The sequence below is a fragment of the Oncorhynchus clarkii genome, chromosome 6 (assembly GCF_045791955.1).
Source record: "Oncorhynchus clarkii lewisi isolate Uvic-CL-2024 chromosome 6, UVic_Ocla_1.0, whole genome shotgun sequence".
In the NCBI taxonomy this organism is placed as follows: Eukaryota; Metazoa; Chordata; class Actinopteri; order Salmoniformes; family Salmonidae; genus Oncorhynchus; species Oncorhynchus clarkii.
In genome coordinates this window covers 8,283,414-8,348,320 of record NC_092152.1, presented here as the reverse complement: position 1 = coordinate 8,348,320, position 64,907 = coordinate 8,283,414, and the positions used below count along the sequence as shown (strand labels likewise).

The 64,907-nt window shown below is 42.5% G+C and overlaps 2 protein-coding genes across 5 annotated transcripts in view; both read left to right on the top strand.

Annotated features, from left to right (window-relative positions):
• The window catches only part of LOC139410587 (discoidin domain receptor family, member 2, like), a 55,671-nt gene extending 35,492 nt beyond the window's left edge, over positions 1 to 20,179 (top strand). The window contains exons 8-17 of one of the 3 annotated variants that reach the window (XM_071155884.1): positions 832 to 1,042; positions 2,712 to 2,801; positions 3,486 to 3,628; positions 4,674 to 4,881; positions 7,240 to 7,484; positions 8,747 to 8,874; positions 9,011 to 9,208; positions 10,236 to 10,470; positions 17,076 to 17,225; positions 19,328 to 20,179. In XM_071155884.1, the coding sequence (XP_071011985.1) occupies positions 832 to 1,042; positions 2,712 to 2,801; positions 3,486 to 3,628; positions 4,674 to 4,881; positions 7,240 to 7,484; positions 8,747 to 8,874; positions 9,011 to 9,208; positions 10,236 to 10,470; positions 17,076 to 17,225; positions 19,328 to 19,462 (1,743 nt within the window). In that variant the 3' untranslated portion in view covers positions 19,463 to 20,179. Of the gene's footprint in view, positions 1 to 795; positions 1,043 to 2,711; positions 2,802 to 3,485; positions 3,629 to 4,673; positions 4,882 to 7,239; positions 7,485 to 8,746; positions 8,875 to 9,010; positions 9,209 to 10,235; positions 10,471 to 17,075; positions 17,226 to 19,327 lie in introns of all 3 variants that reach the window. The other 2 variants (XM_071155883.1, XM_071155882.1) reach the window with 2 other exon arrangements.
• Positions 20,180 to 49,039: 28,860 nt separating this feature from the next.
• LOC139411893 (protein-lysine 6-oxidase-like) lies at positions 49,040 to 57,148 on the top strand. 2 transcript variants are annotated; one of them, XM_071158643.1, is made up of 7 exons: positions 49,473 to 49,713; positions 49,864 to 49,972; positions 51,402 to 51,533; positions 54,680 to 54,836; positions 55,737 to 55,832; positions 55,991 to 56,106; positions 56,987 to 57,148. In XM_071158643.1, exons 1-7 carry the CDS (start codon positions 49,563 to 49,565, stop codon positions 56,991 to 56,993), a joined length of 768 nt encoding a protein of 255 aa, XP_071014744.1. In that variant the 5' UTR covers positions 49,473 to 49,562; the 3' UTR covers positions 56,994 to 57,148. The 2 variants fall into 2 exon arrangements, with proteins under 2 accessions (XP_071014742.1, XP_071014744.1); XM_071158641.1 differs by lacking the exon at positions 56,987 to 57,148 and having other exon boundaries at positions 49,040 to 49,713; positions 55,991 to 56,110.
• The last annotated feature ends 7,759 nt before the right edge of the window (positions 57,149 to 64,907 follow it).

Sequence of the window (64,907 nt, the reverse complement as noted above, 5' to 3'; positions counted from 1 at the left end):
TGTGTAACCTACTGGCCTGTTAATATGAGGTGGTGTTTCTGTCTGTGTAATCTACTGGCCTGTTCATATGAGGTGGTGTTTCTGTCTGTGTAATCTACTGGCCTGTTAATATGAGGTGGTGTTTCTGTCTGTGTAACCTACTGGCCTGTTCATATGAGGTGGTGTTTCTGTCTGTGTAATCTACTGGCCTGTTCATATGAGGTGGTGTTTCTGTCTGTGTAATCTACTGGCCTGTTCATATGAGGTGGTGTTTCTGTCTGTGTAATCTACTGGCCTGTTTATATGAGGTGGTGTATCTGTCTGTGTAACCTACTGGCCTGTTCATATGAGGTGGTGTTTCTGTCTGTGTAATGTACTGGCCTGTTCATATGAGGTGGTGTTTCTGTCTGTGTAATGTACTGGCCTGTTCATATGAGGTGGTGTTTCTGTCTGTGTAATCTACTGGCCTGTTCATATGAGGTGGTGTTTCTGTCTGTGTAATCTACTGGCCTGTTTATATGAGGTGGTGTTTCTGTCTGTGTAACCTACTGGCCTGTTACATTAGATGCAGAATTTTTGCCAAGAGTGACGATTGCATTTATTTCAATGAAAGCTTGAGGTTTGAGCTGCTCAGTGTAAATTATACTCTGGTTTCATTTTCAACATTTTGCAGCTCACACCCTACAACAATAGGATGAAGAGGCTCATGTTCTTCTCATGTTGGTCAAAAGTTACTCTGTGTAAAAAATAATAATTCTAATAAATAAAACTTACTGACTTCCCAGTTCGTATGTAACTGTGGTCTTCCCTGGACAGGTGCACAGTAACAATATGTTCTACCGCGGGGTGAAGATCTTCTCCTCCGTGTACTGCTCTTTCAAGCCTCGTCTCATTGCTAACTGGGAGACCGAGCCGGTGGAGTTCCGTACGGTGCTGGACGACCGCAACCCCAGCGCTCGCTATGTGACCGTGCCTCTGGGACGCCGTAATGCCAAGGCCTTGCGCTGCCGCTTCCACTTCGCTGATGTGTGGATGATGTTCAGCGAAATCTCCTTCCAGTCAGGTAGGAGGGGAAGCGGAGAAATATCTACCGCTAAGGTTCACTTCCTTCCTTCCTTCCTTCCTTCCTTCCTTCCTTCCTTCCTTACTGACTTACTCCTCTTCATCCCCTAAGGCATGGTTCACTTCCTTCCTTCCTTCCTTACTGACTTACTCCTCTTCATCCCCTAAGGCATGGTTCACTTCCTTCCTTCCCTCCTTCCTTCCTTCCTTCCTTCCTTACTGACTTACTCCTCTTCATCCCCTAAGGCATGGTTCACTTCCTTCCTTCCTTCCTTCCTTCCTTCCTTCCTTCCTTACTGACTTACTCCTCTTCATCCCCTATGGGACGTAAGGCTACAATGATCCACTTCCGGCGCTATCTGTCCTTTGACACACATTGAGCCCCACCAGGCACGGTTCACTTCCTTCCTTCCTTCCTTACTGACTTACTCCTCTTCATCCCCTAAGGCACGGTTCACAGGAAAACAGTTAAAGACCTGTGCAATATGTAGAAATAGCCACGCCATTTCCTGGGTTTCAAAAATTCTTAAATGTTTGCCAGATTTGAGGTTGTCACATGACAAGCACAAGCAATGTGCAGAGAATCATCGTAGCATCTAAACCCCTGTGAAAATATGTACTTTGATGTTCAGAGTCGTATGTGAACACAGGTGACCATTTGAGGAGGTTGGTTCCAAAACGTTATTTATCTATTTTCTGAAACGTTGGTAAGTTAGGCGTTTATTGTTTAAAGAACTTGAGAGAGATCGGTGTATTTTTTTCACTCTCTAATCATGACACGAGGTTGTTCAGTGACAGACATGTACTGTACGAGTGCATTGAGAGTCGGGAAGCATGTTCAGGGAGTGTTTTAATAAATAATACAAAACAAGAAAAAACGAACAACGCACAGACGTCTGGGGAAGGAACCAAAGGGATTGACATATAGAGGAAAGGTAATCAGGGAGGTGATGAAGTCCAGGTGAGTCTGATGACGCGCAGGTGCGTGTAACCATGGTGACAGGTGTGCGCCATAACGAGCAGCCTGGTGACCTAGAGGCCGGAGAGGGAGCACACGTGACAGTATTTGATTCAAATCTATCACTTGATAGATTCATTTCAGAGAGACAAATAATCGTTTTTTTTTTTTTGCAAATGCAATATATCTGCCTCCCTCTCAGAGAAATTAGTTAAACTGCTAGGTCTTACACAGTCAAATGGAACTAATAACTACAGTTTTTTTTTAGAAAGAAATGTATAAATGATACATTTGTGACATCAATATTTAAATGTTTTAAATAAATAATTCAATACAGTAATATGAGATCCGTATGTAAAACATTTACATGTGAATTGTTTGGCATTTAGTAGATGCTCTCATCCAGAGCGATTTACGGGTAGTAGATGCTCTCATCCAGAGCGATTTACGGTTAGTGCATTTTAAGATAGCTAAGTGGGTCCACCCCATATCACAGTCAAAAATACAGGATACTAACATTCTAGCAAAAAAAATGATATAGTGTTTTGCAAATACATTTTTGTTTTCATACACATACTAGGAATAAACATATTTTACACACACACATGAAGGTACCCATAAGAAATTATTTAAAAAAACACGAATTTGAAACATTTGTGGAAATAACGTTTTTGGGGAAATAAACTCTTAATTGGTTCCTTTTGTCCCACAGCAGACACCGTGATTCCTACTCAGATAACCCTGGCGGTGACATCCCCTTGGCCCAAGGAGGAGAGCTCCATGCCCACCACCCACAAGACTGGTAACCTTTCAACTTCCTGCTTCCCCTCTCCCAATCCTTACCATAACCATTAATGGAGAAAATGCAAAACTGAGCGTTTCGGGGGTAGTCTCTTCGAAAAAAGGTTTCCAAAGGGGTTTTTCTCCATTGGAGAACACTTTTTAGTTCCAGGTAGAACCATTTTTAGTTCCAGGTAGAACACTTTTTGGTTCCAGGTAGAACCATTTTTAGTTCCAGGTAGAACACTTTTTGGTTCCAGGTAGAACTCTTTTGGGTTTCATGTAGAACCCTCTTGGGAAAGGGTTTATACATGGAACCCAATAGGGTTCTACCGGAAACCAAAACAGGTTCTTCAAAGGGTTCTACAATGGGGATAGCCGAAGAACCCTTTCAGGTACTAGAAAGTTTGGGTGTTTTCTAAAAGAAGCACCTCTGAATATTTCAACACTTTATTTCCTTTCAGTTGTTTAGTTGTAACTGGAAAAGTCTGACTGCAAAAGTGCCAGATAAGCTGAGGGAAAGGGAATGGATCCATCTAACCTGCTTCTACTGTATACAGTATAGTTTTCACTATGGAAATAACTTGATTATGTTATATCCTTGATCATATTTTAAATATATGTACTACTGGCTATAGACCTATATGTCATTTTTTTTCTCTCCAAATAAATGAAATTAGTCAACTCCTTAACACCTCCTCCTCAGTGACAACCCCATCAACCAAGGACCAACCGGATGATGGGAACACCCCTATTCTGATTGGCTGTCTGGTGACGATCATCCTGTTGCTCGTGGTGATCATCTTCCTGATCTTGTGGTGCCAGTATGTGTGCAAGGTGCTGGAGAAGGTAGGACAGACTATATTCTGGATACCCACATCTGTCATAACCCTTTTAGCAGGTTGAACTGACAAGGCAGAAGGGGAAAATGGTGTTCTCTGAAGTGAAGAGGAAAATTCAGCAACTCTTAAGGGCCTGGAAAGTGTCAATTGTTTTTATTTCTCCTCGGAAATCTAAATAGCATAATGAAGCTGTCTGTTTTTTTTGCATGAGCTGTGTCTTAATCTACCTCGTCCTTCGATATTCGCCTTACGTATCTGCGGTGGAAGGTGGGAGAGCTACAGCGGTATTTGTCAGAACAGGAGAAATCCCGAAAAATCGTTCTTCTCACGAAAACGTCTGTAGAGTCCGAACGGTTTGGCCTACAAACTAATATGACCTTGGGACTCATCTGAAGTCGGTACCGACGATCTGCCAACTTCTGTCTGTAGCGAACAGTTTGGGGTACCACCGTCGAAAGGTGAGACTGTCACGTACATGTCGGTTGTTTTGCTCTAGGATGCCCACAAGACTCGACCGAAGGTCCCTCGGTACCAGTTTTAAACAATCATGGAAGTAGTTTAGTATTTTTAAAAAATGGGTTAAATATGGGTAAAAAAAAGTATATAATTTCCTGATCTTTCTTCTATCTCTCAGATGTAGGACAGACACTTCAGAACAGACTTCCTTTTGATACTTTTTGGACTATCTATTTATCCATGTATGAATGTTATTCAATGTGTATCTATGTGTATCTATGCGTATCTATGCGTATCTATGCGTATCTATACGTATCTAAGACCGAATTCAATGTTGTATTAAATTCAAAATCAAATAGCTAAATGATCCATGGTATGACCATCTTAAAACAAGTCCATATGTTATCTTAGTAGAAACCCAGCCCGGGCCGTTACACCTTAGTGTGTTTTAAGTGTTTTTATAAAACAACTTCAACTGCCCTCCAAGAGATGCTGAGTTTCCTCTTCACTTCAATATGCTCCTCAATTTATGAGGAGGGAGGTGGCGATAACGTTTCCTTCGCTATAGACTGATCCCTGCCTGCTTCCCGCCCCAGGCTCCACGCCGTATCCTCGAGGAGGAGGTCACCGTGCGCCTGTCCTCCAGTAGTGACACCATCATTCTGCAGACCCCTCCCGTGCCCCCCCGGGTCTCTCAGATGGACCACCCGTACGAGCGCGTCTTTCTCCTGGACCCTCAGTACCAAGACCCAGCCGGCCTCAGGAACAAGCTGCCTGAACTGTCTCGGAGTGCAGAGACCTCAGGTGAAGAATACCTCTTGCTTTTCTCTCTTCCTCTCCTTTCTCCTCCCACCTTCATCTTTCTTTCAATCAAAGGCATCATGTTACTTCTTAGTCCTTATAGTTTGCATGTTGCTGTGACTGTTACTCGCTTCTTTCAAATCAACCTGTTGATCATGCCGGCTGCTTCTCTGGAATGTTGTATGTTATGCATGCTGATCTGTTGTTCAGACTCTCTCTCTTCTTTACCTTCCAGTCCTCCTCCATATCCCTCTAGCCTCTAGCCCTATGCCTTTATGACCTCTTCCTGACCTCTCGTCATGACCGTCAAGTCCCCTCTCGTGGTAAGAGATAAAAAGGTGTGCCAATACGAAGACCCGGAATGGCCGCCCAATGATGAATGGAAATGTTGAAATGCCAGTGTCTCTTTAAATAGTTTGTATTTCTGTTTTACTATCAGACTATAATATCAGAATGATATAGAAGACTATAGTGGTGGGGATGGGGAATGTCCTCCTTGTCTGATTTGAGGCTATAGTTCCTTCCCCTTCTGTGTTCCTGTCTGGGACTGCCAGGGTCTGTGCCTGTCTGGGACTGCCAGGGTCTGTGCCTGTCTGGGACTGCCAGGGTCTGTGCCTGTCTGGGACTGCCAGGGTCTGTTACTGTCTGGGACTGCCAGGGTCTGTTCCTGTCTGGGAATGCCAGGGTATTTTCCTGTCTGGGAATGCCAGGGTATTTTTCTGTCTGGGACTGCCAGGGTCTGTTACTGTCTGGGACTGCCAGGGTCTGTTACTGTCTGGGACTGCCAGGGTCTGTGCCTGTCTGGGAATGCCAGGGATTTTTCCTGTATGGGACTGCCAGGGTCTGTTACTGTCTGGGACTGCCAGGGTCTGTTACTGTCTGGGACTGCCAGGGTCTGTTCCTGTCTGGGACTGCCAGGGTCTGTTACTGTCTGGTACTGCCAGGGTCTTTTCCTGTCTGGGACTGCCAGGGTCTGTTACTGTCTGGGACTGCCAGGGTCTGTTACTGTCTGGGACTGCCAGGGTCTGTGCCTGTCTGGGAATGCCAGGGTATTTTCCTGTCTGGGACTGCCAGGGTCTGTGCCTGTCTGGGACTGCCAGGGTCTGTTACTGTCTGGGACTGCCAGGGTCTGTGCCTGTCTGGGAATGCCAGGGTATTTTCCTGTCTGGGACTGCCAGGGTCTGTTACTGTCTGGGACTGCCAGGGTCTGTTACTGTCTGGGACTGCCAGGGTCTGTTACTGTCTGGGACTGCCAGGGTCTGTTACTGTCTGGGTACTGCCAGGGTCTTTTCCTGTCTGGGACTGCCAGGGTCTGTTACTGTCTGGGACTGCCAGGGTCTGTTACTGTCTGGGACTGCCAGGGTATTTTCCTGTCTGGGACTGCCAGGGTCTGTTACTGTCTGGGACTGCCAGGGTCTGTGCCTGTCTGGGACTGCCAGGGTATTTTCCTGTCTGGGACTGCCAGGGTATTTTACTGTCTGGGACTGCCAGGGTATTTTCCTGTCTGGGACTGCCAGGGTCTGTGCCTGTCTGGGACTGCCAGGGTATTTTCCTGTCTGGGACTGCCAGGGTCTGTGCCTGTCTGGGACTGCCAGGGTTTGTTACTGTCTGGGACTGTTTTCATTTCATCCTTAGCTTTATGAGTCTGGCACTGTGTTCAAAACGTAGAGTAGGACTGCTGCTCTAGGATCAGTTTAGCCTTTTAGATCATAATGAACAAGATTACTTGAACAAGGGGGACCTGATCCTAGATCAGAACTCCTACTCTCAGGCCCTGGTTATCATAACAGTCAGGAGCTTAGCACTAACTATCACTCTCTCTTTGTCTCTCTGCCTCCACCTCTCTCCTCCTCCCCCTCCCATTCCTCCTCCTGCTCTTCCTCCTCCTTCTTAACATTCCCTTCCCTCCTCCTCCTGCTCTTCCTCCTCCTCATCCTGTTCTTCCTCCTCATCCTGTTCTTCCTCCTCATCCTGTTCTTCCTCCTCCTCATCCTGTTCTTCCTCATCATCTTGTTCTTCGTCCTATTCATCCTGCTCTTCCTCCTCCTCATCATGTTCTTCCTCCTCATCCTGCTCTTCCTCCTCCTCATCCTGTTCTTCCTCATCCTGTTCTTCCTCCTCCTCATCCTGTTCTTCCTCCTATTCATCCTGTTCTTCCTCCTCCTCATCCTGTTCTTCCTCCTCCTCATCTTGTTCTTCCTCCTCCTCATCTTGTTCTTCCTCCTATTCATCCTGTTCTTCCTTCTATTCATCCTGCTCTTCCTCCTATTCATCCTGCTCTTCCTCCTCATCTTATTCTTCCTCCTCTTCCTCATCTTCCTGTTCTTCCTCCTCCTCCCTAATATCCCTGCTCCTCCTCAGCGTGTGGTGGGGGCTATGCAGAGCCCGATGTGACCCAGTGCACGCCTCACCAGTGCTTCCAGAGCAGCGTGCCGCACTACGCCGAGACGGACATCGTAAGCCTGCAGGGTGTGACAGGCAGTAACATGTACGCCGTGCCTGCGCTCACCGTCGACTCGCTCACCCGCAAGGACATCTCCGTGGCAGAGTTCCCCCGCCAGCGGCTGCTCTTCAGGGAGAAGTTGGGGGAGGGGCAGTTTGGGGAGGTGAGGACCTTCCTAGTGTTTATCTTCTTGTTGACTGACGTACACACAGACAACTGCAGATGCCCTCATTCGTTCTTCATGAGCGTTTAAACGTTATATTCTTCAAGAATCAATGAAGGATGTATCAATCCCAGATTGCCCCTTCAACATTTATCAACTGGAGGAAACCACAGAAAAAGGTTGTACTGTGTGTTATATTACCAAACTCTTACCCCTCACGCCTGTCTGATTTCAGTCACATAACTGTGTTGTTCACCATGTATTTATCATTACTCCCACATTTATAAACAATTTACTAATCATTAGTAAAGTATTTTTTCAGTCCCTAATCTAAAGTGAGAGCTACCTAAACTTTTTTAATAGTTTATAAATGTTTTGAGTGACCAGGGTAATTTCTCACTAAAAGATGGGCAGACATTGGTAGACATTCCTGCTGTACCTGGTGAAAGAACAAGCACACGACACAGGATGTTTAAGGACCTGTAATAATGTAACAGTATAGCTTCCGCCCCTCTCCTCGCCCCGACCTGGGCTCGAACCAGGGACACTCTGCACACATCAACAACTGCCTCCCACGAAACATCGTTACCTATCGCTCCACAAAAGCCTCAGAGAGAGTGACGTCACCGATTGAAACGCTATTGGCGCGCACCCCGCTAACTAGCTAGCCATTTCACACCGGTTACATATATACATGTGTGAATAATTAGCAAATGTGGAAGTAATGGTTAATAAATGATAAGCAAACTGTTTGCAAATGATTATAAATTGCAGAGAAGGGGAAACAACTGCTTCAAGGTCTCAGAGCGAGTGACGTCACCGATTGAAACGCTATTAGCGCGCACCCCGCTAACGAGCTAGCCATTTCACACTGGTTACATACAGTGGAATAAAATGCTAATTAATTACTTAAAAATTATACAATGTGAATTTCTGGATTTTAGTTTTAGATTCCGTCTCTCACAGTTGAAGTGTACCTATGATAAAAATGACAGACCTCTACATGCTTTGTAAGTAGGAAAACCTGCAAAATTGGCAGTGTATCAAATACTCTGTATATACATGTGTGAATGATTAGCTTACTAACATTTACAAATTTGGGAGTCATGGTTAATAAATGATAAGCAAACTGTTTGCAAATGATTATAAATGGCTTATTATGGTACCCTTAAAATAATGTGTTACTGGGCACACGATGAAAAACATACAAATGTTTCAGTCTGTTTGGGGCCCTAATGAACATGACCCTGTTCTCTGCGCAGGTCCACCTGTGTGAGGCTGAGGGTCTGCCTGAGTTTCTGGGGGAGGGCGCCCCCCTTCCCGACCGGGACGGACGGCCTGTCCTGGTGGCGGTGAAGCAACTGAGGGCAGACGCCACCAACAACGCCAGGTGTGTGTGTTTGTATATTTGTGATCACCAGGTGTGTGTGTATGAATATTTCCTTTAGTACTCTGTGTGTATGAATAGCTACATTCTGACCTATGGTATTCTAACCCCCCCACCCCCCGCCACCACACACGCACAGGAACGACTTCCTGAAGGAGATCAAGATCATGTCGAGGCTCAACGACCCCAACATCATCCAGTTGCTGTGTGTGTGTGTGAGCTCAGACCCACTGTGCATGGTGACTGAGTACATGGACAACGGAGACCTCAACATGTTTCTGTCACAGAGAGAGATGGAGAGCACCCTGACCCACGCCAACAACATCCCCGCAGTCAGGTGAGACCCTCCTCCTCTCACCACGCTCCTCCTCTGTCTCCTCCTCCTCTCACCATGCTCCTCCTCTGTCTCCTCCTCGTCTCACCATGCTCCTCTCTCCTCCTCCTCTCACCAAGCTCCTCCTCTCTCCTCCTCCTTTCACCACGCTCCTCCTCTCTCCTCCCCTCTCACCATGCTCCTCTACTCTCCTCTCCTCTCACCACGCTCCTCCACTCCTCTCTCCTCTCTCCTCCCTCTCACCATGCTCCTCCACTCTCCTCACCTCTCACCACGCTCCTCCACTCCTCTCTCCTCTCTCCATGCTCCTCCACTCCTCTCTCCTCCCCTCTCACCATACTTCTCCACTCCTCTCTCCTTCCCTCTCACCACGCTCCTCCACTCCTCTCTCCTCTCACCACGCTCCTCCACTCCTCTTTCCTCTCCTCTCATCACGCTCCTCCACTCCTCTCACCACGCTCCTCCACTCCTCTCTCCTCTCACCATACTTCTCCACTCCTCTCTCCTCCTCTCTCACCATGCTCCTCCACTCCTCTCTCCTCCTCCCTTCTCACCATACTCCACCAGTCTCAGTCATTCCAACTATACCAGGGGTAATCAAATCCAAGCCTAGAGGTCCAGAGTACTACTTCCGGTTAATGTTCTACCTGATAATTCATTTTACCCACCTGGTGTCCCAGGTCTAAATCAGTCCCTGATTAGAGGGGAACAATGCAAATCTGCACAGCAGTGGAACTGGCTTGGAGGTCCAGATTTGAAACCAATTCTCTCACCCATAGAAATATAGGTCAATGACTCAATATTCTATTACTACTCCCTCACTTTCTCCAACAACATTGTTCCACGTTGTTTTCTTCTTAAGCTAACACATTGGTTCTCTCTCTCTCTCCGCTATCTCTCCTCTTTCTCTTCGCTATATTTCCTCACTCTTCGCTATCTCGCCTCTCTCTCTCTTCGCTATCCATCTTCTCTCTCTCTTCGCTATCTCTCCTCTCTTACTTTTTTGCTATCTCTCTCTCTTTTTTTGTAGCTTGTCAGATCTCCTGCACATGTCAGTGCAGATCTCGTCCGGCATGCGCTACCTGGCCTCTCTGAACTTTGTGCACCGAGACCTGGCCACACGCAACTGCCTGCTGGACCGCAGACTCACCATCAAGATAGCAGACTTCGGCATGAGCAGAAACCTGTACAGCAGTGACTACTACCGCATTCAGGGGCGAGCTGTGCTGCCCATCCGTTGGATGGCCTGGGAGAGCATTCTACTGGTGAGAAAGCACAATACCTCAGGGTCATTCTGCAAATTGATGGCCTGGGAGAGCATTCTACTGGTGAGAAAGGATTATACCTCAGGGTCATTCCACAAAATGATGGCCTGGGAGAGCATTCTACTGGTGAGAAAGCACAATACCTCAGGGTCATTCTGCAAATTGATGGCCTGGGAGAGCATTCTACTGGTGAGAAAGCACAATACCTCAGGGTCATTCCACAAAATTACTCCCATTTGGGTAGTTAACTTGGTAAAAAAAAATGTTACAATTTTGTCATGACGAGCATGTTCAACCTCTCAATAAGTTTTTTTTTTTAAATGACTGTAGTAAGGGCTTATTAAGTGCCAAATAAAGTAACAGGGTTGACTGTCACAGAGTTGACCGTAACATGGCCATAAATCCTCTTGTGACAGTGAGAATGGAAGCGTGTTGTGTGCAACAGGAAGGGGCAATTGAATGCAAGCTTCACAAAAAAATGTAAGATCCTGGCGGGCTGCCAGTAAAAACCATTTCCAGCCTGTCTATCTATGGGCAACAATCTTGACCTGTTATGCTCAGCCCCCTCAGTTTTCCACCACAAAAACAATGAAATGGGCCAAAAAGAGTGGAATCAGCTCACCTGATTTGATAGTATGATTTGACTATAAGTTTATATATATATATATATATATATATATATATATATATATATATATATATATATATATATATATATTTTTTTTTTTTTTAAGGAATAGTTTCACCATATTAAAAAGATAGTTCAGTTCACGTGACAAGGTTGACTTTAAAATGAGGGACATGTCGTTTTTTTAAAGGTTTTTTTACATTAAAATGAATCACTAATCACATTAAATAAATAATCATCTTTAGAAATGAATCACTAATCACATTAAATAAATAATCATCTTTAGAAATGAATCACTAATCACATTAAATAAATAATCATCTTTAGAAATGAATCACTAATCACATTAAATAAATAATCATCTTTAGAAATGAATCACTAATCACATTAAATAAATAATCATCTTTAGAAATGAATCACTAATCACATTAAATAAATAATCATCTTTAGAAATTAATCACTAATCACATTAAATAAATAATCATCTTTAGAAATGAATCACTAATCACATTAAAAAATAATCATCTTTAGCAATGAATCACTAATCACATTAAATAAATAATCATCTTTAGAAATGAATCACTAATCACATTAAAAAAATAATCATCTTTAGAAATTAATCACTAATCACATTAAATAAATAATCATCTTTAGAAATTAATCACTAATCACATTAAATAAATAATCATCTTTAGAAATTAATCACTAATCACATTAAATAAACAATCATCTTTAGAAATTAATCACTAATCACATTAAATAAATAATCATCTTTAGAAATGAATCACTAATCACATTAAATAAATAATCATCTTTAGAAATTAATCACTGATCACATTAAATAAATAATCATCTTCAGAAAGGATTCATTGTAACAAAATAACAGGGCTTCACAATGATGGTGTTGCTCTGAACCAGAGCATGTGAGCTGAGTTGAGCAGTTGGAAATCCAGCTCATTGCTCTGGCGCATCACATCCTTTCCAACCGCTCGTCTAAAAACCGCTCAACGCTCACAAGTTTAAAAATAAACTGCCGTTCCAAATTCACTCCATTCATTAAAATCCCAGTTTAACCAACATCCATCTATTGTTGTGACTACCTGGATCTACCATTTGGTTTAGAAGTATTGAAACCAAACCATATGATTTGAATGAAAAGTATTTAAATAAACAACATGAAAAGATGAATGTAAGAAGTGCACATCATTTTAAATAGGCTACATTCTTTAAAAAAACATTATTTCACCTTTATTTAACCAGGAAGGCTAATTGAGAACAAGTTCTCATTTACAACTGCGACCTGGCCAAGATAAAGCAAAGCAGTGCGACACAAACAACACAGAGTTACACATGGAATAAACAAACATACAGTCAATAATACAATAGAAAGGTCTATGTACAGTGTGTGAAAATTAGGTAAGATAAGGGAGGTAAGGTTACAAAAAAATAGGCCATAGTGGTGAAATAATTACAATATAGCAATTAAACACTGGAGTGATAGATGTGCAGAAGATGAGTGTGCAAGTAGAGATACTGGGGTGCAATGGAGCAAATTAAATAAAATAAATAACAGTATGGGGATGAGATAGTTGGATGGGCTATTTACAGATGGGCTATTTACAGGTGCAGTGATCTGTGAGCTGCTCTGACAGCTAGTGCTTAAAGTTAGTGAGGGAGATATGAGTCTCCGGCTTCAGTGATTTTTGCAGTTTGTTCCAGTCATTGGCAGCAGAGAACTGAAAGGAAATGCGGCCAATGGAGCACGTGCCACGAGTGCGTGCTGCTATGTTGACTAGTGAACTGAGATAAGGCGGGGCTTTACCTAGCAGAGACTTATAGATGACCTGGAGTCAGTGGGTTTGGCGACAAATATGAAGCATCCTTGACATCGCCGAAGTCAAGGATCAGTAGGATGGTCAGTTTTACGAGGGTATGTTTGGAAGCATGAGTGAAGGGTGCTTTGTTGCGAAATAGGAAGCCGATTCTAGATTTAATTTCGGATTGGAGATGTTTAATGTGAGTCTGGAAGGAGAGTTTACAGTCTAACCAGACACCCAGGTATTTGTAGTTGTCCATGTATTCTAAGTCAGAACCGTCCAGAGTAGTGATGCTGGACGGGCGGGCAGGTGTGTCATACTAAACATGATATAAACACTGTAAATAGACTACATGTCATATTAAACAGCATATAAACTCTGTAAATAGACTACATGTCATATTAAACAGCATATAAACTCTGTAAATAGACTACATATCATATTAAACATGATATAAACACTATAAATAGACTACATGTCATATTAAACAGCATATAAACACTGTAAATAGGCTACATGTCATATTAAACAGCATATAAACACTGTAAATAGGTCAGGAGCCAGACAGGGAGCCTGAATGATTTAGGCTGTATTATTTACATTATTTCAAGGCTATAACATACTAGACTGGTAGGGACATAAAGCGCTCAGCATTTAAACAACATTTCATTGTATTAATCATTATAATATAGAAAGTGCTCATATAGGCTGTGACTTACTTAGAATGAAACACAAATTAAACAAAAAAGGACTTATTAGTGCCTTTTCAATTCATTTTTAGAACCACGTCTTGCCAGTCTGTGTCTTCAGGCTCATGTGATGGTGAATATCTTATATTATTATTATTATTATTATTATGTTATCTTATATTTGTTTTTTTATAGGTAGGCCTAAAGGTTTTTAGGCAAAATATCCCAATCAAAATGTAAAGTTCCTTGAATATGGGAATATGCCAGGCCTATTGATCCAACATCAATGATGGTCTATTGTATAGATAATAGAACAAAAATGAACAAAACATTTAAGAGATCAGATTTTTTGTTTATAAATACTTTGCTACAGCGACACACTCCTTCCTTTCTTTCATCTTTTTCTTTTTGGTGGACACTACATCACCACACTCCCTCTCTTTAGTAGTGGACACTACATCACCACACTCCCTCTCTTGCTCTTGGTCCTCATCTTTGTAAGTCACCTTGATTTAGCACCCGTGTGGTCTATCAGTTTCTTTATGTAAATATTTAGTGAACTCCATGATAGTAGCTAAAGCTAGGGGCTATAGCAGCACACAAGTAGACTACATGCTGGGCCGGGCATGCCTTGAGCTCATGAAGTGAGCGCTACTGGAGTGAAATTGGAGCGGGCGAGAAGGACAACGCTCCAGCCTTTGGGAATCTTCTCGCTGCGCTCTCCAGTAAAATTGGGCTCGCTCCAGCCCCACTACTCGCTCCGCTTGTCGCTCCACTACTCGCTCCTCTACTCGCTCTACTCCAGCCCCACTACTCGCTCTACTCCAGCCCCACTACTCGCGCCACTCCAGCTCCACTACTCGCTCCACTCCAGCTCCACTACTTGCTCCTCTCCAGCCCCACTACTCGCTCCACTCCAGCTCCGCTTGTCGCTCCACTCCAGCCCCACTACTCGCTCCACTCCAGCTCCACCACTTGCTCCTCTCCAGCCCCACTACTCGCTCCACTCCAGCTCCACCACTTGCTCCTCTCCAGCCCCACTACTCGCTCCACTCCAGCCCCACTACTCGCTCCGCGTGCCGACTGTATTACCTCCCAAGATAATTCTCTTTGGTTATAGTCGCAGCTGTGTATATGCCCCCTCAAGTCAAATACCACGACGGCCGCCAAGGAACTTCACTAGACTTTATGCAAACCTGGAAACCACATATCCTGAGGCCGCATTTATTGTAGCTGGGGATTTTAACAAAGCATATTTTTTGAAAAAGCTACCGAAGTTCTGTCAACACACTGACTGTAGTACTCGCTTAGGAAAAACACTAGATCACTGCTACTCGCCTTTTCGAGATGCCTAGAAGGCCCTCCCCCGCCCTCCCTTTGGAAAAATGTTGTTCCTCCCTTCCTATAGGTAGAAACTCAAACAGGAAGTACCCGTGCTAAGGTCTATTCAACGCTGGTCTCACCAATCGGAATCCATGCTTTGATCACGTGGACTGGGATATGTTCCGGGTAGCTTCTGAGAACAACATTGATGCTTACATGGACACGGTGACTGAGTTCACCAGGAAGTGTATAGGGGAAGTTGTTCCCACGGTGACTGAGTTCACCAGGAAGTGTATAGGGGAAGTTGTTCCCACGGTGACTGAGTTCATCAGGAAGTGTATAGGGGAAGTTGTTCCCACGGTGACTGAGTTCATCAGGAAGTGTATAGGGGAAGTTGTTCCCACGGTGACTGAGTTCATCAGGAAGTGTATAGGGGAAGTTGTTCCCACGGTGACTGAGTTCACCAGGAAGTGTATAGGGGAAGTTGTTCCCACGTTGACTGAGTTCATCAGGAAGTGTATAGGGGAAGTTGTTCCCACGGTGACTGAGTTCATCAGGAAGTGTATAGGGGAAGTTGTTCCCACGGTGACTGAGTTCATCAGGAAGTGTATAGGGGAAGTTGTTCCCACGGTGACTATTAAAACCTACCCAAACCAGAAACCATGGATAGATGGCAGCATTCGCTCAAAAATGAAAGCGAGAACCGCCACATTTAACCATGGCAAGGTGACTGGGAATATGGTTATATATAACCAGTGTAGTTATTCCCTCCGTAAGGCAATCAAACAGGCAAAACATCAGTACAGAGACAAAGTGGAGTCGCAATTCAATTCCAAGCTGTTTAAAGGCACAGTCAACTTAGTGTATGTTAACTTCTGACCCACTGGAATTGTGATACAGTGAAATAATCTGTCTGTAAACAATTGTTGGAAACATTACTTGTTTCATGCACAAAGTAGATGTCCTAACTGACTTGCCAAAACTATAGTTTGGTAACAAGAAATTTGTGGAGTGGTTGAAAAACGAGTTTTAATGACTCCAACCTAAGTGTATGTAAACTTCTGACTGTATGTACAGTCCTTTCTAGTGTATATACTGTCTTCTATTCTACTCTATTTTAGTCAATGCCACTCCGACATTGTTCGTCCTAATATTTATATATTTCTTAATTCCATTCTTTTACTTTTAGATTGTTGTGAATTGTTAGATACTACTGCACTGTTGGAACTAGGAACACAAGCAACACCCACAATAACATCTGATAAAGATGTGCATGTGACCAATAACATCTGATTTGATTTGAAAAGAGGTGCAGCATGTAAGATGTGGTCCCATTTACATTGTTTAATTTATTGATGGTCCCTAACTAGCCCCAGAGATAGACTGTCCAATATCAAACCAATTTTGCCACAACCAGTCTGAAGCTAATTGGTGAAAGGAGTTGGCTAGCACTAGCGAGCAAAGGTGACTCCAAGACACAAAACCTGGTTAGACTTATTTCAAGTTATCTAGAAGGGTGAGTGACTAACTGTGAACAGTTTTTTTGAATGTAGAAACAAACACATGTGATTTGCGAACACACACAAGAGACACCCACATTACAACTCTTGTTGGGGTTCAGTCATGGCTGCTGAATTTCTTAATGACCAAGTCGAAAAACCAGAACAAATCATAAAATGTATATATATATATATATAATGTGCAGTATATATGGCTTAATTTCACATTGAAACAGTGGCGTTGAGTGGATGAGAGATATGTAAATGTGTTTCCTGAAACGTTATCGTGAATCCACATCAAAGCTCATTCAGAACTCTGATGGAAGCTATAGGCAACCATTTTGACCTGTTAAGTCAGCCTTTATTTGGCTACATCTGGGTCCTATGCATTAGTGCACACCATAGCAAAACACTTATGAAACCCCTCCCCGCTTGTCTAGTTTCTTCCGTTTGTTGCCAAATCAATACGACCCAGATAGATCCCGTGGTTGGTGGTGTGAGGTTTAGGGTTGAAGTTGGCCCTTGATGCTGATCTTGGGTTAGTTTAGCATTTTCTGCACTAATAGCTATGGTTAGGATTTGGGGAGGGGAATCTGATTCTAGATCTGTACCTAGGGGAAACTTCACTGTCTGTGTGGTTCCTCTCCAGGGTAAGTTCACCACGGCCAGCGATGTGTGGGCCTTCGGCGTCACCCTGTGGGAGATCTTCACTCTGTGTAAAGAGCAGCCTTACAGCCTACTGTCAGACGAACAGGTCATCGAAAACACTGGCGAGTTCTTCCGGAACCAGGGCAGACAGGTTAGTGATTTTATTTATTTAATTTATTCATTCATTCATTTATACACGGGTGGCAAAAACATTTAAAAGAGAGAAGAGTGGTATCCGGGTACTGGATTCATCAGTGCATAGGATTATACATGTCATTAGGTAGAGTAACTTAGCTCTGTCTCACATTCAACAACATGTCATTAGGTAGAGTAACTTAGCTCTGTCTCACATTCAACAACATGTCATTAGGTAGAGTAACTTAGCTTTGTCTCACATTCAACAACATGTCATTCTTTTCCAAATGGGTAAAATATTATTTAGTCTTGTGCTCAAATTGTGTCATCCTGCATGCAATGTAAACTCATCCTGCATGCAATGTAAACTCATCCTGCATGCAATGTAAACTCATCGGGCATGCAATGTAAACTCATCCGGCATGCAATGTAAACTCATCCTGCATGCAATGTAAACTCATCCTGCATGCAATGTAAACTCATCCGGCATGCAATGTAAACTCATCCTGAATGCAATGTAAACTCATCCTGCATGCAATGTAAACTCATCTTGCATGCAATGTAAACTCATCTTGCATGCAATGTAAACTCATCCTGCATGCAATGTAAACTCATCCTGCATGCAATGTAAACTCATCCTGCATGCAATGTAAACTCATCCTGCATGCAATGTAAACTCATCCTGCATGCAATGTAAAGTCCATTATACATCTGTGACTATTATATATCTGTGACTATTATATATCTGGGGCTTTTATATATCTGGGGCTTTTATATATCTGGGGCTTTTATATATCTGTGACTTATATATCTGTGACCATTATATATCTGTGACTATTATATATCTGTGACTTATATATCTGTGACTATTATATATCTGTGACTATTATATATCTGTGACTATTATATATCTGTGACTTATATATCTGTGACTATTATATATCTGTGACTATTATATATCTGTGACTATTATATATCTGTGGCTTATATATCTGTGACTATTATATATCTGTGACTATTATATATGTGACTATTATATATCTGTGACTATTATATATCTGTGACTATTATATATCTGTGACTATTATATATATGTGGCTTATATATCTGTGACTATTATATATCTGTGACTATTATATATCTGTGACTATTATATATCTGTGACTATTATATATCTGTGACTATTATATATCTGTGACTATTATATATCTGTGACTTATATATCTGTGACTATTATATATCTGTGGCTTATATATCTGTGACTATTATATATCTGTGACTATTATATATCTGTGACTATTATATATCTGTGGCTTATATATCTGTGACTATTATATATCTGTGACTATTATATATGACTATTATATATCTGTGACTATTATATATCTGTGACTATTATATATCTGTGGCTTATATATCTGTGACTATTATATATCTGTGACTATTATATATGACTATTATATATCTGTGACTATTATATATCTGTGACTATTATATATCTGTGACTATTATATATCTGTGACTATTATATATCTGTGGCTTATATATCTGTGACTATTATATATCTGTGACTATTATATATCTGTGGCTTATATATCTGTGACTATTATATATCTGTGACTATTATATATCTGTGACTATTATATATCTGTGACTATTATATATCTGTGACTATTATATATCTGTGACTATTATATATATGTGGCTTATATATCTGTGGCTTATATATCTGTGACTATTATATATCTGTGACTATTATATATCTGTGACTATTATATATCTGTGACTTATATATCTGTGACTATTATATATCTGTGACTATTATATATCTGTGACTATTATATATCTGTGACTTATATATCTGTGACTATTATATATCTGTTACTATTATATATCTGTGACTATTATATATCTGTGACTATTATATATCTGTGACTATTATATATCTGTGACTATTATATATCTGTGACTATTATATATCTTTGACTATTATATATCTTTGACTTATATATCTGTGACTTTTATATATGTGTGACTTATATATCTGTGACTTATATATCTGGGCATAACAGTAATGTTTTGGCACCCCATCCCCCGTCCACCCCATTTTTCTTCTAGATCTTTCTATACGCCCCACTGCTCTGTCCTCCCTCTCTATTTGAGCTGATGATGCGTTGTTGGGACCGCGACATCGCCGATCGACCCACCTTCGAGGGGTTGTACCAGGCCTTACGACCACACGTGGTCCAGTGAACTTTGAACCCTGGCACAACCAACGGGCTGTCCTGAGTGAGAGGTCTATTTAGCCTGAATTCTCTTCTCTTAACCCCTCTGACTGACAGACAGATGGACAGACGAACAGACAGAGAGACAGACAGAGAGACAGACAGGCAGACAGACAGACAGACATACAGACAGCGGGGAGGACTGGAAGAGGATGCAGCGATGTTATCATTTTAAGAGAGCAGGAAGTGGGTTGAGGTTATCACTTCCAGAATGTGGACCATTTCTTTCATATTTCACATTCTTCAGTGATGGACCTCAATCATTTGAAATCCATGAAAAAATGCTCTCACCCTTTTTGTCTGTTGATGGTTTGTGTAAATTGAATTCTGTTCATCCATCTTTATACAGTATGTTGTGTTTTCATGTTGATTTTGTATGGTAGGCCTACCAAAGAAAACATAATGTCCCTAATACCGGGCCTAGTAAGAAATCGACAACTGGACAAATGCTTTTGTCTTGAGGTTCTGTGTTTTTTGTGCGTAAAGCACTGCTGCCTGGTTGTCTTCCATTTATCCATTGTTCCTTTTATTAACCCCACACTGGACTATGATCATGTTGATTTGTTTGACTCAGATTTTATTGATCTTTTTGAATATGAATGTTATATAGGGCAGTTTGGATAAGGCCTTTGGCTAAAGCAGAACTACTGTCATAGCTAGAATAGGACCCTAACCCCCTGACCCTAATCCTCTGACCCTAACCCCCTGACCCTAATCCTCTGACCCTCTAACTCTAACCCTCTGATCCTAACCCTCAGACCCTGACCCTCTGACCCTAAGCCTCTGACCCTAACCCTAACCCTCTGACCCTAACCCCCTGACCCTAACCCTCTGACCCTAAGCCTCTGACCATAACCCTCTGACCCTGACCCTCTGACCCTAACCCTCTGACCCTAACCCTCTGACCCTAAGCCTCTGACCCTAACCCTCTGAACCTAACCCTCTGACCCTCTAACTCTAACCCTCTGATCCTAACCCTCTGACCCTGACACTCTGACCCTAAGCCTCTGACCCTAACCCTAACCCTCTGACCCTAACCCCCTGACCCTAACCCTCTGACCCTAACCCTCTGACCCTAAGCCTCTGACCATAACCCTCTGACCCTGACCCTCTAACCCTAACCCTCTGACCCTAACCCTCTGACCCTAAGCCTCTGACCATAACCTTCTGACCCTAAGCCTCTGACCCTAAACCTAACCCTCTGACCCTAACCCTCTGACCCTAAGCCTCTGACCCTAACCCTCTGACCCTAACCCTCTGACCCTAACCCCCTGACCCCAAGCCTCTGACCCTCTAACCCTAACCCTCTGACCCTAACCCTCTGACCCTAACCCTCTGACCCTAAGCCTCTGACCATAACCCTCTGACCCTGACCCTCTGACCCTAACCCTCTGACCCTAACCCTCTGACCCTAACCCTCTGACCCTAACCCTCTGACCCTAAGCCTCTGACCCTAACCCTCTGAACCTAACCCTCTGACCCTCTAACTCTAACCCTCTGATCCTAACCCTCTGACCCTAAGCCTCTGACCCTAACCCTAACCCTCTGACCCTAACCCCCTGACCCTAACCCTCTGACCCTAACCCTCTGACCCTAAGCCTCTGACCATAACCCTCTGACCATAACCCTCTGACCATAACCCTCTGACCATAACCCTCTGACCCTAACCCTCTGACCCTAAGCCTCTGACCATAACCTTCTGACCCTAAGCCTCTGACCCTAAACCTAACCCTCTGACCCTAACCCTCTGACCCTAAGCCTCTGACCCTAACCCTCTGACCCTAACCCTCTGACCCTAACCCCCTGACCCCAAGCCTCTGACCCTAACCCTCTGACCCTCTAACCCTAACCCTCTGACCCTAACCCTCTGATCCTAACCCCCTGACCCTAAACCTCTGACCCTAACCCTCTGACCCTAAGCCTCTGACCCTAACCCTCTGACCCTAACCCTAACCCTGCTTTAGAGAGGGTTGGGGAGCCACAATGGACTGATGATGAGGAATAGAAAGCACTGTCCCCTTGGAGATGTCTAAAGCAAGGCACTGTCCCGCTGGAGATACCCACCGCAAACTGTGCAGCCTTATCAGATAGCATTAAAGCTAGTTAGCATTATTAGATGTCATTAGCTATCCCCTACAGAGATTCAGTCTTCTGGATTGAGTAGCTGGAGGCTGGTTAGCGTTGGTCCAGGGGCGTTTGTGAGGGTTCCAGTGGAGGAACACGCACTGACGGTGACGTGGACCAGAGCTAGAAGCTGGATAACGGTGACGTGGACCAGAGCTAGAAGCTGGACAACACTCTTTACGAGTATACAGTACCTAGCATGTTGCTGTGGCCAAGCCTCTGATCACACAGTAGCTAGCATGTTGCTGTGACCAAGCCTCTGATCACACAGTAGCTAGCATGTTGCTGTGACCAAGCCTCTGACCAAACAGCTGTTGTGTTCGCAGCTCCGCCTTCAGATGAATTGAGCCATAGCAATAGAATTACTGCTGTACATCCCTGTTCTAGGGAACAGGGAAGTTACTGCTGTACTTCCCTTCGCCTGTTCTAGTACACATATTTCTATGATTGTAGTTGGCTTGCATAGAATTCATTCTGAGTTGCAGGGGATTGAAATGAAGGTTAACCTTAATTGTGGTTGTAAATATAATTGAAAAGCGATCTCTGCGTAGATGTCACATGTCCATTGGGAGATCAATCGATATTGTCATGTTAGTGTAAAAGTTTTAAAAAGCCAAGTTTTACTTTTTTTGTTATTTCAAAACATTATTCCCCCCCCCCCCTATTTTAAGTACATTTATTTGTATTGCTGCATCCTCTGTTGCCACAATATCTGAGTGAATGAACAGGCATCAAGTGTTTAAAAGTGGCTGACACCAAAGATCTCAACATTGAAATCAGCTTCTGACATTTCTTGTGTTGTCATTGTTAAGGTTATTAACATTAATGTCAATGTGTTGTGTTGTTCACCTGTACTGTATCTGATACTTCACGGTGTGTCTGATGGGAGGAGGGGCTCTGCTGGGAGGAGGGGCTCTGCTGGGAGGAGGGGCTCTGCTGGGAGGAGGGCTCTGCTGGGAGGAGGGGCTCTGCTGAGAGGAGGGCTCTGCTGGGAGGAGGGGCTCTGCTGAGAGGAGGGGCTCTGCTGGGAGGAGGGGCTCTGCTGAGAGGAGGGGCTCTGCTGGGAGGAGGGGCTCTGCTGAGAGGAGGGGCTCTGCTGGGAGGAGGGGCTCTGCTGAGAGGAGGGCTCTGCTGGGAGGAGGGGCTCTGCTGGGAGGAGGGGGCTCTGCTGGGAGGAGGGGCTCTGCTGGGAGGAGGGGCTCTGCCGGGAGGAGGGGCTCTGCTGGGAGGAGGGGCTCTGCTGGGAGGAGGGGCTCTGCCGAGAGGAGGGGCTCTGATGAGAGGAGGGGCTCTGCTGAGAGGAGGGGCTCTGCTGGGAGGAGGGGCTCTGCTGGGAGGAGGGGCTCTGCTGAGAGGAGGGGCTCTGCTGGAAGGTGGGGCTCTGCTGGGAGGAGGGGCTCTGCTGGGAGGAGGGGCTCTGCTGGGAGGAGGGGCTCTGCTGAGAGGAGGGGCTCTGCTGAGAGGAGGGGCTCTGCTGGAAGGTGGGGCTCTGCTGGGAGGAGGGGCTCTGCTGAGAGGAGGGGCTCTGCTGGGAGGAGGGGCTCTGCTGAGAGGAAGGGCTCTGCTGAGAGGAGGAGCTCTGCTGGGAGGTGGGGCTCTGCTGGGAGGAGGGGCTCTGCTGAGAGGAAGGGCTCTGCTGAGAGGAAGGGCTCTGCTGAGAGGAGGGGCTCTGCTGGGAGGTGGGGCTCTGCTGGGAAGAAGGGCTCTGCTGGGAGGTGGGGCTCTGCTGGGAGGAGGGGCTCTGCTGAGAGGAAGGGCTCTGCTGAGAGGAGGGGCTCTGCTGGGAGGAGGGGCTCTGCTGGGAGGAGGGGCTCTGCTGAGAGGTGAAGCTCTGCTGGGAGGTGGGGCTCTGCTGGGAGGTGGGGCTCTGCTGGGAGGAGGGCTCTGCTGGGAGGAGGGGCTCTGCTGGAAGGTGGGGCTCTGCTGGGAGGAGGGGCTCTGCTGGGAGGAGGGCTTTGCTGAGAGGAGGGCTCTGCTGAGAGGTGGGGCTCTGCTGAGAGGTGGGGCTCACCTGAGAGGTGGGGCTCTGCTGGGAGGAGGGGCTCTGCTGAGAGGTGGGGCTCACCTGAGAGGTGGGGCTCTGCTGGGAGGAGAGGCCCTGCTGGATGTGTTATGTGTATGTTTGACATTCCACGGAGCACTGGGGGAAGTGGTTCAACTTGAAGTGTGTTTACATGCCCCGTTGTTGTGCACTGCAATCTGCAACGCATGAAGAGGGGAGGGAGGGATGAAGGGGGAGAGAGGAATGTAAGGAAACCACTAAACTCAATATCCCAGAGGTCTTTGCTGAAGTGAGCCTGTGTTAGCTAATGTTCGTTGGTAAAGATGAATCCCTTAATGCTGGTCCAGAAAGAGTAAATCGTGTTTTTTTGTTTTCCATTGGTTGGGATTGGATAGAAGAAAGCGGATTATTGACCCGAGCTCTGTAAACACTTCCTCTCCGGAGTGGCTTTCTCCACTTTTGTGGATGCCATGGAAGCACAACTGTTGTAATGACTGGTTGGTTTAGTGTTTGAATGCACAACGGGTGGTAATGACTGGTTGGTTCGGTGCCAGGTGATAGAGGACACTTAACGGGTGGTAATGACTGGTTGGTTTGGTGCCAGGTGATAGAGGACACTTAACGGGTGGTAATGACTGGTTGGTTTGGTGCCAGGTGATAGAGGACACTTAACGGGTGGTAATGACTGGTTGGTTTAGTGTTTGAATGCATAACGGGTGGTACTGACTGGTTGGTTTGGTGCCAGGTGATAGAGGACACTTAACGGGTGGTAATGACTGGTTGGTTTGGTGCCAGGTGATAGAGGACACTTAACGGGTGGTAATGACTGGTTGGTTTGGTGCCAGGTGATAGAGGACACTTAACGGGTGGTAATGACTGGTTGGTTTGGTGCCAGGTGATAGAGGACACTTAACGGGTGGTAATGACTGGTTGGTTTGGTGCCAGGTGATAGAGGACACTTAACGGGTGGTAATGACTGGTTGGTTTGGTGCCAGGTGATAGAGGACACATAACGGGTGGTAATGACTGGTTGGTTTAGTGCCAGGTGATAGAGGACACATAACGGGTGGTAATGACTGGTTGGTTTGGTGCCAGGTGATAGAGGACACTTAACGGGTGGTAATGACTGGTTGGTTTGGTGCCAGGTGATAGAGGACACTTAACGGGTGGTAATGACTGGTTGGTTTGGTGCCAGGTGATAGAGGACACTTAACGGGTGGTAATGACTGGTTGGTTTGGTGCCAGGTGATAGAGGACACATAACGGGTGGTAATGACTGGTTGGTTTAGTGCCAGGTGATAGAGGACACATAACGGGTGGTAATGACTGGTTGGTTTGGTGCCAGGTGATAGAGGACACTTAACGGGTGGTAATGACTGGTTGGTTTGGTGCCAGGTGATAGAGGACACATAACGGGGTGGTAATGACTGGTTGGTTTGGTGCCAGGTGATAGAGGACACATAACGGGGTGGTAATGACTGGTTGGTTTGGTGCCAGGTGATAGAGGACACATAACGGGGTGGTAATGACTGGTTGGTTTGGTGCCAGGTGATAGAGGACACTTAACGGGGTGGTAATGACTGGTTGGTTTGGTGCCAGGTGATAGAGGACACATAACGGGGTGGTAATGACTGGTTGGTTTGGTGCCAGGTGATAGAGGACACATAACGGGTGGTAATGACTGGTTGGTTTGGTGCCAGGTGATAGAGGACACATAACGGGGTGGTAATGACTGGTTGGTTTGGTGCCAGGTGATAGAGGACACTCTGATTTTTCTCTTTTCTATTCATCGCTTCAGTTTAGAAACTCTTCTCATACATACGTGGCTGACTTGTACATAGTGTAGTCAGAGTAGATTTGTATAGTAATATATTGGGTGCTGAGGAGAAGATTCCAGCCTCATGACAGTTTTCCTCTGATCTTTTCTTTCTCTTTGTTTCTTATATTAAAATCAAACTTGACAAACGGTATCGTGTCTTATTTTTGTTTTATCATTAAAAATATATATATATGTTTTCAAAGTGAGAGAAACAAAGGAAATACATTCACATGAGCACTGCAACGCGTTCTCCACCCATGCTCTACCAAGGGTTTCCAGCACACAGCTTTGACCAGAGGATGCGAGCGGAGCTGGGGTGGAGCGAGGAGCGCAGCATGCGTAAATGTGAGCAGGTTGAACTTATTTGTTAGTGTCTTTCTCTCCCGCTCAAATTTAGCTCCAATACCACCTAGCCACGAGCTCTGGTCATGCTCTGGTCATGCTCTGGCTATGCTCTGGTCATGCTCTGGTCATGCTCTGGTCATGCTCTGGCCAGCATTTTTCACTTCCTTCATCACCTTTGAATTAGACCTATTGTTGTATTTATTCAGCCTACCACCCCACCACCCCACCACCCCACTACCCCACCACCCCACTACCCCACTACCCCACCACCCCACCACCCCACTACCCCACCACCCCACTACCCCACCACCCCACTACCCCACTACCCCACCACCCCACTACCCCACCACCCCACCACCCCACTACCCCACCACCCCACTACCCCACCACCCCACTACCCCACTACCCCACCACCCCACTACCCCACTACCCCCCCACCACCCCACCACCCCACTACCCCACCACCCCACTACCCCACCACCCCACTACCCCACTACCCCACCACCCCACTACCCCACCACCCCACTACCCCACCACCCCACTACCCCACTACCCCACCACCACCCCACTACCCCACTACCCCACCACCCCACCACCCCACTACCCCACCACCCCACCACCCCACCACCCCACTACCCCACCACCCCACTACCCCACCACCCCACTACCCCACCACCCCACTACCCCACCACCCCACTACCCCACTACCCCACCACCCCACTACCCCACTACCCCACTACCACCACCCCACTACCACCACCCCACCACCCCACTACCCCACCACCCCACTACCCCACTACCCCACTACCCCACCACCCCACTACCCCACTACCCCACCACCCCACCACCCCACCACCCCCCCACCACTACCCCACCACCCCACTACCCCACCACCCCACCACCACCCCACTACCCCACCACCCCACCACCACCCCACCACCCCACTACCCCACTACCCCACTACCCCACCACCCCACTACCCCACTACCCCACTACCCCACCACCACCCCACCACCCCACCACCCCACTACCCCACTACCCCACCACCCCACTACCCCACCACCCCACTACCCCACCACCCCACTACCCCACTACCCCACCACCACCCCACCACCCCACTACCCCACTACCCCACCACCACCCCACTACCACCACCCCACTACCCCACCACCCCACTACCCCACTACCCCACCACCCCACTACCCCACCACCCCACTACCCCACCACCCCACCACCCCCCCACCACCACCCCACTACCCCACTACCCCACCACCCCACCACCCCACTACCCCACCACCCCACTACCCCACCACCCCACTACCCCACTACCCCACCACCCCACTACCCCACTACCCCACCACCCCACCACCCCACTACCCCACCACCCCACCACCCCACCACCCCACTACCCCACCACCCCACTACCCCACTACCCCACCACCCCACCACCCCACTACCCCACTACCCCACCACCCCACTACCCCACCACCCCACCACCCCCCCACCACCACCCCACTACCCCACCACCCCACTACCCCACCACCCCACTACCCCACCACTACCCCACCACCCCACTACCCCACCACCCCACTACCCCACTACCCCACCACCCCACTACCCCACCACCCCACTACCCCACTACCCCACCAGTGGCCACATAGCCTTATCACCTAGGTAGGCCACATAGCCTTATCACCTAGGTAGGCCACATAGCCTTATCACCTAGGTAGGCCACATAGCCTTATCACCTAGGTAGGCCACATAGCCTTATCACCTAGGTAGACCACATAGCCTTATCACCTAGGTAGGCCACATAGCCTTATCACCTAGGTAGGCCACATAGCCTTATCACCTAGGTAGGCCACATAGCCTTATCACCTAGGTAGGCCACATAGCCCTATCACCTAGGTAGGCCACATAGCCCTATCACCTAGGTAGGCCCTTGTTACGTAGCCTACGACATGTTGTTGAAATGTTGAAGCTTGTTACGATAGCCTACTTCAAAACCAAATGGTACATAGTCACAAGATTAGATGGGGTGTTTGTTAAATGATCCATTTTAAATAAATAAAATAAAAAATGAATGGAGCAAATTTGGACCTGCAGTGGGCTGTTTTTCGGAGGTGAGAGCTGTGCGATTTTTACCTGCCGCTTTGTGAGCGATGAGGGGGATTTCCAACCACTCACCTCACTCACATACTCTGATACCCATGTGAACTATAACCGTGGCTTTCTTGTGTCCTTTTACAGCTTGTTTCTAGCCTTAAACATTGCGGAGTTATGCATCCTCTACATTTATATAATCTGTGTTTGGCATGCTGGCCCATGTTGACTTCAATGCTTGTGTCAAGTTGGCTTGATGTCCTTTGCGGGGTGAACCATTCTTGATACACATAGGAAACTGTTGAGCAAGAAAACCCCCAGCAGCGTCACAGTTCTTGACACACTCAAACCGGTGCGCCTAGCAGCTACTACCCTATTCAAAGGCACTTAAATCTTTGAATGGCACACATACACAATCCGTGTCTCAAGGCTTAAAAATCCTTCTTTAACCTGTCTCCCATTCATCTACAGAGAGATGCTATGCTACTAGCCTCATGAATATGCGTAGCCATCTTGAGACAACTCCAATATAGTGTTTTTTCTCAAGGTTGTCACGTGTCCTACTTATATCAGTACACGTGTAACAACTTAAGCATTATGAAACTTATTTTCGTTCAAATAAATCTCACGTAGCAAATAAACCATAATCTTTTTTGTTGTTGACCGAAGTCAACACTCTCATTGACCTCCATAGGACAGCTTGCTTGGTGGGTCGACACAACGCTGTCCACTGGATGGAGACAGATTCTCCGCTGAGTTGGGCCTCTCTTCTTCTTCCTCTCTGACTCAAGGCACAGGAGGTTGGTGGCACCTTAACTGGGGAGGACGGGGCTCGTGGTAATGACTGGAGTGGGAATTAGTGGAATGGTATCAAATACATACAACACATGGCTTCCATACGTTTGATGCCATTCCATTCGCTCCGTTTCGACAGCCTTGGTTTCTCAAATGATTGCCTCGCCTGGTTTACCAACTACTTCTCTGATAGAGTTCAGTGTGTCAAATCGCAGACCTTTTGTCCGGGCCTCTGGCAGTTTCTATGGGGGTGCCACAGAGTTAAATTCTTGGGCCGACTCTCTTCTCTGTGTACATCAATGATGTTGCTCTTGCTGCTGGTGATTTTCTGATCCACCTCTATGCAGACGACATTTTGTATACTTCTGGCCCTTCTTTGGACACTGTGTTAATAACCCTCCAGACGAGCTTCAGTGCCATACAACTCTCCTTCCGTGGCCTCCAACTGCTCTTAAATACAAGTAAAACTAAATGCATGCTCTTCAACCGATCGCTGCCCACACCTGCCCGCCCGTCCAACATCACTACTCTGGACGGTTCTGATGTAGAATATGTGGACAACTACAAATACCTAGGTGTCTGGTTAGACTGTAAACTCTCCTTTCAGACTCACATTAAACATCTCCAATCCAAAATCTAAATCTCGAATTGGCTTCCTATTTCGCAACAAAGCATCCTTCACAAATGATGCCAAACATACCCTCGTAAAACTGACTATCCTACCGATCCTCGACTTCGGCGATGTCATTTACAAAATAGCCTCCAATACCCTACTCAATAAATTGGATGCAGTCTATCACAGTGCCATCCGTTTTGTCACCAAAGCCCCATATACTACCCACCACTGCGACCTGTACGGTCTCGTTGGCTGGCCCTCGCTTCATACTCGTCGCCAAACCCACTGGCTCCAGGTTATCTACAAGACCCTGCTAGGTAAAGTCCCCCCTTATCTCAGCTCGCTGGTCACCATAGCAGCACCCACCTGTAGCACACGCTCCAGCAGGTATATCTCTCTGGTCACCCCCAAAACCAATTCTTCCTTTGGCCGCCTCTCCTTCCAGTTCTCTGCTGCCAATGACTGGAACGAACTACAAAAATCTCTGAAACTGGAAACACTTATCTCCCTCACTAGCTTCAAGCACCAGCTGTCAGAGCAGCTCACAGATTACTGCACCTGTACACAGCCCATCTATAATTTAGCCCAAACAACTACCTCTCCCCCTACTGTATTTATTTATTTTGCTCCTTTGCACCCCATTATTTCTATCTCTACCTTGCACATTCTTCCACTGCAAATCTACCATTCCAGTGTTTTACTTGCTATATTGTATTTACTTCGCCACCATGGCCTTTTTTGTCTTTACCTCCCTTATCTCACCTTATTTGCTCACATTGTATATAGACTTATTTTTCTACTGTATTAGTGACTGTATGTTTGTTTTACTCCATGTGTAACTCTGTGTTTTTGTATGTGTCGAACTGCTTTGCTTTATCTTGGCCAAATAAAGTTGAAATAAAATAAATATTTTTGTTCAGTATAAAATAACTCTAATTCATAAGACTATATACATAGACATGGAATCACTGGCCACTTTAATAATGGAACACTAGTCACTTTAATAATGGAACACTGGTCACTTTAATAATGGAACACTACTGACTTTAATAATGGAATACTAGTCACTTTAATAATGGAACACTGGTCACTTTAATAATGGAACACTGGTCACTTTAATAATGGAACACTACTGACTTTAATAAAGGAATACTAGCCACTTTAATAATGGAACACTAGTCACTTTAATATTGGAATACTAGTCACTTTAATAATGGAACACTGGTCACTTTAATAATGTAATACTAGTCACTTTAATCATGGAACACTAGTCACTTTAATAATGGAACACTGGTCCCTTTAATAATGGAATACTAGTCACTTTAATAATGGAACACTGGTCACTTTAATAATGGAATCACTAGTCACTTTAATAATGTAATACTAGTCACTTTAATCATGGAACACTGGTCACTTTAATAATGGAATACTAGTCACTTTAATAATGGAACACTGGTCACTTTAATAATGGAACACTAGTCACTTTAATAATGGAACACTAGTCACTTTAATAATGGAATAATACTGACTTTAATAATGGAACACGACTGACTTTAATAATGTTTACATACTGCTTTACTCATCTCATATACAGTGCCTTGCGAAAGTATTCGGCCCCCTTGAACTTTGCGACCTTTTGCCACATTTCAGGCTTCAAACATAAAGATATAAAACTGTATTTTTATGTGAAGAATCAACAACAAGTGGGACACAATCATGAAGTGGAACAACATTTATTGGATATTTCAAACTTTTTTAACAAATCAAAAACTGAAAAATTGGGCGTGCAAAATTATTCAGCCCCTTTACTTTCAGTGCAGCAAACTCTCTCCAGAAGTTCAGTGAGGATCTCTGAATGATCCAATGTTGACCTAAATGACTAATGATGATAAATACAATCCACCTGTGTGTAATCAAGTCTCCGTATAAATGCACCTGCACTGTGATAGTCTCAGAGGTCCGTTAAAAGCGCAGAGAGCATCATGAAGAACAAGGAACACACCAGGCAGGTCCGAGATACTGTTGTGAAGAAGTTTAAAGCCGGATTTGGATACAAAAAGATTTCCCAAGCTTTAAACATCCCAAGGAGCACTGTGCAAGCGATAATATTGAAATGGAAGGAGTATCAGACCACTGCAAATCTACCAAGACCTGGCCGTCCCTCTAAACTTTCAGCTCATACAAGGAGAAGACTGATCAGAGATGCAGCCAAGAGGCCCATGATCACTCTGGATGAACAGCAGAGATCTACAGCTGAGGTGGGAGACTCTGTCCATAGGACAACAATCAGTCGTATATTGCACAAATCTGGCCTTTATGGAAGAGTGGCAAGAAGAAAGCCATTTCTTAAAGATATCCATAAAAAGTGTCATTTAAAGTTTGCCACAAGCCACCTGGGAGACACACCAAACATGTAGAAGAAGGTGCTCTGGTCAGATGAAACCAAAATTGAACATTTTGGCAACAATGCAAAACGTTATGTTTGGCGTAAAAGCAACACAGCTCATCACCCTGAACACACCATCCCCACTGTCAAACATGGTGGTGGCAGCATCATGGTTTGGGCCTGCTTTTCTTCAGCAGGGACAGGGAAGATGGTTAAAATTGATGGGAAGATGGATGGAGCCAAATACAGAACAATTCTGGAAGAAAACCTGATGGAGTCTGCAAAAGACCTGAGACTGGGACGGAGATTTGTCTTCCAACAAGACAATGATCCAAAACATAAAGCAAAATCTACAATGGAATGGTTCAAAAATAAACATATCCAGGTGTTAGAATGGCCAAGTCAAAGTCCAGACCTGAATCCAATCGAGAATCTGTGGAAAGAACTGAAAACTGCTGTTCACAAATGCTCTCCATCCAACCTCACTGAGCTCGAACTGTTTTGCAAGGAGGAATGGGAAAGAATTTCAGTCTCTCGATGTGCAAAACTGATAGAGACATACCCCAAGCGACTTACAGCTGTAATCGCAGCAAAAGGTGGCGCTACAAAGTATTAACTTAAGGGGGCTGAATAATTTTGCACGCCCAATTTTTCAGTTTTTGATTTGTTAAAAAAGTTAGAAATATCCAATAAATGTCGTTCCACTTCATGATTGTGTCCCACTTGTTGTTGTTTCTTCACCAAAAAATACAGTTTTATATCTTTATGTTTGAAGCCTGAAATGTGGCAAAAGGTCGCAAAGTTCAAGGGGGCCGAATACTTTCGCAAGGCACTGTATACTGTCTTCTATTCTACTGTATTTTAGTCAATGCCACTCCGACATTCTTTTAGTTTTAGATGTGTGTGCAATAACTTCTGCCTAATACAGTATGTGTGTGACCAATACAATTTGATTTGATTTTGATTTCGTTTTCATATTTGGATAATGACTGTCGGACCCACCTATGTGAAGCTAGCCTCAATAAGGATTTATTGTATTTGGTTGAATTTATATAACAACATTCCATGTCTGTTTATATGGCATGATTCAACTATTTTGTATCCATTAGCATCACTTTCAATTAGAGACTTTTATTTTGATGGTAAAACGCAAATTCCAAACCTTATTGTGGCTAGCTTTAATTAGATAGATGTCGCCGTTACAAAAACAGTTTGCCGTTTTATAAATTAGTGCATACTGCAGTTATAATACTATCTGACTACAATATTTTTTTCGTAAAGGCGGACCCGGTCTCGTCAAACCACACTAGCCAGATGCAGATTAAGCTAGCTAGCAGTTTATAATCAGAGAGGAAGAACGAGAGAGAGGCCCAACTTGGCAGAAAATCTGTCCCTTCAGCAGATGGCGTTTTTGTTGTCGTTGTTGTTTCACGCACCAAGCGAGGAGTTTTTCTATGGAGGTCAATGAGAGAGTGTTAAATTTGGTCAACAAAGAATCATTGTTTATTTGCTACTTGAAGTTTATTTGAATTTTCACAATGCTTAAATTGTTACGAGTTTACTGATATAAGTGGGACACGTGACAACCTGGCAATTTTGAGGGAAAAAAACAACATATCGGAGTTGTCTGCTGTGCATATTCATGACATGAGGCTTGTAGCGTCGAAACTCTCTCCATTGAATGCATGCGGGTGACGTCAACAACCCTCATCGAATATTCAAACGAAGATTACAATAATGAGATGTATCCACCAATCCGAAGAAAGGATAGGCGGGACCTAGACAGCCCGCCGTACCGCACGACTTCCCTTGTTAGGGCGGAGAGACATGTATCTTATCAGTATTCCCGTAACTTTGTTAAAACGTTAGTTTGGCACAACAGGGCTAACTGGCTGACTAGCTTGTTTAGTTCATTATCTAGCTAGTTATTTTTCATAAACTGAAATTAGATTTCAATAAGAGAACAACAAGTGGCTGCCTAGCTAATATTTACTCACATAGATTCCTAAATGATTGATTGCAGTTTCTGCTGGTCATTGTTTTCAGGATAGTTGCATTAGTGCTAGCTAGGGACCTAGCTACCCCAGAAGTTTCTAATAACCTCTGTATCAAAGATATGTATAAGTGACTTTGTCTTACTGTAAACCAAAGTCAACGTAGTAGGGAAAGAGCTTACCTCCAGTTTCCAAACTGTCATCAATGTTGGGGAAATGCTTGATTGTTAAGGCATGATTCCACTATTTGTATGAATATTTAGGACTTTTGAAGGTGAACACCAAACAGATTATTTCGTTTTGCTATGTTAATAGGAGAAAAACATTGTGTCCATCAGCTAGCTAGCTGTTTTTTTTAATGACCAGCACTGTCCCAGAGGTTGGGGGAGTGTGTCTGTGCTCATGTGGCAGCGGCAAGTGTTAATTTATGTATTTGTATAACCTTTATGTAACTAGACAAGTGAGTTAAGAACAAATTCTTATTTACAATGACAGCCTATCAAAATCGAAAGGCCTCCTGCGGGGACGGGGACGGATTAAAAATAAATAAAGTAATAAAATATAAATATAGGACAGAACACACATCAAGAGAAGAGAGACAACACACCACTACATAACGAGAGACCTAAAGACAACAACATAGCAAGGCAGCAACACAGTAACTTTTACCAGCATCATAGTATACCTATCGGTGAAGAGCTGTGACATGTGAAATAGGAGTGATAGCGTAAGCAATATGTTATAACTTCCGTTAAAAAAGATTGTATGAACTCGTAAAATGATTATGTGACCTGCAGTCCTATTCAGGTCCTGATTGGTTAACAAGCTTATTTGACACGCCCAAACGGCGTTCTATATACGAATTGGCTTAGATGTGACGGTAGGAAGATTTACATGTAACATTGAGCTTCGACCCGAGACTACTATACAGCGCAACTATAATTCAGAAGATATATATATAATGCTTAACTTGTATTATTTTTGTATTCCTTTCACATAGACATCATTATCCACCCATTAGTAAACGTTGATGTTAAGGAGAGGACTAACAACAGGGGGCAGTATTATCTTAACTATGGAGAGTAGCCTATACTGTGTCACATTGATGGAGGGATGACACAACAGCACAATGCATTGTCCTATTTTTTTCTCCAGAGAGCATAACCAAACATACAGTCACCTAAGGCTCTGTGTTTTGTGCAGTGAGGATGGTGCCTGACCATCTGACATTAAAGAAAGAGGGGACAGTTTGGTGAGAAGGCTTTAAATAAAGGCATGTCACATGATTTTGCAAAACACGGGGCCCTAAAATACACAACCAATGTGGCTTCACCTAATAAAGGTACACAGTGCCTTCAGAAAGTATTCATACCCCCTTTGCTTATTCCAAATGTTGTTGTGTTACAGCCTGAATTCAAAATGGATGATTTGTTTTTGTCATCCATCTACACAATACACAATAATGACAAGGTGAAAACATGTTTTTAGAAATTTCTTTGCACATTTATTGAAACGGAAATACAGAAATAGCTCATTTACATTAAAGTGCCTTTGGCAGCGATTACAGCTGTGAGTCTTTCTGGGTAAATCTTTTATGAGCTTTGCACGTCTGGATTGTACAATATTTGCACACAATTCTTCAAGCTTCGTCGAGTTGGTTGTTGGTCATTGCTAGACAGCTGTTTTCAAGTCTTTGCCATCAAGGGTGTAGTGCCTCAGGAGTATGAAGGAGTGTCACTCTCTCACCTTTTTCAATTTGAGAATACACAGCAGAACTCATTCTGGGAAATGTATTCTGATCAATTCTAAATAGATTATATTGAATTACCATGAAAATAAATGGTAGAATGACAAAACAAATAAAAATGTAGCAGCCTAGAGTAGTTCGTTTTTTGGCCCTAGTACTACACAGCTGATTCAAATAATCAACTAATCGTCGACCTTTCATTATTTGAATCAGCTGTCTAGTGTTAGGGCCAAAAACCAAAATGTGCACCCCTTTGGGGTCCCAAAGACCGAGTTTGGAAATTCGAAATATGAATCGTGCCAAGTTGGATGTAATAATGCATTTAGTTGATCGTTTACTGAGATGCATAAGTACATCACAACAAAATATTGATTGTTATGGCTGTTTTGAAACAAATTTCCTGCAATTCATACGTAGTAATGATTTATGTTCAATACTTGGTCAATTGATTTGATGGTGTAATATTTGCAAATACATTTTCTGAATCGATAGTTCACCTCCTTTTTTCTTGTATTCTGTAATAGGGTATATTGTAACCATGTGTGAAAGCCAATCAAATCAAAGTTGATTTATGACACAGCATTTCGTATTGTATTCATTCATTTGTGGTTGTCCATCACCCATTTCGTATGATATGTAAATAACTACAATTAGTATTACGTGTCACAAATTCACAAAACGTCTAATATGTTACACATTTACGAAACGTGTAATGTGTTAGGAATTCTAGCTAGGTGGTTAACATTAGCTAGGATAGGTGTTGCGGTTAGGGTTACGTTTAAGGGTAAAAAATAAAATTAAAATAAAAAACTGTAACTCAGCCTCTCTGGAACATTCAGTGTTGTCTTGGTAAGCAAATCCAGTGTATACAGTGAGGCAAAAAAAGTATTTTTAGTATATTTAGTATTCAATTGTGCAAGTTCTCCCACTTAAAAAGATGAGAGAGGCCTGTAATTTTCATCATAGGTACACTATGACAGACAAAATGAAAAAAAATAAATCCAGAAAATCACATTGTAGGATTTTTAATGAATTTCTTTGCAATTTATGGTGGAAAATAAGTATTTACACAATGGTTGTGTAAAAGCAATTGGGCAGACATCACATAAGTATCAACTATATCACAACCATTGTGTCAAATGGACTGCCTGACTGCCTGACTGCCTGAGTGCCTGATGTGGCAACTGGGTGTGTTGTGGAAATACACTGAGTGTACAAAACATTAAGAACACCTGCTCTTTCCATGACACAGACTGATCAGGTGAATCCAGGTGAAACCTATCATCCCTTATTGATGCCACTTGTTAAATCCTCTTCAATCAGTGTAGATGAAGGAGAGGAGACGGGTTTAAGAAGGATTTTTAAGTCTTGAGACAATTCAAGACAAAATATTTAAGTGCCTTTCAACAGAGTATGGTAGTAGGTACCAGGCCGCACCAATTTGAGTGTGTCAAGAACTGTAACGTTGCTGGGTTTTTCACGCTCAACAGTTTTTCGTGTGCATCAAGAATGGTCCACCACCCAAAGGACATCCAGCCAACTTGACACAACTGTGTGAAGCATTGGAGTCAACATGGGCCAGCATCCCTGTAGAACGCTTTCGACACCTTGTAGAGTCCATGCCCCGATGAAATGAGGCTGTTCTGGAGGTAAAAAGGGTGCAACTCAATATTAGGAAGGTGTTCTTAATGTTTTGTACACTGTTTGTTTCATGTAGCCAGAAAACAACGGCCTCTATAATTCTCTCTGTACAAAAAAAATGTGTTTACGTAACAGAGGCTTTCATAAGAGTGTCTCTCTGCCACCAGTAGGTTTCAGAACAATTTGGTCTTCACTCTTCTTAACTCTTCCAAACCTGTAATTGCTGTTGAAACCACTACTCTTATTTCTCATGGTCATTTTTTTTTCTTTCTTTCTCTCCATGCCTGGCATTAAAACATGTTATTTTCTCACAACGTGGTTCCTCTCTGCGGCTGCTGCACGTCCACGTTCAACAGTAGACAATAGCCTTTATGTAAGGCAGTCCACCTCCTTATGTGACCTGACTAGCTCTACTTCTGTTACTATGACTGGTATCTCATACAGTAACTACCAGCAACTTTATAATTTCACAACCTTTTTTTACTTTTTTTTTTTTTCAGAAAGTACATTTCAAAGCAAGGGTAGCCTAGTGGTTAGAGTGTAGAGGCGGCAGGGTAGCCTAGTGGTTAGAGTGTAGAGGGGGCAGGGTAGCCTAGTGGTTAGAGTGTAGAGGGGGCAGGATAGCCTAGTGGTTAGAGTGTAGAGGCGGCAGGGTAGCCTAGTGGTTAGAGTGTAGAGGGGGCAGGGTAGCCTAGTGGTTAGAGTGTAGAGGGGGCAGGATAGCCTAGTGGTTAGAGTGTAGAGGCGGCAGGGTAGCCTAGTGGTTAGAGTGTAGAGGGGGCAGGGTAGCCTAGTGGTTAGAGTGTAGAGGTGGCAGGGTAGCCTAGTGGTTAGAGTGTAGAGGCGGCAGGGTAGCCTAGTGGTTAGAGTGTAGAGGGGGCAGGGTAGCCTAGTGGTTAGAGCGTAGAGGGGGCAGGGTAGCCTAGTGGTTAGAGTGTAGAAGCGGCAGGCTAGCCTAGTGGTTAGAACCCCTGAGCTGACAAGGTACAAATCTGTCATTCTGCCCCTGAACAGGCAGTTAACCCACTAGGCTGTCATTGAAAATAAGAATTTGTTCTTAACTGACTTGCCTGGTTAAATAAAGATACAAAAATTAAATATAAATGTATTCATACATTGTCAAAATCCCAAATGAAACAACCCCTATTTGAGTTATTTTTTCTTCTTCTCCCATTTAGTAATAGTAGAGAGTTAAATCATGTTATGTAGGCCACTGTACCAAATGCACCCTTGGCATTACGTACAGTAGCCTACAAAACATCAGGGGGCTGTTTGTTTTGCTCCACGGGACTAGGAAACTTCTCCTGCTCTTTTAATCGGACAATAATGCCTGCACGTGGTGGGAGCCACGTAAGCTACAGACAAGCAGTTGTGTGCTTCTGGAGCTAGAGGTAATGACTCAATGTATAGGGTGTGTTCCTCTGGAGCAAGAGGTACTGAATATGGTAGTCGTGTTCCTCTAGAGAAAGAGGTACTGAATATGGTAGTCGTGTTCCTCTAGAGCAAGAGGTACTGAATATGATAGTCATGTGTTCCTCTGGAGCAAGAAGTAATGAATATGATAGTCGTGTTCCTCTGGAGGAAGAGGTAATGAATATAGTAGTCATGTGTTCCTCTGGAGCAAGAGGTACTGAATATGGTAGTCATGTGTTCCTCTGGAGCAATAGGTAATGCATATGGTAGCCATTATGAAATACACACTCATTGGATCCGGGTTTCACCTCAATACCTATATCCCAATCTGATATATTCATCTAAACTGTATGGCTCCTCATGTTAAAGAGGATTGTTCTGACTCTGAACCAGCACAGCGCAATGAAAGACCAGAATGTTCTCTTGGTTGTCGTTGTATGGTTTGTGTTCTGTTGTGTTTGTGTTCTAGTTTGTGTTTGTGTTCTGTTGTGTTTGTGCTCTGGTTTGTGTTCTGTTGTGTTTGTGCTCTGGTTTGTGTTCTGTTGTGTTTGTGTTCTAGTTTGTGTTTGTGTTCTGTTGTGTTTGTGCTCTGGTTTGTGTTTGTGTTCTGTTGTGTTTGTGCTCTGGTTTGTGTTCTGTTGTGTTTGTGCTCTGGTTTGTGTTCTGTTGTGTTTGTGCTCTGGTTTGTGTTCTGTTGTGTTTGTGCTCTGGTTTGTGTTCTGTTGTGTTTGTGCTCTGGTTTGTGTTCTGTTGTGTTTGTGCTCTGGTTTGTGTTCTGTTGTGTTTGTGCTCTGGTTTGTGTTCTGTTGTGTTTGTGCTCTGGTTTGTGTTTCCCATCTTGGATATTTTCTTTGTCCTTAGTTCCCTCGTTCTTCTTTTTATTTATTTATTTTTTACAAAAAGACTTTAGGGCAAGAAAGCCAAGGGAGTCCATGACCAGGGAATAGTTAAGTATATTCTGATACCGCAGTATGTCAACAGTACACCTCTTACCTTAAAACGCGTGTTTGATCTACATTATGGACGCTGGCGGGTTCTGTTTCTCAACGTCTACAACCATAAGGCACCGAAGTGGATGGGGTTTCATTGGGTTAGCCTGGACATACCTCCCACTGGGCACACACTGGTTGAATCAATGTTGTTTCCACCAGGGGCGCAACTTTCACTGGGTACAGGGGGGGACATGTCCCCCCTCCACATTCTGAAATTGGATTTCTGTCCCCCCCCCCCCAGTTTTATCATTAGAATGTGATACAAGAAAGTAGTTAGACACAACCACTAGCCTAAAAATGGACCAACCCATCTGTCACGCCCTGACCGTAGATTGCTTTGTATGTTTCTAATTTTTGTTTGGTCAGGGTGTGATGTGGGTGGGTATTCTATGTTGTATGTCTAGGTGTTGTTTTCTATGTTTAGGCCTGGTATGAGTCCCAATCAGAGGCGGCTGTCAATCGTTGTCTCTGATTGAGAACCATACTTAGGCAGCCCCGTTCTCCCACCTGTGTTAGTGGGTGTTTATTTTCTGTTTTCAGTGTGTTTTGCACCTGGCGGAGCTGTTTCGGTTGTTCTCTTTTGTTACTTTGTTTGATGGTGTTCAGTTTAAATAAATAACATGAACAAGTACCACGCTGCACATTGGTCCTCACCTTCTTCAACCCACAATGGCCGTTACATCATCTGGCATTTCGGCAAATCTGCCCCTGGCTGATGTAGTCACATGGAGACAGGTCGTTTTTTTTTTTTTATATATAGAAAATCAGCCAGTATAAAAATATAGAAACTACATTCATGTCAGAAAAAATAGCCCTTTGTTTTTACAGTTATGACTTTGGCAGTAGCCTTGAGACAGGACAGGGAAGACAGGTACAATCAACACTCCTCCAGACAGAGATGCTGATCATAATAAACATCAATACTTCTCCAGACGCTATTATAGTATTATAGCAGTATAGTATTACAGTATTATAGTAGTGTAGTGTTATAGTAGTATAGTGTTACAGTATTATAGTGTTATAGTAGTATAATATTATAGTAGTATAGTATTCTAGTATTATAGTAGTATAGCATTATAGTAGTATTATAGTATTATAGTAGTATAGTATTACGGTATTATAGTAGTATACTAGTATTATCATAGTATAATATTACACTATTATAGTAGTATTATGGTATTATAGTATTACAGTATTATAGTAGTATAGTATTACAGTATTATAGTAGTATAGTATTACAGCATTACAGTATTATAGTAGTATAGTATTATAGTAGTATAGTATTATAGTAGTATAGTATTACAGTATTATAGTATTATAGTAGTATAGTATTACAGTATTATAGTAGTATAGTATTATAGTATTATAGCAGTATAGTATTATAGTAGTATAGTAGTATAGTATTACAGTATTATAGTAGTATAGTATTACAGTATTATAGTATTACAGTATTATAGTAGTATAGTATTACAGTATTACAGTATTATAGTAGTATAGTATTGCAGTATTATAGTAGTATAGTATTACAGTATTATAGTATTATAGTAGTATAGTATTATAGTATTATAGTATTATAGTAGTATAGTATTATAGTAGTATAGTAGTATAGTATTACAGTATTATAGTATTACAGTATTATAGTAGTATAGTATTACAGTATTACACTATTATAGTATTACAGTATTATAGTAGTATAGTATTATAGTAGTATAGTATTATAGTAGTATAGTATTACAGTATTATAGTATTATAGTAGCATAGTATTACAGTATTATAGTAGTATAGTATTATAGTATTATAGTATTATAGTAGTATAGTATTATAGTATTATAGTAGTATAGTAGTATAGTATTATAGTATTATAGTATTATAGTAGTATAGTATCATAGTAGTATAGTATTACAGTATTATAGTAGTATAGTATTACAGTATTATAGTATTACAGTATTATAGTAGTATAGTATTACAGTATTACAGTATTATAGTAGTATAGTATTGCAGTATTATAGTAGTATAGTATTACAGTATTATAGTATTATAGTAGTATAGTATTACAGTATTATAGTAGTATAGTATTATAGTAGTATAGTATTACAGTATTATAGCAGTATAGTATTATAGTAGTATAGTATTACAGTATTATAGTAGTATAGTATTACAGTATTATAGTAGTATAGTATTATAGTAGTATAGTATTACAGTATTATAGTAGTATAGTATTATAGTATTATAGTAGTATAGTAGTATAGTATTATAGTATTATAGTATTATAGTAGTATAGTAGTATAGTATCATAGTAGTATAGTATTACAGTATTATAGTAGTTTAGTATTACAGTATTATAGTATTACAGTATTATAGTAGTATAGTATTACAGTATTACAGTATTATAGTAGTATAGTATTGCAGTATTATAGTAGTATAGTATTACAGTATTATAGTATTATAGTAGTATAGTATTACAGTATTATAGTAGTATAGTATTATAGTATTATAGTATTATAGTAGTATAGTATTATAGTAGTATAGTAGTATAGTATTACAGTATTATAGTATTACAGTATTATAGTAGTATAGTATTACAGTATTACAGTATTATAGTAGTATAGTATTATAGTAGTATAGTATTACAGTATTATAGTATTATAGTAGTATAGTATTACAGTATTATAGTAGTATAGTATTATAGTATTATAGTAGTATAGTATTATAGTAGTATAGTATTACAGTATTATGTAGTATAGTATTACACTATTATAGTATTACAGTATTATAGTAGTATAGTATTATAGTAGTATAGTATTATAGTAGTATAGTATTACAGTATTATAGTATTATAGTAGTATAGTATTACAGTATTATAGTAGTATAGTATTATAGTATTATAGTATTATAGTAGTATAGTATTATAGTATTATAGTAGTATAGTAGTATAGTATTATAGTATTATAGTATTATAGTAGTATAGTATCATAGTAGTATAGTATCACAGTATTATAGTAGTATAGTATTACAGTATTATAGTATTACAGTATTATAGTAGTATAGTATTACAGTATTACAGTATTATAGTAGTATAGTATTGCAGTATTATAGTAGTATAGTAGTACAGTATTATAGTATTATAGTAGTATAGTATTACAGTATTATGGTAGCATAGTATTATAGTAGTATAGTATTACAGTATTATAGTAGTATAGTATTATAGTAGTATAGTATTACCGTATTATAGTAGTATAGTATTACAGTATTATAGTAGTATAGTATTATAGTAGTATAGTATTACAGTATTATAGTAGTATAGTATTATATTATTATAGTAGTATAGTATTATAGTATTATAGTATTATAGTGGTATAGTAGTATAGTATCATAGTAGTATAGTATTACAGTACTATAGTAGTATAGTATTACAGTATTATAGTATTACAGTATTATAGTAGTATAGTATTACAGTATTACAGTATTATAGTAGTATAGTATTGCAGTATTATAGTAGTATAGTATTACAGTATTATAGTATTATAGTAGTATAGTATTACAGTATTATAGTAGTGCTGAGCAATTTGTGCTTTTTGAGGTCTGTTCGGTTTGATTATTTTTTTAAATATCAGTTTTCGGTTTCGATCATAAAAATAAAAAAAAGATTAAGATTAAGATGCATTATGTGGGTTGAATGCTGTAACAACACAGAATAAAACAATGAATAGAATTCACATGATGCTAGTAACTGTCCATCACTGCTTACCACCTAGTAACCATCATTAATTCACATGATGCTAGTAACTGTCCATCACTGCTTACCACCTATTAACCATCATTAATTCACATGATGCTAGTAACTAGTAACTGTCCATCACTGCTTACCACCTATTAACCATCATTAATTCACATGATGCTAGTAACTAGTAACTGTCCATCACTGCTTACCACCTATTAACCATCATTAATTCACATGATGCTAGTAACTGTCCATCACTGCTTACCACCTATTAACCATCATTAATTCACATGATGCTAGTAACTAGTAACTGTCCATCACTGCTTACCACCTATTAACCATCATTAATTCACATTATTTTAATAAAATATTTGTTATTATTACATTCATTTTATTTGAGGACATAATTTAATTCCAAGTCATCATCTCATCTCTAGAGCTGCTGTCTGACAAAATCACACTTTTAGTAGTTCTTCAAAGTAAATAAGGTATACTTTTGTGGCTGCTGAATACCAACTATCAATCACTTAGATCATGTATTTTCAGGTAGAGATACGCTGAGAAGCAACTGTTGTCTTTCCCCTATCGTCATTCTTCTGTCTCTTACTGTATCCCTCTCTACCGTCATTCTTCTGTCTCTTACTGTATCCCTCTCTACCGTCATTCTTCTGTCTCTTACTGTATCCCTCTCTACCGTCATTCTTCTGTCTCTTACTGTATCCCTCTCTACCGTCATTCTTCTGTCTCTTACTGTATCCCTCTCTACCGTCATTCTTCTGTCTCTTACTGTATCTCTCTCTACCGTCATTCTTCTGTCTCCTACTGTATCCCTCTCTACCGTCATTCTTCTGTCTCTTACTGTATCCCTCTCTACCGTCATTCTTCTGTCTCTTACTGTATCCCTCTCTACCGTCATTCTTCTGTCTCTTTTATGTAGCAGGCGTAAAAGAAACACAGACAGACGAGTAGATGCACAATGGATTATGGTCATTGGAGTTAATTACCATGTTTTCTGAACTATGTAGAATATTGGCCTGTTGGAAACTACAACTCCCTACTACATCGCACAGTTCGGGCTTGGTCTGACTTATCTCTACAGAAACTGTGCATTGAGCTAAAAAACAACAACAACCTGAATGAAATGGAATTCAAATAATTTAATCTACATTGGGTCAATTTAGTAGTTGTAAAATAGAAAAATAATTAATAATTGAATCGCTCAGCACTACCAGCCAGAGGTATTGCTGATCACCATACACATGATTTATAGCAGTCTCCTTAAAGCACCACTGACACCTCATAACGTTCATCATTATGTCCCTTGTTTACCTTTCCTTTTCAAAAGGTTTTCAGTTTCGTAAGAGGGAAGTATGCCGTATGCCGATTCTTTACTGTACCAAGTCCTCACACATTTTGTTTTACAGGCACTGATAATGGAAAGAGCATTCCCATTGTGTCAGTTTTCCATTTAGTTTATGTGTCCTGTATGATACAGGCTGCCTGTAGGCCCAGGGAGAGCTGCCTCATTATAGAAGGTGATTAAAGTGGGGGCGCTGAATGTGGAACACCTGCAACTCGTTGAAATGAGATCGGGCTACCTTGTATATTTGGAAGGAAATGCCAAACATACGATGAAGTGGGTTCACTTTGATCTTTACACAGATGCTATAAAACGAGTCTGGTTCGGTCGTCTCACTTTTTTTTGGTTAAGTGCAGAGGCATGGTAAAAACTCTTAAAACGGGCTACTGCAGGTTCTGATTTGGGGAAGATTTATTCCATGTAGTGGTCTTTCCGAGCGGTCAGTAGGTCCACTTGAACAGGAACCTGGACACCGTCGTTTAAACTGCATCCTGTCTTATATCAGCAATATACACTGAGTATAGAGAACATGAAGAATCCAGGTGACAGCTACATATGCTCTTTTATTAAGGTCACTTGTTCAATCCACTTCCATCAGTGTAGATGGAGAGGTGGAGACAGGTTAAAGAAGGATATTTAAAGCCTACAGATATGGATTGTGTATGTGTGCCACTCAGAGGTTGAGTGGGCAAGACATACGATTTAAGTGCCTCTGAACGGGGTATGGTAGTACAGTGCATTCGGGAAGTATTCAGACCCCTTCACCTTTTCCACATTTTGTTACGTTACAGCCTTATTCTAAAATGGATTGAATAATTTGTTTTCCTCATCAATCTACACACAATACCCCATAATGACATCACAATACCCCATAATGACATCACAATACCCCATAATGACATCACAATACCCCATAATGACATCACAATACCCCATAATGACATCACAATACCCCATAATGACATCACAATACCCCATAATGACATCACAATACCCCATAATGACATCACAATAACCCATAATGACATCACAATAACCCATAATGACATCACAATACCCCATAATGACATCACAATACCCCATAATGTACACACAATAACCCATAATGACATCACAATACCCCATAATGACATCACAATACCCCATAATGACATCACAATACCCCATAATGACATCACAATACCCCATAATGACATCACAATAACCCATAATGACAAAGTGAAAAACAGGATTTCAGAAATGCTTGCAATTGTATTACAGATAAAAACAGAAATACCTTATTGACATAAGTATTCAGACCCTTTGCTATGAGACTCAAAATTGAGCTCAGCTGCATCCTGTTTACATAGATCCTCCTTGAGATGTTTCTACAACTTGATTGGAGTCCAACCTGTGGTAAATTCATGATTTGGAAAGGCACACACCTGTTTATATAAGATCCCACAGAGGTTGAAGGAATTGTCCGTAGAGCTCTGAGACAGGAATGTGTCGAGGCACAGATCTGGGGAAAGGTACCAAAACATTTCTGCAGCATTGAAGGTCCCCAAGAATACAGTGGCCTCCATCATTCATAAATGGAAGAAGTTTGGAACCACCAAGACTCTTCCAAGTGATGGCCGCCTGGCCAAACTGAGCAATCGGGGGGAGAAGGGCCTTGGTCAGGGACGTGACCAAGAACCCGATGGTCACTCTGACAGAGCTCCAGACTTCCTCTGTGGAGATGGGAGAACCTTCCAGGAGGACAACCATCTCTGCAGCACTCCACCAATCAGATTTTTATGGCAGTGGCCAGACAGAAGCCACTCCTCGGTAAAAGGCACATGACAGCCCACTTGGAGTTACCCAAAAGGCACCAAATGGACTCTCAGACCATGAGAAACAAGATTCTCTGGTCTGATGAAACCAAGATTGAACACTTTTGCCTGGAGGAAACCAGGCACCGCTCTTCACCTTGCTAATACCATCTCTACGTTGAAGCACAGTGGTGGCAGCATCATGCTGTGGGGATGTTTTTCAGCAGCAGGGACTGGGAGACTAGTCAGGATCAAAGGAAAGATGAACGGAGCAAAGTACGGAGAGATCCTTGATGAAAACGTGCTGCAGAGCGTTCAGGACCTCAGACTGGGGTGAAGGTTCACCTTCCAACGGGACAATGACCCTAAGCACACAGCCAAGACAACACAGAAGTGACTTCGGGACAAGTCTCTGAATGTCCTTGAGTGGCCCAGCCAGAGCCCGGACTTGAACCTGATCCAACATCTCTGGAGAGACCTGGAAATAGCTGCGCAGCAATGCTCCCAATCCAACCTGACAGAGTTTGAGACGATCTGCAGAGAAGAAACTTCCGAAATAGAGATGTGCCAAGCTTGTAGTGTCATACCCAAGAAGACTCAAGGCTGTAATCGCTGCCAAAGGTGCTTCAACAAAGTACTGAATAAAGGGTCTGAACTTATGTAAATGAGATTTCAGTTTTGTTTTTATATACATTTGCAGTCATTTCTACAAACCTGTTTTTGCTTTGTCATTTTGGGGTATTGTGATGTCATTATGGGGTATTGTGATGTCATTATGGGGTATTGTGATGTCATTATGGGGTATTGTGATGTCATTATGGGGTATTGTGATGTCATTATGGGGTATTGTGTGTAGATTGATGAGGGGGGGGGGAAACGATTTGATCCATTTAGAATAAGGCTGTAACGTAACAACATGTGGAAAACATCCGAATGCACTGCAGGTGCCAGGCTCACCGGTTTGTGTCAAGAACTGCAACGCTTCTGTTTTTTTTCACACTCAACCGTTTCCTGTGTGTATCAGTGTATGTAGATTTGTTGTGTTACCCATTTGAATGAATCAACAAGTAGCACAAATAGAGAGAACACTTCCATTCAGACCTGGTATGCAAATGCAATAATTCAAGCATTTCGCTACACTTGCAAAAACATCTGCTAACCATGTGTGTGTGACCAGGAAAATTTGATTTGATGGAAGCTTGTGCAAAGCCAATGGTTGTGCATGCAAATAATCAATTAGTAGTTAATAGTCTAACAATATCCACCATGTACTGAACCTGGTGGCTGTTACTGTCAGGTGAACTCTGTAGCAGCCAGGTTCACGTGTTGTGAGGGGGGGCGGGGGGCTAACCTCTGTAGCATTCAGTTGTTATGAGGGGGGGGGGGGGGGGGTAACCTCTGTGGCAGCCAGGTTCACTTGTTATGAGAGGGGGGGGGGGGGGTGCTAACCTCTGTAGCAGCCAGGTTCACTTTTTAGGGGGGGGGGGGGGGGGGGGGCTAACTCTGTGGCAGCCAGGTTCACTTGTTATGAGGAGGGGGCTAACCTCTGTGGCAGCCAGGTTCACTTGTTGTGAGGGGGGGCGGGGGGCTAACCTCTGTAGCAGCCAGGTTCACTTGTTATGAGGGGGGGGGGGTGCTAACCTCTGTAGCAGCCAGGTTCACTTTTTATGTGGGGGGGGGGCTAACCTCTGTGGCAGCCAGGTTCACTTGTTATGAGGGGGGGGGGGGTAACCTCTGTGGCAGCCAGGTTCACTTGTTATAGGGGTGGGGGGGTGATACTTAGGGGGGGGTAACCTCTGTGGCAGCCAGGTTCACTTCTTATGAGGGGGGGGGGGGGGTAACCTCTGTGGCAGCCAGGTTCACTTGTTATGGGGGGGGGGGGGGGGGGGGTGATACTTAGCCTACTGAACCATTTATTTAAAGGTAACCTAAATACCAAAAATGGTATCAAGGACTAAGAAGAGGTCATTTGTTGCTATAACAGCAAAAGTGTCACAGGCCTACAAGACAAGTAAAGCAAACGAAGACAACGCATAACCATCAAGGTTTGGAAACCAACTCACCGTTCCAGGGCAGCCAAGAACTACTTGGTGTGTGAGGGAACACCACAAATTATATCTCCCTAAAAAGTGTGAAAGGCATTGAGAGAGAGAGAACAAAGAGACAAATCTTACACAAGTCAACAACAATTCTCAGAACTCAATTTGATTTGGATCAATCCTCTTTCACCTACGACTGTTTTTTGTCTTTCAAAATGTAGCTTCTACGAAATCTTCTGAAATATTTGAAAAGCAAAACTACTCATTTTATTTTATAATGTAGAGAAGTTTTGTTCCCTGTGAATACACAGAACAACATTTATAGTAAGGCAATACTTAGTATTATAAAACCGGATGTGTATTACACCACTGACACCATTATTGTTATATGAATTCATGGGACGTGACGTGCCCGTGCTAGTGCCAACCACTTCCACTTCCTCGGCAGCGCGCATGCGGATGTCACTTGTGTAACTGTTCCAGAAACTTTAAAACTCACACCCCTCCATCACACTCCACTTGCGCGTTCAAGATGCGAGATTGCCTGAGCAATAGTTCCTCTCGCTACAGGCCTAAATTTGATTCTGCTCGGCTAGTGAGAGAACATTCTCCAAAATTCTGCTTCCTAACAAATTATATTTAATTTTGTATTTTTCCATGTGGATATATCATTCACTCATTTGATTAGTATAATGAGGGGTCTTGGCTTTGAAGCCTGTTTATTGTCGTTGACACAGCTATGCATCCTCAGTTGCATAATGCAAACAGTTCTTACGCAGGATGCTTCGCCATCAGCAGCTTTAAGGCAGAGAATGCCATGGCAACACAACGGGCAGGTGTTTAGTATACTTAGCCACGGTTCTGAATATCAGCCATCGGGACGAAGAGACCGAAAAACAGGTTCAGCTCAACGGAATCACATAGTTGTCGTTATCAACAATAATGAGACGGCTGAAGAGACGAATGTGCACAGATACCCTGCGCCAAGAGGCTCTCCAAGGCGGCCAGCGCCGGGTGTGCAATTACGCACCGCGCGTCGACGTCCTAGTGGGGCGATTAGACATGAAAGACCCCAAGAGAACCGGGAGACTGCTTCAAGACCTTCAACATCAAATCCCACCGACGACAAACCCACATCTACTAACTCTCCACCACTGACTAATTTGAGAAGAGAGGATATGATGGTTGGAGATGACCCGAACAACCCCTATAAATCCATTGGTTATAATCCCTATAACCCCTATTATAATTATTATGATGCTTACTACAGACCCAGAGCCAGAAGCAGAGAGCCGCATGGTTATGGCACAAGTTATCATCAACACGGAGGTAAGTGCAATATTTCCCTTTCAGTAATTCACTTTTTAAATGCGTTTTTTTTTCTCTCTCACATTTGTAAGGCATTTTATTCCAATAAATTTTTTTAAACAGCTTGCTTTAGGCTACTTAATAATATTGCATTTGTTACATGATTGACAGGTCTCCCTGACTTGGTGCCTGACCCATACTATATTCAAGTTTCCTCCTATATCCAGAGGTCGCCCATGTACAATCTGAGATGTGCAGCCGAGGAAGGTTGCCTCGCAAGGTATTGTCATACTGCAGTGACCATTCCACTCCACACTGAGTGGACAAAACATTAAGAACACCTGCTCTTTCCAGGACATAGACTGACCAGGTGAATCCAGGTGAAAGCTGTGATCCCTTATTGATGTCCCTTGTTAAATCCACTTTAATCCGTGTAAATGAAGGGAAGAAGACACGCTAAAGAAGGATTTTTTTTAAGCCTTCAGACAATTAAGACATGCATTGTGTATATGTGTGCCATTCAGAGGGTGAATTTAAGTGCCTTTGAACGGGGTATGGTAGTAGGTGCCAGGCGCACCGGTTTGAGTGTCACGAACTGCAACGCTGCTGGGTTTTTCATGCTTCAAGTTTCCTGTGTGTTTTAACAATGGTCCACTACCCAAAGGACTTGCAGCCAGCTTGACACCTTGTAGAGTCCATGCCCCGATTCATTGAGGCTGTTTTTGAGGGCAAAGGGTTCTTAAATGTTGTTATTTGTATTTTTTATTATCCAATTCCGATCTTGTCTCATCGCTGCAACTTCCCAACGGGCTCGGGAGAGGCGAAGGTCGAGTCGTGCGTCCCCCGAAACATGACCCGCCAAACCGCGCCTCTTAACACTCGCTTAACCCGGAAGCCAGGCTCACCAATGTGATGACCAAAATCTAACTGCAGGCGCCCGGCCGGCCACAAGGAGTCACGAGAACACAATGAGCCAAGTAAAGCCCCCCCCCCCCAGCCAAACCCTCCCCTAACCTGAACAATGGTGGGCCGCCCTATGGGACTCCCAGTCACAGCCGGTTATGACACAGCCTGGGATTGAACCCAGGTCTGTATTGAAACCTCAAGCACTGCGATGCAATGCCTTTGACCACTGCACCACTCGGGAGGCTTGGGCAAAGGCTTCTTCATGTTTTGTACACCCAGTGTATATAAGCTAGGTGTTTTTACCAAGTCCAGACATGAAATGACTCTTTAGATGTGTATCTATGCTGAACTCCAACGTAAAGAATATTTCAATTCTTTATTGAGAAATTACAATAGGGATGTAGCTACGGAGAGGAAAGTTGTTAGGGTCTACCAGGGATTGAACCCTGGTGTGTACATGTGTTGAGAGAGGGGAGTGTTACCACTCAGTCATGGTTCTGACACGTATTACAGTAGTTAAACCCATAGTAGCTGTATATTCATTAACAGTAGTAACCGACAGTGCCAGACTCCAGTTTCCTTTCAGCAGTTCAAAAGGACATTTAGGAATCAATTTAGGAATCAATTTAATTAATTCAATTATTTAGTTAATCGTGAAGACTATGGGTCAAGAATGATTTGACTAGAGTTCCTGGAATGTAAAAAGTTGTATAATAAATGAATTGAGACATGAATAAAGTGCATTAACATATTAACTATTTGAATGTCTAAGAGACCATATGTTTTCCTCTGTGACGGGACAGTTCTGCTCAGGGCGTGGCCGACTACGACACCCGGGTGCTGCTGCGGTTCCCCCAGCGCGTGAAGAACCAGGGCACTGCTGACTTCCTGCCCAGCAAACCTCGCTATGCCTGGGAATGGCACAGCTGCCATCAGTGAGTTGTGGATAATGATGCATAAACATGTATGAATAGATTCAGATTCAGAGATTCAGATTCATATTCAGAGATTCAGATTCAGAGATTCAGAGATTCAGATTCAGAGATTCAGATTCAGAGGTTCAGAGATTCATATTCATATATTCAGATTCAGAGATTCAGATTCATATTCAGATATTCAGATTCAGAGATTCATTTTCAGATATTCAGATTCAGAGATTCAGATTCAGAGGTTCAGAGATTCATATTCATATATTCAGATTCAGAGATTCAGAGATTCAGATTCAGAGATTCAGATTCAGATTCAGATTCACTATCCACCAGGGGGGAAATTCATTTGGACACGTGGTTAAAAAGACGGTGGTTAAAAAGACGTAAAACAAACTACAGAAAATAATTTATTCAAATTTCTAAAGCTACACATTTAAAAGTGCAATATGGTGTATACTGGAGGAACAGACTATTATACTGGAGGAAACAACAGACTATTATACTGGAGGAACAGACTATTATACTGGAGGAAACAACAGACTATTATACTGGAGGAACAGACTATTATACTGGAGGAAACAACAGACTATTATACTGGAGGAAACAACAGACTATTATACTGGAGGAAACAACAGACTATTATACTGGAGGAACAGACTATTATACTGGAGGAAACAACAGACTATTATACTGGAGGAAACAACAGACTATTATACTGGAGGAAACAACAGACTATTATACTGGAGGAACAGACTATTATACTGGAGGAAACAACAGACTATTATACTGGAGGAAACAACAGACTATTATACTGGAGGAAACAACAGACTATTATACAGGAGGAAACAACAGACTATTATACTGGAAGAAACAACAGACTATTATACGGGAGGAAACAACAGACTATTATACTGGAGGAAACAACAGACTATTATACTGGAGGAAACAACAGACTATTATACTGGAAGAAACAACAGACTATTATACTGGAGGAAACAACAGACTATTATACTGGAGGAAACAACAGATTATTATACTGGAGGAAACAACAGACTATTATACTGGAAGAAACAACAGACTATTATACTGGAGGAAACAACAGACTATTATACTGGAGGAAACAACAGACTATTATACTGGAGGAAACAACAGACTATTATACTGGAAGAAACAACAGACTATTATACTGGAGGAAACAACAGACTATTATACTGGAGGAAACAACAGACTATTATACTGGAGGAAACAACAGACTATTATACTGGAAGAAACAACAGACTATTATACTGGAAGAAACAACAGACTATTATACTGGAGGAAACAACAGACTATTATACTGGAGGAAACAACAGACTATTATACTGGAGGAAACAACAGACTATTATTATACTGGAGGAAACAACAGACTATTATTATACTGGAGGAAACAACAGATTATTATACTGGAGGAAACAACAGACTATTATACTGGAAGAAACAACAGACTATTATACTGGAGGAAACAACAGACTATTATACTGGAGGAAACAACAGACTATTATACTGGAGGAAACAACAGACTATTATACTGGAAGAAACAACAGACTATTATACTGGAGGAAACAACAGACTATTATACTGGAGGAAACAACAGACTATTATACTGGAGGAAACAACAGACTATTATACTGGAAGAAACAACAGACTATTATACTGGAAGAAACAACAGACTATTATACTGGAGGAAACAACAGACTATTATACTGGAGGAAACAACAGACTATTATTATACTGGAGGAAACAACAGACTATTATTATACTGGAGGAAACAACAGACTATTATACTGGAAGAAACAACAGACTATTATACTGGAAGAAACAACAGACTATTATACTGGAGGAAACAACAGACTATTATACTGGAAGAAACAACAGACTATTATACTGGAGGAAACAACAGACTATTATACTGGAGGAAACAACAGATTATTATACTGGAGGAAACAACAGACTATTATTATACTGGAGGAAACAACAGACTATTATTATACTGGAGGAAACAACAGACTATTATACAACCTAATGGCTGTTGGAATAACAGAGTCCCCATATCTGTCTGTTTTAATTTCCTTTTGAAGAAGTCTCTTTGCCCTTGTCCAGCTGCTGCTGTGACTGAGTTTTGAGTGAAGGGGATGAATACTGTCCTGTAAAATGTTTTTCAAGTTTTAGGAGGATGAGTTATGAGTGAAGGGGATGAGTACTGTCCTGTAGAATGTTTTTCAAGTTGTAGGAGGATGAGTTTTGAGTGAAGGGGGATGAGTACTGTCCTGTAAAATGCTTTTCAAGTTGTAGGAGGATGAGTTTTGAGTGAAGGGGGATGAGTACTGTCCTGTAAAATGCTTTTCAAGTTTTAGGAGGATGAGTTTTGAGTGAAGGGGGATGAGTACTGTCCTGTAAAATGCTTTTCAAGTTTTAGGAGGATGAGTTTTGAGTGAAGGGGGATGAGTACTGTCCTGTAAAATGCTTTTCAAGTTTTAGGAGGATGAGTTTTGAGTGAAGGGGGATGAGTACTGTCCTGTAAAATGCTTTCAAGTTTTAGGAGGATGAGTTTTGTGTACAGGTTGGAGACCCGATTCTTGATCTATAACCAATTATCCTTCCCGCCGTCTTGATCAAGCGCTGAAGCTTGACTTGGTCTTGCACACGCATATCAGACCGAAGGACAGCACACTCTGCAGGACAGATTTATAGAACATTCATAAGATATGGCGGTCGACGTTATGGTTCAGTTTGCCTAAAAATGTATATCTGTTGTCATTGCGTCTGTACACTACAGATAGGCAGTATCATATGATGCAAAACGCATCCTCATCAGTTGTTTGCTCTTTCTTCAAAAACTTGCCCGCTGACATATTGGGGAATTGTATTAACAGTGGACTAATGAAGAAAATACTAAAATATATATTTTGATGTAACTTTCCCTTTAAGCAGGTTTCCATAAGCCTGTACAGTTTCACAGGCATGGGGTGTGGTGGAGAGAGCTCTCAACAGATCTACACAGACTAGTGTGTATAGGTTATTACTGCGCTTCCAATACCAACATTGAAAGCAGTGCATTATTAAGAGGTCTGTGTGGTCTGGTCATTGATGGGGATACGTCCCGTGTATTCCAGTCACTTCCATAGCATGGACGAGTTCAGTCTGTACGAGCTGCTGGAGACCGGCTCAGAGAGGAGCGTTGCCGAGGGACACAAGGCCAGCTTCTGTTTGGAGGACACGTCATGTGACCCGGGATACTACAGACGCTTCGCCTGCACGTCTCACACTCAGGTCTGTTGTTACTGTATCGGCACCCTATTTTTTTCCCCATATAGTGCACTACTTTCTTATCAGGGTCCATAGGGCTCTGGTCAGAAGTAGTGCACTATATAGTGAATAGGGTGCCATGTGGGATACAAACCTGTGATCATCACCTTATGATGATGTTTCCACATCATTTAAACAGAAAAATAAAATCTGTCTGATGATGTTGAATAAACGTAGGAGGAAAACTGATTTGGATTTGCAAAAAAAAAAAGTCTTAAATTGAAGGGAATAATTATCCCACTTTTAACCGAAATCCAATGACATTTGTTGAATTTACGTTAGATGACAACTCAACCAAAACTAGGTGTTGAAATGACGTACTTGTATGTGCCCAGTGGGAAGAGAGGCCTGGCTATAAATATTAGTTTGCATCTGAGAGCTTTCACCATTCGATACTAGAGACAGAACCGGATCGGGCTCTATTCAGTGTAAAGTGTTCTATCTTTTTATTCATTGTGCTGTTGTGATTCCCAGATCTGTTTGTGTTGTTGTGCTAGCCTGGTCCCAGATCTGTTTGTGTTGTTGTGCTAGCCTGGTCCCAGATCTGTTTGTGTTGTTGTGCTAGCCTGGTCCCAGATCTGTTTGTGCTGTTGTGATTCCCAGATCTGTTTGTGCTGTTGTGATTCCCAGATCTGTTTGTGCTGTTGTGCTAGCCTGGTCCCAGATCTGCTTGTGCTGTTGTGCTAGCCTGGTCCCAGATCTGTTTGTGCTGTTGTGCTAGCCTGGTCCCAGATCTGCTTGTGCTATCATGTCAAGCCATGCCAAGTGACAAGGAGTTGACATGATAGCGCAACGAGATCTGGGACCAGGCTGTTTTGAACCAGTTGAATGGATGAATCTCTTGTCTTGGGTTGATTGTTTCAGGGATTGAGTCCTGGATGCTATGACACCTATAATGCCGATATTGACTGTCAGTGGATTGACATTACTGATGTGACACCTGGGAAGTATATCCTTAAGGTTTGTTGCCATATTTTGTTCTATATTATTAGCTAAGGAGGTTTCTATATGCCATTAAATAAACATTTTTGATATTACTGTCCAAATTCAACCTATTGTAGCAACACGATGTGAATGATTCCTAACCCAACATACTTTATGCCTTCATTTTTTTGCAGATCACTGTAAACCCAGGTCACCAGGTTCCAGAGTCCAACTTTGACAATAATGTTGTTCGTTGTAGTGTTCAATACAGCGGCACCTCTGTCCAGGTTTCAGGGTGTACTGTTACATCGTGAGTGTCGTCTTTTTTCCATTTTGGTGGGGGGGGGGGGGGGGGGGGGGTGAATCTATGTCCTTTTTCCCCCCTTGTGTCCTGACTCATCCCATCCTTCTCAAAGCACATTGTAGCAGAAGATCAGAGGTTCCGCCCCTCAGAGGAGGAACCTCAGTGCCAAGGAGAGACAGGACACAAGGAATCAAGATTTGCCTCTGTAAAATACAATGCTGAAAATTATGTGTTTTCCTACCAACCTACCTACCTACCTTCTTACCTACCTACCTACCTACCTACCTACCTACCTACCTACCTACCTACCTACCTACCTACCTACCTACCTACCTACCTTCCTTCCTACCTTCCTACCTACCTACCTACCTACCTACCTACCTCTCTCTCTACCTCTCTCTCTCTCTACCTCTCTACCTCTCTACCTCTCTCTCTCTACCTCTCTCTCTTTCTCTACCTCTCTATCTACCTCTATCTACCTATCTATCTATCTCTCTATATCTATCTACATCTATATCTATCTATCTATCTATCTATCTATCTATCTATCTACCTATCTATCCATCTCTCTATCCATCTATCTATCTATCTATCTATCTATCTATCTATCTATCTATCTATCTATCTATCTATCTATCTATCTATCTATCTATCTATCTATCTATCTATCTACTATCTATCTACCTATCTACCTATCTACCTATCTATCTATCTATCTATCTATCTATCTATCTATCTATCTATCTATCTATATCTATCTATCTATCTATCTATCTATCTATCTATCTATCTATCTATCTATCTATCTATCTATCTATCTATCTATCTATCTATCTATCTATCTATCTATCTATCTATCTATCTATCTATCTATCTCTCTATCCAGGTACTAAGAACAAAGAAAACACCACCGAAGAAGCTTTACGATGATTTGCAAAACAAGACAACAACCAACATGGACGGACGATCAAATATGAAGACATTATTGTTGACAGTATTTATTGGTCTGAGTTTCCCGCAAAGCGTAACATTTCTTTCTATTCTTTTTTACTTTATGAATATTCCTGGTTTAAACAATATCATATTACACTATTCACCCTTCTTTTTTTTAAAGCACAATGTGTAAAGTTGATAGAGACAAAGGTCATGGATGAGAAAGACATACTGTAGTAAGTATTTCACTGTGGACGAAGCATGTGACATAACATTTGATTTTCAATTTCATCTTCACAAGCTACATTTTGTTTGGAATGCTAAAAGGTTTAATTGATTTGTTGTGGTATACATTATACATAAAATGGTTGTTTAGGTGCTAATTTAAGATTGTTATTGTAATGGAAGTTTTAGTATAATGGATATATTTAATCAAATGTTGCCATTTTAAACCATGTTTACAATATACGTGAAATATTGGTGCTACATTTACTTGGGCTATGTAATAAATATTGGTGCTACATTTACTTGGGCTATGTAATAAATATTGGTGCTACATTTACTTGGGCTATGTAATAAATATTGGTGCTACATTTTGAGACTGGAGGAAAGTTAAAATATTGGTTTTATTGGGACTATTATAGAATTATTGACTTGTTTGTGTATATACACATTTGCATTTGAGTCATTTAGCAGATGTTCTCATCAACAGTGACTTACAGTAGTGAGCGCATTTAGGATATTTTCTATACAGGTAACAAAACACACTCTTTTAAGCTAGTTCTACTGAAATGCTAACCATACTGTACATATTGCCGGGCTCATGTGTTCGTGTTCCATTCATAATACAACAGAAAGATCTGCAAATGTATTGTGAATGCAATTTAAATCAAGTTTGGGAGAGAGAGAGAAATAGGCCGCGTAAACACAATTAAAATGCTTAAAGTTCTCCCAAATCAGGTCACATGTTTTATCATTAAGCGACGTGGGCTATACTTTGAAAAACTGTGACAGTAGCAGAATTTAACATATTTTTACCAAACCTGTTAATAATTAACAAAATCAGTTATTAAAAATCTCACAGGAATGTCAATTACAGTTGCTTGACTATTTTCCATGTTCAAGATCAACACAACAAAATAACAAAGAGTTCAAGACATGACAAGATTGTATAAAAAAGACCCCCGATAACTTTACAGTATATTCTTCTTATTGAGAGGGTTTTGAAATATATGAACTCATTTTAAAGCATATAGGCATTCACAGGAAAAGCACATAGACGGACTGACTGCTGAGCTGACCTGACATTTAACTCAAAGTCAATGAAAAGTCATTATTCCTTCATGTATTAATGGTTTAGGTCGTCTCCTCACACTGTTCCTGACCCAGGCAGTCATTATTATTATATATTTTTTTAATTTTACCTTTTTTTAACTCGGCAAGTCAGTTAAGAACAAATTCTTATTTTCAATGACGGCCTAGGAACAGTGGGTTAACTGCCTGTTCAGGGGGCAGAACGGCAGATTTGTACCTTGTCAGCTCGGGGGTTTGAACTCGCTCTAACCACTAGGCTACCCTGCCGCCTCTACACTCTAACCACTAGGCTCCCCTGCCGCCTCTACGCTCTAACCACTAGGCTCCCCTGCCGCCTCTACGCTCTAACCACTAGGCTCCCCTGCCGCCTCTACACTCTAACCACTAGGCTACCCTGCCGCCTCTACACTCTAACCACTAGGCTCCCCTGCCGCCTCTACACTCTAACCACTAGGCTACCCTGCCGCCTCTACACTCTAACCACTAGGCTACCCTGCTGCCTCTACACTCTAACCACTAGGCTCCCCTGCCGCCTCTACACTCTAACCACTAGGCTCCCCTGCCGCCTCTACACTCTAACCACTAGGCTACCCTGCCGCCTCTACACTCTAACCACTAGGCTACCCTGCCGCCTCTACACTAACCACTAGGCTACCCTGCCGCCCCTATGAATGCAGGTTACAGGTGAATACAAATTCCACCCCATTGGATATCCTAACTCAGCATAATGTGAATTGCAGGTAGAGTTAAAAAAAAATAAAAAAATTGCCAGGTTTTCCAGAGATCCCTATTTTTTTTCCTGTATATTTTGCAACCCTACTCGCAGGCCTGATGTGACCTGTAAACCATGAATATCAAGCCACTGTATTGAGGGTAAAGCATGGCCTCAAAATATGGCCTGATGAGATATGTAATGTATTGTCACAATGAGTTGAATTATAATGATAATGTGCCACTTGGTGAAGGCAACAGGACTGAAAATTAACCAATTCAACAACCATGTATGTCTCGGTCACTAACAAATGCAGTCACCGGTGGGTGACAACTCTACCATTCACTCAAAAAGGCAAGGCATAGTTTATCATAGCTGATATAACTCAAATCTGGAACCCCTACATGTTCACAGTGACTCTCCGTTTGTGTAACGACTACAACACCACTAGGTAACTGTACTCAGATATTTTAGGTGTGAAGGGTGTGTGAAGATCAAAGTCTTCCAGGGATGACTCCATGAGACAGCTCAAGTCAGAGAACAACATTGAATTTACCAATTGAGCTTTGACTTCTAGCACGACATGGCTTTTACTCCTTATGATTAAAAACTTTTGGACCACAGTAATACACACTCGGAAACAATCCATTTTACACAGCGTGTGAGTGTGTGCATGACTGTACGTGTGTGTTCAGGGGAGAATGATCTACGCAAACCAAGAGACACCCAGTACCTCCTACTCAACCACACCCTGGAACTGACATGAAACATCACCATCAACAGATATGGAGGAAAGAGATGAACAAAGAGCTCAACAACCAATCTTATGATGACATTTGGTTGGTATTTCCACATACACAGTTATTCTCCTTGACCATGACTTACTGGCTCTATAGCAATGGTTTCTTTACTGGCTCTATAGCCATGGTTTCCTTACTGGCTCTATAGTCATTGTCTCCTTACTGGCTCTATAGCCATGGTTTCTTTACTGGCTCTATAGTCATGGTCTCCTTACTGGCTCTATAGTCATTGTCTCCTTACTGGCTCTATAGCCATGGTTTCCTTACTGGCTCTATAGCCATGATCTCCTTACTGGCTCTATAGCCATGGTTTCCTTACTGGCTCTATAGCCATGGTCTCCTTACTGGCTCTATAGCCATGGTTTCCTTACTGGCTCTATAGCCATGGTCTCCTTACTGGCTCTATAGCCATGGTTTCCTTACTGGCTCTATAGCCATGTTGCCTTATTGGCTCTATAGCCATGGTCTGCAATGACTTCATGGAACTGAACTGACCCCAGCTCTGATGGGGTGAGAAATGTGTAGGTGTAGGTAGGTGTGTGTGTGTGTGTGTGTGTGTGTGTGTGTGTGTGTGTGTGTGTGTGTGTGTGTGTGTGTGTGTATGTGTGTGTGTGTGTGTGTGTGTGTGTGAAAGTCCATCCCCTCTGCAAAACATTAAACAGTAAACTTTCTAGTGGGAATTGGGGAGGGCTTTTAAGGGCACAACGGTGGATCACAGATCAGTCCAGACATCTTATTTACACACAAGACTATGGTCTCTCACACTGAGTGCTCATGCAGGAGTCAGAACCTATCAGAAGAACAGGAGGTTTAACTGCCAGCTGATCCACAAGGTGAAGAACATTTCATTGACCATTTGGGACCCTTTTTTTGTCAGTGAGAGAGATGATTCAAGTCACCAACCAAAGCAAATGAGGTTTGATTCCTGGGGATCTCATCAAAACGTATCTCTCTGGAGGTGAACAACATGGAGACACAGGAGAACCTCAGAGAGCATGTCTCTCATTATGTCAGAAACTAGAATAGTGCAGAGTATCGGCCTACAGTGGAAGTGTTTTGAATGCCCATCCGTTGTACTGTGAAGGAAATGCCGCTCTGTCATTGCTCATCCATATATTTATATGTATATACTCTTATTCCATTCCTTTACTTAGATTTGTGTGTATGAAGTAGTTGTTGTGGAATTGTTAGATTACATGTTAGATATTGCTGCACTGTCGGAACTAGAAGCACAAGCATTTCGCTACACTCGCAATAACATCTACTAACCATGTGCATGTGACCAAAAAAATTTGATTTGATTTGACATGCAGGAACCAACCCGATGTAACGTGTCTGAAACCAGTATAAGGGAACTAACGGGACTGGCCCGGAGGAGCTCCTGATCGACGTGTGTACTTGGTGCATTGAGTTGGTTGGAACCTCACCAGCATGATGATAATAAACAATTATTAATTTAGGATTGACTTAGAGTGTCCCTGTGTAAGAATTTCCAGGACAGTACCATTTGTAAAATAGGCAATTGCATTGGCTTTATTAGCAGGCCTGCTGACTCCTGACAAAAGCTTAAGACTACTTTTTTTTGTTATTCGTCCCCAAAAATTCACTAATGAGCGTCGACTATATAGCCTTAACCATATCTACATGTACATCCACCCACCACCCACACTGCAAGACCAAGCCTCTAATTGAGGGGGTATGCTATAGGCCAACCTTGTGATAAAGAAAATGGCAACAAAAAAAACAGGCCATTTCTTACCTTAACATTTAGAATAAACAAACACAGATCCAATTATGTAAAGTGACCTATAACAGCGCTTTGATCCATGCTAGAAACTAGATGGAAAAGACCTGGGAAATACTTGACTCCAATGCATTATGGGGAAATCATTGAGGCTGAGCTACAACCTTCTATAGCAGAGGAGACCAGAAATAGACTTACAGGTTGGGAAGTAATCTAAATCTGTCACTATCAATTGATGCAACTATTCACTTTCTGTACAGTAGAAGAGGTTTAAACCCAGTCAGCTTTTGGGGAAACACTTGTGACCTCCTCTCGTTGGGTTAAGCCACGGGAAGAAGAGTAGCCAGCAGTTAGTTAATAAAGCTAACATAAAGCCTACCCTACATGGGGTGGAAAGCTATGGCTAACTGTTGAAAGTGTGTGTCAAGGTGTCATTCAAAAAAATACACCCGCCTCCCCAACTTAAAATATATTTTCACATGACCCTCCCCTTGTATTGTAAATTAAATTGAACACCCTCCCCCCTCATAAAATTAACTCTAAATAATGTTTACGACCACAAATAACTGCAGTGACCTGGTGTTTATAAACGTGAATAAGTTAAATTAGTTTACACTAGTTCAAGTTGACTCACACTCACAGTTCCCCTCTCCTTCTTCCAGATATATTGTCTGCAGGTGATGAGGACTTGGATGAACAGGATGAAGTTCTGAACAGAGCAGCAGAGCATCTGTATAGACCACCGCACCACCAGCCCTGGACCACCACTACACCACCAGCCCTGGACCCCCACTACACCACCAGCCCCTGATCACCACTACACCACCAGCCCCTGATCACCACCACTACACCACCAGCCCCTGATCACCACCACTACACAACCAGCCCCTGATCACCACTACACCACCAGCCCCTGATCACCACTACACCACTGTTACGTTCCCCAGTTTGTGTTGTAGGTTGTGTATTTGCATGTGTTTTATTTCAGGAAATGGCTTCCTGAAATCCCTCAAGCAGCTGATTTTTGCTAGAGGTTGATTTTGCTGGGAGTTCATTGCTGGGAGTGGGTATGTTCTGTGAGTTTGTTGCTCAGAGCTCACAGCTCATGATGAGGGGCGAACTTCATCAACATTAGATATGATGGTTATTTGATGTCCTCTGTTTCTTAGTTTGTTTGTAAAATTGTTTAATATTCTGTTTCATTTGTTCCCAGGGGAGAAGGGGAAGGCACCTTGGGAGTGCTTAGGCAAGAGGCCCGCGGGCATACATATACCCGTAGTACCCGTTTGAGTTTGTTACTTCACAGAGAGTTTAGTTGTAGCAGGGTGTTGCGTTCCCTCTTCATAGAGGCGTGCGTAACATAATGGGGGCTCATCCGGGATCTTTCCATTAAACCCACCGGACCCTGCTGCTCTGAGCTCTCTGTGGTTAGTGATTGAGGTGTGATGGTAGGTTGTGAGTTTGGATGACTTGTTTAGTTAGGGTGTTCAGGAGACTGCATTGTATAAGATGGCTGCATCAGCCATCTCTAAGTTTTTTGCAGCGCCCTCTATTGATTGTTTGGTGAGGTTTCGTAAAGTAGACCTTATAGCTATAGCTGACCATTATGGATTTGTTGTCCCTGAGAAAGCCCTAAAGGCTGAGCTTTTGGTGCTAGTCAGGGAGGGTTTAGTGAGAGAACGGATTCTCTCATTGCAAGGAGAGGAGACGGGTAGACCTTCCGATGCCAAGTCGGAGGACAAGGCGGAGGAAGGGGTTCCTCGTACCCCTTTTACATTGCCCCGATTCGATCCTTTATCTTCTGCTTCGGGTCGTTCAGATGGAACTGCTAGGCTGAAGGTGAGGCTGGCTCGGTTAGAAATGGAGCAAAAAGATAAAGAGAGACAGATGAATTTTGAACTTGAAATTAGGAAAATAGAAGCTGACAAGGAGGTGAGGATCCGACAACTGGAGCTAGACGCTCGCTCCAGTGCGACTCCACAAGCTGCTCATCATCCAACCCACTTCGATGTGAGTAAAAACATAGCTTTAGTCCCTCCATTCCGAGAGTCGGAAGTTGATTCTTATTTCTCTGCGTTTGAGCGTGTAGCCGCTGCGCTGCATTGGCCACTCGAGGTTTGGCCGCTCCTGTTACAATGTAAATTGTCTGGGAAAGCCCAGGAAGTAGTAGCTGCTCTCTCCCTGGAAGACAGTTTACACTACGATACAGTTAAAACTACCGTGTTGCGGGCTTATGAGTTGGTGCCTGAAGCTTATAGACAGCGCTTCAGGAACCACAAGAAACTCTCTCAACGTACATTTGTTGAATTTGCTAGGGACAAAGAGTCTCTGTTTAGTCGCTGGTGTTCAGCCAGCAAAGCTAACACCTTTGCTGATATTAAGGAGTTGATGCTGTTGGAGGACTTTAAAGGCAACCTCCCAGATAGAATTGTAGTTCATTTAAATGAACAGAAAGTGGTGACATTGGCCCAAGCAGCAGTGTTGGCAGATGAGTATGCTTTGACACACAAGACTGTCTTTGGTGCACCACGTTTTGAAGGCCGGACGATTACGTCATCAGTTCCTCATTCAGGTCGCTTTTCCTCTGACAACCCTAAGCCTTTTCATGAAATCCGTGAATGCTTTTATTGTCACCAAAAGGGTCACGTGATTGCGGACTGCCCAGTTTTGAAAAATAAACCGAAACAGTCCCAGTCACCGTCCCCAAAAATGAAAAGTTTGGGTTTAGTCAAGTCTTTGGCTCGTCCATTGGATCGAGTTGTTGATTCAGCATTTGAGAAACCGGATCCTGTCTATGCTCCGTTTATCTCTGCCGGTTATGTTTCCTTAACAGGAGAACAAGCTGATCAAAAGCCTATCCAAATCCTACGAGACACTGGGGCGGCGCAGTCAGTAATTATTACTGATGCTTTACCCTGGTCTCCTGAAACGTATTGTGGCTCGCATGTCATATTACAGGGGATAGAGTCAAAAACCGTACCTGTACCATTACACTGGGTCCACTTAGTGTCAGACTTGGTATCAGGACGTTTCCGTGTTGGTGTAGTATCTACACTGCCAGTAAAAGGAGTCACATTGTTACTAGGGAATGATATTGCTGGTGGTAATGTCATTCCTGTGTTAGAGGTAGTAGACAATCCAGAAATCAGAACTACAGATGAGAAATTGGTTCAAGCATTTCCACATGTTTTTCCTGCTTGTGTGTTAACGAGGGCACAATCTCGCAAGCTAGGAGATGTGGTGGATTTGGCTAGTTCTATTTTTGAGAATGTTGAGGTAGAAGACAATGCACCGAGTATGCCTT

What these genes read in the sequence shown, in the direction of transcription:
- LOC139411893 (XM_071158641.1), top strand. Translation starts at nt 49,077, where the DNA reads ATGAGGGGTCTTGGCTTTGAAGCCTGTTTATTGTCGTTGACACAGCTA. An exon ending in GAGGAAGGTTGCCTCGCAAG is followed by an intron (nt 49,973 to 51,401) that starts GTATTGTCATAC and finishes GTGACGGGACAG; the next exon opens with TTCTGCTCAGGGCGTGGCCG. An exon ending in CTGGGAAGTATATCCTTAAG is followed by an intron (nt 55,833 to 55,990) that starts GTTTGTTGCCAT and finishes ATTTTTTTGCAG; the next exon opens with ATCACTGTAAACCCAGGTCA.